Source organism: Arvicola amphibius, chromosome 5 (genome assembly GCF_903992535.2).
Source record: "Arvicola amphibius chromosome 5, mArvAmp1.2, whole genome shotgun sequence".
Classification (NCBI taxonomy): Eukaryota; Metazoa; Chordata; class Mammalia; order Rodentia; family Cricetidae; genus Arvicola; species Arvicola amphibius.
In genome coordinates this window covers 117,950,626-118,022,714 of record NC_052051.1, presented here as the reverse complement: position 1 = coordinate 118,022,714, position 72,089 = coordinate 117,950,626, and positions in this window count along the sequence as shown.

The following is a 72,089-nucleotide window of genomic DNA, read 5'->3' as shown; positions in this document are numbered from 1 at the left end:
TAGTAAATTGGACATTCCAAAAAGTGTTGATCATACAGAGAATCTCCGTGATTAATTATCAGAATAGGCCTGAGGTTTATTTTCATAGATGGAATATTCTGATCCACCCACGAAAGAACTAGCTGCCAAAGCAGATGTGTAACTCTACACACCTGTTGAAGCATGTGTGTTTCCTCCACAGAGTCTCCAGTGATGGAGGTGGGTCTTCTTACATCACAGCACTTTACTTCCCAGGTAAAGATTAATATAGAAGTGTGCCTCAGAGAGTGGAACACAGGGCATCCCTCCTTATCCAGCCATCCATTTCCGGACTGACTGACAGGAAGCAGAATTCTCAGGTATGCAGAGTAGAACATTTGGTAAGTACAAGTGAAATACCTACAGAATTTTCCCTTCTGGATTTCAGATTCATTGATTGCCTTATAGAGCTTCAACACTGAAAAACAGCCATAACCAAAACAAGCTAAGAATTCTGCCTAATATATCTCCTACTGGTTTGCAAGAATAGATGCTGTCCTCACACACACAAATGCACATACACATTAACAGACACAGGTACACAGTCTCAGGAGGTAAGCTAGCATTAAAAATAAATTTACCTTGAAGGCATAAAATGAACCTTGTTAGCTTTGGGATTTGACCTAATAGACATAAAGATACAAGAAGATATAAATAAATATGGAGGCCAGTACAAAGTGGGAACAGGTAAGGAAATCTTAATGTCAATCTCTGAATCCAAAGGACACAGGGCAAGTCTTTCATGTAAAAGAGAGTGATAGACAAACCCACATCCTATAAGAGGAGACTCTGGAAACGTTTCTTGCTGCTATTTGGAAGGAGAAGTATGGTTCTTTTGAGAATTAATAAACAACCATTATCCCTTAACTAGGTATACAACCACAAGCCTTGTTACCTTGTATAGCTTTAATGATCTGAATCAAATAATCCCAAGTAAGTAACAATGTAAGCCAGGTGGCAGAATGAAGCACATTTGTTGCAGAAATACTGTTTTAGTGTGTGCTTCAAAGATTTCTTAGTTTTTAGAGATAAGAGGCTTCTAAAATTAAGAATGCAGAAGATTGAAAGCAAAATGTAAAGAGACCCACAAAGTAAACAATGGCCCAAATCAGGTTGCAGTGCTTACGTAAACAGGACAGCGTTCTCTAAGGTGAAATACCATTAAAGATAAAATACTAAAGAAAAAGCAAATGCTCAATTCATCACAAAGGTAATTAATTCTAAATACATATATCTAACAATATTTCAGAAGCTAAAAGCAAATTGTTACTGGCAGTCACAGTTAGGGACTTTTTTCTTTACCAGGAGATAACGGTCACGACCTCAGATAAACAGACTGTTTCAAGCAGATTGAACAACCAGTATCTGCACACCTTATCTGTCGGTATTCATGCCATGTTTAATGAGCACACATACACATAAACATAACAAGAATAAATAACCAAAAATGGTACACTTAGGAAAAATTCAAAATTACTTCTAGAGCAAAGAGGAAATCAAGAGAGAAATTGAAAACCTTCAGGAACTCAGCTGTAGATTAAACACTGCAGTAGACTAACATGGTAGAGTGTGTGAATTCATAGAGGCCGAGGCAGTGTCATTGTTGTAAGATTTCTATTCTAGAAAAGGAAAATAATGGCCACTATTAGTCAATTGAATGCAGTAGGCCGATGCTAGGAAACCAAAGCAGCAAGGAAAACATTTGAATTTGGAAAAGAACGTTTTCTCTAGAGTCACTGAGACAACTGGAAGCCTGAAAGAATGCTCTAAACCACAGTGAAGATCCCAGAAGTTGCTTCCTAACACTGCTGGGAAAGTGAGCAGAATAGAGGCTCTCTGTAGAGATACAATTTAGACAGCTAAGCCATGGTGGAGGCTTACTAAAACATGATAGTTGCTTGAGGGTGTTCATAAGTGGTGTGGGAGGTCCTTCTGTCTACGTGTTGCTTGAATTAAAAAAAAAAAATCCTTGGCCTGTTGATAGGACAGAACTTAGGTAGGCAGGGAAAACTGCACTGAATGCTGGGAGAAGGAAGACAGAGGGATAGAGGTGCTGAAACTTTGCTGGTAGGCCACGACCTTGTAGTGGTGCCCAGATTATTAGAAATGGGTTAAATTAAGATGTACGAATTAGACAATAAGAAGTTAGAGCTAATGGACCAAGCGGTGTTTTAATTAATATAGTTTCTGTGTGATTATTTGGGGTCTAAGCTAGCCGGGTGGCTGGGAACCAACAAGCGACCCTTCTCCAACACATAATCACCACATGAACAGCAGTCACCCAAGGTGAGGTCACTGGGGAAGTCAGTATAGACTCACCATTTCTGTAAATGCTTGAAGGACTAGCCAGGTGCTACCAACCCCATGACTGTGGAAACCCACAGGAGAAAAACATCTTCCTCAACTGCATAGTTGCAACCTAACTTAAAGCCAGTTAGGGAGGCACACTTAATTTTCAGAGCGCAGCTAGAACTAAGAGTGGAGGACTCAATGCAAGCTTCTCTACACTAGAATGAACGTAAAGAAACAAAATAGAAATAAATAATAAGTAAAAAATTAAAAATGTATTTAATAACTTTTAATTTGACAAGATGACATTAGCAACACTTTAAAAATAATAAGTTGTTTCAGGATTCTTGTTTTGGGGTGATAATATTAATAAATACAAGAAAATATTGATATAAATATTTAGGATACAAAAATCAACTGTGATAAGGGAAAGACCATGGGAAGATGAAACAGTAAGATGTCCTAAAAGAGGTGAAACCTTCCAAACTACAGGGAACACTTTATTCTCAAGAAGTAAGCAACTCCATAGCTTCAGTATGTCCCTAAAACTGACCCAAGCATATATAAACAGTAAGGATTGTTAAGAGACACTCTTGGACTGGTGGAGCTGCCTGGAGGAGGCTCAGATCACCTGAGCCACCTGGATAAGACACTCTCTAATTTGTTCAGCTGGCTACAGACTGTACAGTGCTCTGCAGGTTCCCAGTTTTCATAAGCTGTCACACATGCTAGGGTGGAGCTTTGGAGATGAAGTTGTTTGAGTCATTTCTGCTCTCTAAGTAACACCTCACCCACATTTCTCTAAGTAACTCAAATAAAACTCTTTGGCTCACCATTTGACTTTGGTGGTATTCTGTCTTCGATCTGTATTTGTTTCCTCCTATCTGGGGCATGAGGACTTAGTTTCATATAAGAATGTTTACTTTGTAATATTTTGAGCAAACTGAATGAGATGTTTTTGTTACCAAATAATACTACCAAATAGTAATGTCTAATAAAATATAGCTATCTTCCTACATCATAGAGTCATTTATTGTTACATCACTTATCAAACTACATACCTATCCTATGCTATCATATTATAGACATCTTGGTAAAGCTTGCAATCGCATAATGCATATCACATAATGCATATCACAAAGAGAGGCATAAAGAAGTGCATTGTGATGACTGATAAGAAAGAAAGCTACAAGACAGAAGAGAAATGCCATAGCAACAGTTCACCTCCACCGTGGGACAGGTAAGAAGTGGCAACAGAGGAAGTCCAAGATGTTTTCAGATGGGAATCTCAGCCAGTGTTCCAGTTTCAGCCTCTGATTTCCAGCTTCCATAATTGCTTCCTAGCTTGCAATTCTGTAATTTTTTTTTCTTTTTTCTTTTTTTGGTTTTTCGAGACAGGGTTTCTCTGCAGCTTTTTTAGAGCCTGGCCTGGAACTAGCTCTTGTAGACCAGGCTGGCCTCGAACTCACAGAGATCCGCCTGCCTCTGCCTCCCGAGTGCTGGGATTAAAGGCGTGCGCCACCACCGCCCGGCGCAATTCTGTAATTTTTGATGAGGCCATGAACATGAAAGAAAAAGGCCATAGGTATGAAAGAAAGCAAAGAGGGGTCCATGGGAGAGCTTGGAAGGATGAAAAGCAAAGGGAAATGATGTAATTAATATAATCTAAAAATAAAAGAAGTAATTAAAAACAGCTAATTTTGTTAGTTATTACCACCCTGTACACACTGCAAATTTCTGATATCTATTCGTTATTATAAAATTTCACACACAATAGGTGACCAGTAAATTATTATCTGCATCATATAAATGCACAGAAAAATATTTCAACTTCCAAAATAATTTCAGGTATATCAGTACATTTTGTTCAAGTTTATAGTTGCTGTTGTTGTTTTAATAGTTTTATTATTTTTTAAAAGAGGAAGGGAAGGAAACAGATAAAGGAGGATAAGAAAGATGGAACCAGAGCGTCAGCTAAATATGTATATGTATATGATATGAATACATTCAAAAGTAGTAATTAAGATATATCTTATTATTCATCTATTTATCACCTATCTATCTATCTATCTATCTTATCTATCTATCTATCTATCTATCTATCTATCTATCTATCTATCTATCTATCTATCTATCTATCATCTATCTATCTACCAAATAGCCTCTTCTCCATAAATTGCTTATTATGATTTTCAGCTCTTTCTTAGATAATCCTGACTAAAATTACTTTTGGTTTTGGAGCCAAGTCCCTAGAGTCTTGTGTTCTTGGTGCAAGTGAAGAGAGCAGTTATTGCATACGAATATGCAATATTGAAGATATGAATCTTCAATCCTGAGTACAGCATGTCCCCACTTACGACCCTCATAGGCCCATAAGGTAATAGGAAAGAAAGATAAAGAAGACAATGTGAAAACTGGCTTCATTTTAAAAGCAAAAGGTAAAGTCAGTGTTGCATCTTGAATTTAACCAGATATAATCTCATGTTCCTGAAACTATGCAAAAGAAATTCCCTCACTTTAGTAAGTAGCATAAGCAGAGATGGAACAAGTGATATGTTTTTAAGGGAAATTTTGTTTACCTTTCTAAAACAACTAACCATGCCGAAAGGAAATCTAAAGCAAGGGAGGCGTTCTAAAACCTGCTTAGTAAATCTCAGATTTTAGACATTTAAATGTATATTCCCAAAGTGCTGGGCTCCCAAGACGTGAGCAGCATCTTGAGGTCTCAGCAATATTGCGCAGCACCTCATTTATTCCATGAAGCACAATGCTATGTTTCATCCTGGAACAGGTAAGAAAAAACACAGAACATGAAAGAATAATATTAGCATTGAGTGGAAGATTCAAGACCTAGATAAAAGGCAGCAATGTTCTAGCCCTTGTAAGGGCTCTTACAGAAACAAAATGAGGCTAAGAAAAACATTTTTCGGTAACTGCAAATGATATTAATTTATGCTCAGGATGTATGTATATATGGAGATTTTAATCTATTAATTTAAATGTACTCTGAAATGTGTTCATATATTTATATTTATATCAGCTTTAATATATTATATAGGGATTTACCATTAGCATATAGTATTGTGTGTCCTCATGGATGCATGTTGGGTCTTCAGTCAAGTGTGGGGGAGCAACATTCGTCGTAAATTTCAGAGTCTGGAAGTTTTTTTTAGCTCTTAGATCTTCCTTCATTATTTCCATCATTGTTTATGCCTTGTGAAGCTCAGTTCAGAGGTAAACCACTTCAAGTTAAGAGTTGCCTTCTGCTAGCATAGTCCCTGAATAAACTTCAATTTTCCATCCAAGAAAAAGGAAGGAAGGAACATATGTGCATAGCATGTGTGTTCACTGCCCTAACTATGTACGTACATGTGCCCAGATAGCTCCTTCTTTCTCAGTTTATAAAGAAAACCCTAGAGTTTCACAAAAATGTGTCCCTTTGCATGTATTTGGGTGTACATTTATTCAACTTTCAGCATTGTTTTCCCTAGATCTGGTCCTGCCCCCAAATCTTTGAACTAATCTGGACATAGTAAGATTCTATTTGGTTGGTCTATAAGCACCCACCTGCAGTCTTAGGAACCTGAAGATCACAGGATTTATCAGCTATGGGTCTCAGAAAGTGACAAGACCCTTGCCTCTTCAGAGTGGGCTTAGATGACTGATACAATAAGCATTTAATAGCTTTTGATATCTGTAACTGGAAGTTGCTCTCCTGCCCACCAGTTCCCGAATAACCCCTCTGAGGCTTAATATTAATTACAAACTGTTTGGTTGATAGCTCAGGCTTCTTACTGGCTAGCTGTACATAGAAAACAACCTGTTCATATATATATATATATATAATATATATATTATATATATATATAATATATATATTATATATATAATCTATGCATTACCGCATGCCCTGTGGCTTAGCGGTAATGCTCTGGCATCTTACTCCTCCAGTGGCTGCTGATGTTTTCTTTGATTCTGCCATGTTTCTCCCTATATTCAGTTTTGCCTGTTGGCCAAATCAACTTCTTTATTAGCCAATGGTAATAAGACATATTCACAGCATACAGAAGGGCATCCTGCATGAGTCATGTTTAAAGTGGCATTAGGAAAAATATTTCTTCATTTACTCAACAATGTTTTAACACATGTCTCCTGTGATCAGGACACTATACAGGTCATATAGATGCAAACTCTGGTTGCTCCTCCACATGAGCATCTACCTACCCATCTACCTACCCACAAGTATTTGACATTAAAATCATTCCATCCATTTTTTCCTTGTCTGTATATTTTATATTACAAAGATGCTTTTCTTTTCTTTATTTCCCTATGCACTCAAAAGAAATACAACCAGTATCTCAGGGTGTTATCTGAACACTGAAGTAACTACAGGAATATTTACAATAGCCAAGATATAGAAACAACCTATGTGTTCATCAGTGGAGACACACACATCTCAGGGTGAGAACAGTTGTTGAGCATTTTCATTGATACTGTGATCAATTCCCAGGATCACAGAAAGAAAGATAAATTATTCTATATCTACACAGTAAAAAGAAATTCAGCTTCAGAAAAGGTATATGCTCCCATTGAGATAATACGGATGAACCCAGAGGACAGAATATTATGTGATAAGCCAGAGAGAAACTCAAATAGTATATAGTCTCAGCTGTATGGGGAGTCTGAAAAGTTGAGCTCATAAATACAAGTAACTCTTTCTAGTCTCTTTGACAATACCAACCCCATCACCCCATCATTATTTAGATTAAGTTATGAAATAATGTGTAGTTCTCTCTCTCTCTCTCTTTCTCTCTCTCTCTCTCTCTCTCTCTCTCTCTCTCTCATACATCTAGAATAGAACACTCTCTCATTTACTTCCCCTCAGGGGAGATAGCTACGGTATTGGGAGCTGTCTTATGAAACAGACCCATTGCTGTGTTATGGAAAGCATTCTCAGAGAAAAATTTAATCCAGCAAAAAAATCTTACGAGTTGGCTTAGAAATGAATAAATTCCTTTGTGATTTAAACCAACTACAGTTCATACTAACAAATTAAGTGGACCCATGTGATAGATCACAAACTAGATAATCTACTTAGGAATTAATATTGCATTTCTGGCACACCGAAGTTGTGAGATAAATTAGGTATTTTGTATCGCTGTCTTGATATGCTTTGATAATTGCTCTAATTCAGCACTTGCAGCATTTGTCTCGTGGGGTAATTTATTAATTAATCAAGTATTTAGTGGTTGTCCAATCTTTTTGTCAGGTGCTTTGTTGGGAAAAATGAAGTAGAGAGGAAAAGAGGCTAGAGAGACAGCATAGCTAAATGTCACCATTACCAATCAGCCTAGAAGAGAGATGTATTTTGTTTGAGTTTTAATTTCTATAGTTACTAGGTGGGTGTCCTCTAATCAGTTGTCAATAGCCTCAGACACGATTTCCTATCTGTAAAATGGGAATGATGGCAGTATTTATCCTAGAATGTTTTGTATGGAGTCTATGACGTTAGGCACAGGAGGCACTAAACATAGGGAGAAACTGATAATGATCTTGAAATTGAGACAGTCATTAGTTTTAAATTATGTTCTTAGTCTGTGAAACCAAGATAATTTGCAGAAAGCATTTACACTGGAAATTTGTGCTTTCTCCAGCCTGCTTTCCGCTGTTTTAGCAACATGCTCCTGCTGAGAGCTTTCTACAATAGAAAACCAACTAGACAGGAGCTGGGGTTTGACTCTGCAACTAGGATCATGACCTTGAAAAAAGGTTGTGATGAAATGTTGTAGGAATTGACCCTACAAACAGTGGGTCTTCAGTCACTTAATAGTGATATAGGAGAGCTAGGGTTTGTCCTCAAGAAGTAATTTAGAGAACTTTGTATTTTATTCAGTGAGGCATGCCAAAGTCCAAGACAGAAAATGACTACATTGCAACTCTAGCCAAATCATTAACAACAATAAATTTAAACAAATCATTGTACCTTTTCTTTGATGTGTTATGTCTTTATCTGATATAAAGTTACTTGTATTATATATAATTTAATGTAATTATAAATGTTAGTATTAATTGAGGTTTTAGCAACCATTCTTTACATTATATGTTTCTCCTTCCCTCCTCTCCTTCCAGGTTGACTTCGAACCCCCTCCACACTATTCCTGTTTCTCCTTCATATTACCTGTATCCTGCTATCTTCCTTTCTAGACACCCCCACCACGGTCCATTTTTACTCTTATGGTTTCTGTGATTAATTTGGGTTATTTACTCTCATCGACAGGTTTAGAGCTAGGAACCTTAGATGAGAGCGAACACTCAACACCTGTCTTTCTAGGTCTGGTTACCTCTTTCAGTAGAATCTTTGATAGTTCCATCTACTTATCTGAAAATACTATGATTTCACTTCTGTAGAGCCGAATAGTGTAAATGTATCACATTTTCATTATCCACTCATTTATTGAAGGACATTTCATTTCATCTTCTAGCTATGGTGAGCAGAGCGACAATGAACATTGCTTACCAAGCAGTATTTGTAGTAGGAAGTGGAGTCTTTTGGAAATATCTCAAGGAGTGTTATAGCTGAGTCATAAGGTATACTTTTTTTTTTTTACATTTTTAAGAATGAACTGGTCCTATCCTATAGCCACTCTGATAAATATCTTGCATACCATCATAAAACCTTCATCTGGTGATGGGTTGGAGATAGAGACAGAGACCCACATTGGAGCACTGGACTGAGATTCCAAGGTCCAAATGAGGAGCAGAAGGAGAGAGAACATGAGCAAGGAAGTCAGGGCCTCGAGGGGTGCGCCCACCCACTGTGACGATGGGGCCGATATAATGGGAACTCACCAAGGCCAGCTGGACTGGGACTGATGGAGCATGTGATCAAACCGGACTCTCTTAACGTGGCTTACATGGAGGGCTGACTGAGAAGCCAAGGACAATGGCACTGGATTTTGATTCTACTCCATGTACTGGCTTTGTGGGAACCTAGTATGTTAGGTTGCTCACCTTTCTGGACCTGGATGGAGGGGGAAGGACCTTGGGCTTCCTACAGGGCAGGGAACCCTGACTGCTCTTTGGACTGGAGAAGGAGGGGAAGGGATGGGGAAAGGGGGAGGGAATGGGACGAGGTGAAAATTTGTAATAATAATAATAAAAGAAGAAAAAAATGAATTCTCCATACTGGTTTCTAAAGTGACTGTACCCCTCTGAAATCCCAAATTGGTGACTAAGGGTTCTCCTTTCTTCATATCCTCTCCAATGTTTGTTGACCTTTGTCATTCTATTTGGGTGAGATGAAAGTCCTTTTAACACTAGTACCAGGTGTGAGAACCCTTCTTTTGAGTAGTTAGGGTTGGCCAATGAATCCTGAAACAATGTCCGGTATTGCTATTATCCTTGCTTTCCTCTGAAGTCAAAGGTAAGTCCCGACTGCTGAAGACACCACATACTTTAGACATAGGACAATGAAACTTTGCATTTAACACAAAAGCTTCCTTCCTGTGGTTTAGCTTTCCATACCAACAGAGGGAAGCACTCCACAGTCCTATCTGTTTTTGATACCTATAAACCACAACAATGACAAGTTTTGCAGGATATCCCAAAAGGTGTACTATTGACATTTACAAGTTGGTGATAACTAGCAGTTATCTAAGCGGACCTAACACCCACTCAGCAGAAGCGAAGTCATGCCTGGTGCTGGAAGCCTAGCTAACAACCTGGAGCAAGTGTTGTTTTGAATCTTAAAAAGAACCTATTTTTGCTACTTTACTAGACCAGTATAATTGCGTTCTTATACTTACATACAGAGATAAATGTAGCTCTCATTCATCATCAACAAGACCTTTTTTGCAGCAAATTTAATTCATTACAGAAAACCACAACTGGTCACAATGCAGGGATTAATGGATCAAAGGGAGTCAGCCTCAGTGGATACATTTACAATACCACTCCTGTACCTTAAGCTCAGAAAATATCACGGAAGAAGGAGGGGGAATGTTGCAAGAGCTAAGGGACCAGAAATTCAGATGTGACATTATGTATCTTAGAAATGACAGGCAAAGCATATCCATGATAGCTCAAAAATATGGCTGTCTAAATGAGACTTGAGCGATGACCATAATCCCACTTTTAGTTTTTGAAAAGTTTTTGTTAGTGAGGCAATTAATATGACACCAATAACAGAACTATGTAATAAACAATTATTTAAATTTCTTATATTCCTTCAACAGCATATAGGCTATTTGCTTTAGGGGTAATCTGATAGAATTCATAGACTCAAGTGCTTATATAGTTTTAATATATTTCAAAGTGGAATATGCCAGTTTGTGCTTCCTATATTAACACCTGAGCAAAGCATTACTTCACCTATCATTTTTAGCTTTCAGATATAGAATTCCAAGTACAAGTTAGAAGTGACTGTTCAGATTCATGCTAAGCAGTAAGTTCTAACTGTTCATTCCTGGGCTACATTTGGAACCTCTATGGGCTATGACAGAGAGCTGCATTTGTAGAATATAAGGGGAATTTCGTTGGGTATTCTAAACATTTCCCAATTCAATAGACACCAAATTTTGAGGTTATTTCACAAAGTAGAAACTGTGTAAATATTGCTGATGGATGACTGACCTCCCAGAGGTGATAGCAATAAAAAAAAACAAAGATAAACGCACACACACAAGGGGAGGTTAGAGAGTTTCTTTTAGCCATATCTCCTCTGTGTTTGAAATCATATGCTATATTTTCAATGAAAATGGGAATATTCTGATTATATATGAACATCTACAAAAGAAAATGTACCAACAAGATAAGATATCAGGCAATAATAGATATCACTATCAGAAGGAATGCCTGTCTGTCTCTCATACACACACACACACACAGAGAGAGAGAGAGAAAGAGAGAGAGAGAGACAGAGAGAGAGAGACAGGGAGACAGAGAGAGAGAGAGAGAGAGAGAGGGAGGGAGAGAGAAACTGTACATTAACAAAATATCAATCTATATCTATCTATCTATCTATCTATCATCTATCTATCTATCTATCATCTATTTATCTATCTATCTCTATATATAGTTTTAAGTTTTGTTATCTCTGACTCAACCACAGTAAATTTGATGTATGTCAGGTTTCCTGCAATTTATATAAAATGAAACTCAATGGGGAGATAACTGCTGAATGTCCATATGATTTCATGCCTCTGTCTCAAGCTTAGATCTAATGTTAGTATCAGTTTCTCATACCATCTCCAGGGGAGATGACAACAGGACGTGCCAGTTCAAAATGATTGCGTGTCCCTGTGCCTAGTGTTTCTGGAGGATTTTACTGTTCTGCATCCAGAAATGACCAATTCCTGTGATCACAAGAACTAAAAAGGAGAGAAAGAATTTTAGCTTCATTAAGCCCTGCTTCTTAAAATTATTTGTATTGTATTTGAAATTCTAGTAGTCAATATTTATGTCACACATTATTATGCACAGGCTTGAATGTATGCTGTTCTCTGATCAAGCATGGTAGCTAATAGAATGTGTTTGGCACAGAAAGATTTCAAGCCTAATAATGCTTTTACCCTCCTAGTTTTATGAAATTGCTTCTCCTGGCAGTCACTTTTCAGTACTTAAGAATAGAGATGTGTACTCAAAGGCACTGCAAATTAGCACTCGTGTATGCTGAGTTTGGAGTCACAGCAAGGTCAGTGGCACAAAGACATTTTGACTATCAGTTGAAAAGACTATGACATCGCTGTTTGGATAAGTGCAATTTATGAGAGGGTTAGGGATGATGCTATTTGTCTTTAGAACATAGACATGTGGCCAGGTGGATATGTGAAACCATCTATAATTTATGCACAGCAAAGGAATGTGCTTCTGTGCATCCAAGACTCAGCTCACCTGCTCAGAGACTGCTTAGACATTTCTAAGTCTTGTCTGCAGTGGGTGAGCATGTTGTTTTTGCAGTCTTCCAGATTAAGAACTTAACATCCTAACTAGTCCCCTGATTTACTCTATCTTTCCCAAAGCCACTCTCCCCTCTTCTCACAATCCTCTGATGACTCCATATTGCATTAGATAAAGCCCACACTGCCTTCAGTAGCTACATGAGCCCAAGTGCTCTTGTTCATTTTCCTTTCTGCAGTCACATTTCCTGACCCATTAGCTTTACATTTGTTATAGTGAGCTTCTTTGTGGGAAGAGAACAACTGAGTAGCTATGTAATTTTAGGCTGTGATCTGTAGCATGTTTCATCTTCAAACTTCAGTCTCTGTCTTCTTTTGCTTGAAAATGCCTTTCCTTTCCAGGTATATGGTTGGCTCTCCTTCCTGCAGTATTCATTTATTTTCAACTTCAATTTGCCCACATCCTTCATACATCCCACATTTCTGTGTAGGCTATGCCTCTTGATTATCATTTATAGATATGTCATCTACTCTAGTTTTTTCCTAGTAAGTGTTTGTTCAAGGCCTATTTCCTCCTGCCTGAACACTGTTTGGAGGACAAGATGGCTTCTCTTAGCCACTATTATATTATAGCATCTAGTATTCATTCCCCGAGCTATGGACATAATTATAATTATGGACATAATTAATATGTTCACTTAATTAAAAAATATCGGTTGAGTGAGTGGATGGGTATTAGAATATGAGGTCTATCTTCCTCACAAGGTAGGTCCTGTTAGAGGAAGGGTTACTTGTTCCTCCTGGCCACCTGGCTAGCTTAGACCCAAAATAATCACACCGAAACCCTATTGATTAATCACTGCTTGGCCCATTAGCTCTAGCTTCTTATTGGCTAACTCTTACATATTAATTTAACCCATCTTCATTAATCTGTGTATCACCACATGAAAGTGGCTTACCGGCAAAGTTTCAGCATGTCTGACTCTGGTGGTGGCTCCATGGCATCTCTCTGACTCTGCCCTTCTTTCTTCCAGCATCCAGTCTAACTTTCCCTGTCTACCTAGGTTCTGCCTTGCTATATGTCCAAAGCAGTTTCTTTATTCATTAATGGTAATCACAGCACACAGAGGGGACTCCAACATTAAGGTCCAGTAGAACTCCAGGAACAGATATGACTGAAGTAATCAAAAAATGAAGAAAAGACAGAATGAAAGCTGGAATTAGGTGGTTTGTGCTCCTGGTTAGAGAAACTGTAAAACCTTGGAAGCTCAACATGCTGTATTGTATAGAATTAAACAGAAGAGGAAAAATTATTATGCACTATTGAACAAAGAGATGGCATTATTACATACAGTTAAAAAAAAGCCAGAGTTTATGGCATATAGATGGATCAGATCTAGCTGGAGACAAACCTAGATAACCTCGTTATGACCAGTCTCTGTATAGTAAGAATCTTCATGTTGTAAATATCCAGACAAAGAAAACTATGATGGATAATTTCTGCACACATTTTCAACACTTGCTCTCAGTCCCCCAAGGAAGGTGTTCCTATGATTCTAGCACACACACACACACACACACGCGCGCACGTGCGCGCGCACACACACACACACATACACATACACACACTCAAACACACACACAAACACACACATCCGGTAGAGGGGAGACTGTGCTATTTCTTCATGGTTCTGAAGATGGGGTCCTTGATATGTCTGGTTCATGTCATAACATAATTCCCTCAGGACATCACTCATTTAGAGTTCCTTCTGCGCCCTGTATTTCCTTATTTACAACAACTTTGACATAAAAATTATTGGAGGATTGTTGTAAGAGGATGTTTGTTTGTTCCTGACTGCTCAGTCCTGAAACAATCACACAGAAAGTACATTATTTAAATCACTACTTGGCCCATTAGCTCTATATCCTTATTGGCTAACTCTTACATATTAATTTAACACTTTTCTATTAATCTGTGTATCGCCATTTAGCTGTGGCTTACGGGGTAAAGTTCCATCCAGCCCCAGCAGGGCTACATGGCTTCTCTTGACTCTACTGTTCATTCTCCCAGCATTCAGTTTAGTTTTTTATGCCTAGCTAAGTTCTACCCTGCAATAGGTCCAAAGCAATTTCTTTATTAATTAACCAATTGTATTCACAGCATAGAGGGGGAATCCCACATCAACTCCCCTTTTCTGTTTAAATAAAAAGGAAGATTTAACTTTAACATAGAAAATTACATAAAACAAAATAGTCATCAAGCAAGAATTATAATTGCAATATTTATATCTACTTTATCTTTTATCATAACTAAGGAAACTATAACTATGAATTCTTCAACGCCATCAAAGACTCCAGAAGGATACAATATTACCTAAGTAAGCAATAAGTTCATTGTAAGCAACTTCCAAAACTCTAGAATTGATAGAGACATCTTACTGCCTGGACGGACAGTCACTCAAAGTTTTTCTGTACCATTGGGGCATTCATCTTCAGGCTACAGGCCCATAGTATCTGGCTGATATTTTATGAAGCAGGAAATTTTAAAGACTGTTTTGTCTCTAATGGCAGTTTGACAGTCACTTTCTTCGGTGTCCTGCAGAATGTCAAGCAGCCCAGGCAAGAGAAGTTTCTTGCCCAAATTGCTAACAAACTCCGTATGGAACCTCTTCAATGCCCATCATCCTCTTGAAATAGCTTGTACTACCAGGAGTAGATGTGTCTCATTGTCATGAAAGTCCTAAGTTATTAAAACATTTTAAATGCCATATTCTGTAGTCTTTGAAAGGTTTGAAGAATGCCTATCCTTCTGAAATACATCACTGTACATCTAAAAAACCTAACTATCATGACTACAAACTTGACTATTACAGATGATTAGCTATTAACCTATATTTCTTAATTATGCATTACATTTTTAAATGAGCTTCACAAACACAATACATTAATGAAGAGCAAAAATATACATATAACAAAATTGACCTTAAATTTGTATCAATAAACCAAGATCCATAACAATGAAAAGTATTCATCTCTATTGCATATCCCCCTCTAAATGTAAACAAACATTTATAAACAATATTTGGAATATGGGTATAGTTCTTTTCCAAGCTACTTACTGCTTTTTGTTGGGACCATCCACAAGAGCATGATTGACCTACCAGGAATTACAAACTTAAATAGACTGACCTTTTTCCTTCAGAAGTTACCAATAATCCATAGTTTTTCAGTTAAGGATGAAGGCTGTGAGCTCTCTTTCTCCTTGCTGGAATGTTTATTGACTGTGTCTTTTGCAGGCAACAACAGGTGATGTCAGTTCCTAAGTGCAATTGTCCTATCATATCCAGAAGATACTGGTTTTCTCCAATCCTCCCTAATCTCTGGCTCTTAAATATCTTCACCATTTCTTCTCTGATGGTCCCCATTTGTTGGGGTGGAAAGTGATCTAGATGCTCTGTTTATTGAACACTCTATGAACACTTAGTCTTTATTCTTTTATCAGTAGTGTGTTTCCATGTCAACCACTGTGCACTGCACAAAGAAATTTCTCTGATGAGGTTTAGGAGTTGCTCTTATCCATGAGGACAGAGATACAAATTTAGAGTGAATTTTGAATTTTTGATCATTTGGCAGGATAATGGTAGTAGGTTCACCCTGGTGCTTGTGCTTTTCAACCATGGTCTCTTGACCAGATTTACAATACCAGATATGTCTTTTCTCATGTTGAGTGTGCTTTAAATCTCATCAGAAAGTCTTTGGTTACCCCCATAATGTTAACCCACTATTGTACCCTTACTTTGCCATGAAGTTCATTATTGTAATTCACAGGGTTGACAGCTGGGTAAACTGTTGATAAATTTTCCTATAGTAGCATAAATAGATCCTTTAAGAACCATGGAAGTTAACTAACAATGAAAAAGCTTCCTGGTCAATATAAATTTGATCTCTCCATGTTCTGAGACACCTTTAACCAACTACTCAAAGGGAGCTATAATTTTTATTTAGCAAACTATAAATTCTTAGAAAAACACATTCCTCTACATGGGGTAATTCCAACTAACTCTTTTTCATTAATATGTAAACATATATATATATATGTATATTTCAGTTTATATGATAGTAGGTTTTCATATGACTTTTTAATCTATCCTTAGTGTAAATTTTCCCTCTCCCAGCCCACTCTTCTGCCCTGTTTTCCCATTCCTCTTCCAAGAACACTCTTTGTGGGAACGTTGCAGCAGCATATGAAATATTGAGTGAGAAATTTAGGCTATGCCCTTTAGATGCTCATTCAAGTACAATGATATTTTTCCATACCTTTGTCAGTTTTTTATCATGTCATTATTGTTCAATAGAATGATCCTTTATGCAATTTAACTATCATTATAGCTCATGTAGACTTTATTCACTTTCCTTTATTCAAGGATAAACTAATTATTATCAAGTAGCTATTTGGATTATAATGTTTTATGATCAGTAAGACTTCTAGTAATAATTTAGAAGAAAAGAAAATGTTTATTCCAAAGGTTATTCATACCTCCAAATTATTTTTGACATTTTTGTATTAGTCAGATTACCTTATGTTTCTAGATAATTATGATTAAAAAGTACTAACCTCAGTTTAGCCTCAAAGCACGTTAGCATTTTCTTACCAGCCAAGGCTTAGGTTCTTCCTAAGCACTAAAATATCCATTTACAGATATTGATGTCTTCAGAGCCACAGTCAGCTCAGAGCTTTTCACACTTTTCCATTAGTGTCCTCTAACAATCCCAAAGTCAGACTAAGAAAGTGTGGCCAAGCAGAATGCCAACACAAGGCATCAAGAGTTGGACTGGTTTTATGCTTAGCAAACCCAGGCATGAAATGAAAACTATCCAAAGACTTGCTGATTCAACAGACCCACGCAAATCTGACATCTTTATTGAAATTTTATAATAATATTCCTGCACAATGCCTTACAGTAATAGCTACAATATCATAGCCTGTTTCGTCATTGATCATAGAGCCAAGATGTTACATAACCCAGAAGAGGAAGTTTGGAGTGATTCTGTTGTTTTGTCCAAAGTTCCATGTAGTAAAAATTAAAAGTAAAGGTATAGAAAATTTCATGTGGTAAAAATTCCACGTGGTAAAAGCAAAGGTGCTTGGTTTGTTCAACAGCGTTTATGAGCTTCTGAAATGTAGCCTTTCACCACCCTGGTAGAATAATTGAAAATTATTCCAGAACTTTTGTGTCACTCTCTGAAACCTGGTTTCAAACCACCAAGCTGCACTTAATTGTGGCATAGTTTGGGTTACTGTCTGTATACCTGTTTGTATACTTAATGATGCTTATTTGATTTGTTCAATTACCTAACAATTCTTCTGTGATAGGACAATATTTATGGCTATATCATGTCCATGCCTGTAACTTTTATGCTCAATGGGAACACAATACTGCTGATCCCCTAGGAGCTGAGAGAAATTATTTGGAATTCTCCTTTGTTACCAAATGGCATATGAAGTAACAACTTCCACATAGGGAATTACTTGACAGAGCCAGGCTTTTATATTTTTAATTGTAAATTGCACTTATTTATCATTTATTTATTTCTATTTATGTGTGTACATATTCATAAGATACATGCCCTGTGTCTTTCTGTCTCTATCTCCCCCAACCTCCCCCCATCAAGAATGTATGCATTTTGGACATCCTTGTGGACATCAGAGGACAACTTTTGGAAGTCAATTCTCTCCTTTGAATATATGGAACCTGGAAATCAAATTGTGTTTAACAGGCTTGGCAGCAAGAGCAAGAACCTTTACCGACTGAACCCTGGTAAAAGTATTCTGAGGAACAATCTAATATAGGCTACGATGTGACCCAATATGTGGAACATCACAACTTTTGACCCAGTTCTTAACCTCTGGAATCTCTATGCCCTTCTTGAACCTTGCTTCCCTCACCTGTAAAATAGAAACACTGTACTTCAGTGATGTTCCGTGAGAACTGGAGATGAGAGTAGGCATAAAGAGTCTCCTTGAACTACAGGATTCTAAATACATACAAGAAATATGGAACTTCAGCACTATTAATTTTACTATTAATATTAACCTTTGGTGAATGATGTCTCTCTTATTTCATTTTCTTCATGAGAAAAAGATGGGGTAGTCTACAAAAAGTTTCTTCTTTATCTTAACTCCCTGTGAGTTTCTCCTTATGCTAATGGCAAGGTTGCGTGGGATTGTCTGAGGTGGCTGTGTAGGCCAGACCTTCTAAAGTGAGAATTGAAGCCTCATTTCAAAGGGCTTCTCAGCCGCATACTGTTTGCCAGTGCGCAGGCTCACTGCCCACATGCGGGCCTCTTGCGTTCTTGGGAAGGGGTGGTGTGATTCTAAACGTGTTGCTGCCAGTGCAGATGGAGAAATGTCACTCTCTGAGTTTATGGTTCCAACAGCTCTGTCTTCTGCCTGCCACGTACCAACTCACAGCTGCATGCTTATCTTTGGACTATTATTCAAAAGGAGAGAAAAATGAACTCTACATGCAAATTATTTTCTGACTTTCTTTCAAAGTACAAATGGGCTTTGTTTTCAAGATATCTTCTTATATATTGAAACTTGCATTCCTTGGCATTTCCCTACTCTCTCGACAAAGGCATTAGGAATGACAGTGTGGTTATCAGAGATGGGGATGGAGGAGACATATTTCCACACTGACTGCAGAGACACTGTTTTACTGAACACCCGCAGAAGTTTTGAGAGCGTGAAAAGGGTCTTAAAGACTTTCCACAGAAGCATTAGGAATAAACACAACACTGTTTGTACTTCTCGACCTTGCTGAAGTCCCACATTAAGTAAAATAAAGTGAAGGAGGCTATGGGATCATCCCTGATGTTGATTTCTTAAAAAAGAAGAAGAAGAAGAAGAAGAAGAAGAAGAAGAAGAAGAAGAAGAAGAAGAAGAAGAAGAAGAAGAAGAAGAAGAAAGAAAGAAAGAAAAAGAAAATTGTGGCAAGCCCATGAACATTTCACCATTAAAGTGCTCCAACTCTTAACTTCTGTTTTTCTCTGAGAAAATGGTTTTTAAATATTTTAAAATGCCCAATTTCTTCTCAGATTCTCAGAAATGTAAAGGCTGAAGGGAAGGTCAGAAAAGTCAGGCCAATTGTGGGGCCCATGGTACTTCTCTGAACTGCTTTATAAAGCAGAGGTGATCTTACAGGGCACAACTTCTGCCACCAAATTTCAATCGCTTGGACAAAAACTTCTCAGCATCCTTTAGTCTGAAATGTGAGGTCCTCTGTACATTTTCTTTTATATGGTACTCTTCTGAGCATCTGCGATTGTCAAATTCCCTAGTCAGTTGGTATGTAGGCTATGCATGCTGCCTATCATTTCTCTCACTGTTGAGCAAGTGGGGACTTCCATGATCTTTGTTTCTAGTCTTCCTTCAACTTGGAGCAATCTTCTAGCTGATGAGATCTGTTTGATTTTTACTTCATTTTATATATATATATATATATATATATATATATATATATATATATATAATGTGTGTCTGTGTGTCTGTGTGTCTGTGTGTCTGTGTCTGTGTGTGTCTGTGTGTTTGTGTTTGTGTGTGTGTGTGTTATTTCACTCTCATTTGGTTAGAAATCACAAATGTCCTTTTATTTATGAGTAATCTGAGGATAGAGTCACATATGTGGTTTTCAGTTTGTTTAGTACGTTGAAGGGCTGAGTGCTTACTAAATATGCAGCAAGTGGATGAATAAACAGGTGAGTGAAATAATGCATGGATGAATAACAATATCAGAAGGTCATAGAAAAATACTGTGAACTCTGGGAAGGGGAATTAGATGAGATCTCCTGGGTAAACTGATGGTGGGGGGCAGGCAGTAAATGGGGAGAAAGGGGAGATGAGAACATGAGGGAACAGACTATTTGAGGGGGAAGGGACATAGTGGGAGAGCAATGAAAGACATATCTTGATAGAGAGAGCCACTAAGGGGCTAGGGAGAAACCTGTTGCTAGGGAAAATCCCAAGAATCCACAAGGATGACCCCAGCTAAGACTCCTAGCAATAGTGGGGAGGGTGCCTAAACTGGTCTTCCCCTGCAACCAGATTGGTGAATACACCAGCTATCATTGTAGAGTCTTCATCAGAACCAGAAATGCAGAGATCCACAACCAAGCACCAGACGAAGCTCTGGGAATGTAGTCAAAGAGAGGAGGAGGGAATATATGATCAAGGGAGGTCCAGATCATGATGGAGCAATCTGCAGAGACAGCTGAACCAAGCTCGAGGAAACTCATGAACTCTAGATCAACAGCTGTGGAGTCTTCTGTATGTGGGAGACAGTGGTGAAACTTGGAAAATCTGAGGGGTCCCTGGCAGTAAGATCAGGATCTATACATGGTACATGAGCTAGTTTGTTGGAACCCATTTCCTATGGTGGATGCCATGCTCAGCCTTAATGCAGGGGGGAGTCGCTTGGTCTTGCCCCAACTTAATGTGCCAGACAATGTTGATTCCCCATAGGAGCCCTTACCTGTAAGGAGTACTGGATGGGAGGTGGGATTGGGGTAGGTGACAGGGGGATAGGAGGAGGGGTTGGAGGGAGAACTGTGATTGGAATGTTAAGTGAAAATTTTAAAAATTATTTAATGAAAAAAATAAATTGTGAACTAAAAGGGATCTCTAAATGCTTGCCTTTATTCTGCCTGAGGATGTTTATTTGATACAGTTGAATGTGAAGATATTTGTGCATATCATTGTGAATATCTACTAATTTTGTTAATTGTATGTGTGCCGCAATTGTTCATTTGAGGAACTTGATCTTACTCATTCTATAGCAATGGATTTGCAACCTGTGAAAACACAGGAATACATCTATGGCAGTCCCTGTGACTCAGATTGTCCTTACCTATTCCTCAACTTTGGTACCTTACCCAGAACTAAGAAAGTATTGCATTCACCAGAGTCTAGGTATTGCTCTAAAGATGGAAAAAGATACAAGTTGTATTAAGTAGGCTTTTCTTTAAGAAACTAAACAATAAGGGGGACTCTTTTCCTGTCACGGGGATAATTCAACTTTAGTTACTTTCATTTCAGGTTTCCAGGGAGACGCCCCCAGTTAGTTCCTTGGGCAGCTGAGGAGAAGGATCCTGAAAAGGCCAGTTCCTATAGCCATACTGATGAATTTCTTGCATATCACCATAGAACCTCCACCTGACGATAGATGAAGAAAACGACAGAGCCCCACCTTGGAGCACCGGACTGAGCTCCCAAGGTCCTGATGAGGAGCAGAAGGAGTGAGAACATGAGAAAGAAAGTCAGGACCGTGAGGGAACCTCCAGCTGGCGACAGATGGGGAAGGTGACTGAGCCCCACATTGGAGCACTGGACTGAGCTCCCAAGGTCCCGATGAGGAGCAGAAGGAGCGAGAACATGAGGGAGAAAGTCAGGAACGAGAGGGGTGCGTTCACTCATGGAAACGGTGGGACAGAACTAATGGGAGATCACCAACTCCAGTTGGAATGGGACTGATGGATCATGCGACCAAACCCGTCTCTCTGAGTGTGGCCAACAGCGGGGGCTGACTGAGAAGCAAAGGACAATGGCTCTGGGCTCTGATTGTTCTTCATGGACGGGCTCTGTGGGAGCCTTCTCAGCTTGGTCGATCACCTTCCTGGACCTGGGGGGAGTTGGGAGGACCTTGGTCTTAGCATAGAGTGGGGAACCCTGATGGCTCCTTGGCCTTGAGAGGGAGGGAGGGGAGGTATGGGTGGAGGGGAGGGGAGGGAAGGGGGAGAAGGAGGGGAGGGAAGGGGGAGGAGGAGGGGAGGGAGGGGGGAGGAGGAGGGAAGGAGATGGAAATTTTTAAATATAAAAAAAAAATAAACCATGAGAAGAGAAAAAAAAAGAAAGCAAGAAAGTTATAATCAATAATGATATATTAAGAAATTATCTGAACATTGCCACTTTTTCTAAAAAATTGATTATATACCAGAAGCATTTCATTAGTCAATTAAAAAACTAGCTATCTATAGGGATAAATTGCTCATTATTTACAAAACTTATAGCATCATATCTTACTGGAATACCTGAAAGTCATTGTTAAGGGAATTACTTTTTATACTATATAAGGACATCTCTTTCATTATGTGTACTTAAGGCCTATCAATACACTCACTAGGGAACAGATTTCTATAAGTACAAACATACATCAACTGATCTTGTCTTAGCTTCTTCTGTCTTTTGCTATCTCATTCTCTGGACACATTGACTTTTGTTGTGCTGTGGTGTGGGTAGTGACACTGTCAATCAACAGTGCTTTTTCCTGCTAAAGAATATGAAAGTTGGGGTTGGAGAGTGGTTAAGAGCATTTGTCCCTCTTGCAAAGGATCCAGGTTCAGTTCCAAGCACAAAAACAGCAGTCCATAACTGTCTCTTTCTATAACCACACTTCCAGGATACCTGATGTCCTTTTCTGGCCTCTGTGGGCACACCCATGCACACTCATGGTACAGATAGACACACAAAATAAAATTACATAAATCTTTAAAGGCTATACAATTTGTCCATTTTGTAAAGCTCTTCATATCACACATTCAGTTTTCATGTATAAGCAAAATTCCTATAAACTATACTCAGCCAATCTTCCTTTGTTTTTCCCTGTCTACAGGGAAAGTGGGAGGGAGTGAAAATGAAACCAGACACTAACATCATCTATTCAAACCCCAGAACTATTGGGACAGAAGCATTTCAGTTCCTCACTACCCATTTCAATAAAAGATGTTAAATAATTCCTATAATTGGTAATGAGGCAGTGGTTAGAAGAATGTAAATATAATAATTGGAGGTTGTGGATTTGAAATCATTGCAAGGGCATAAACTCCAAAAGAAGCTCAGTTTGTAGAATACATCCATGATTGGCATATAAGTCCATGTAGGCCTTTGTGGTTCTTTCCAGATATAATTAACTTCAGTAGGAATATGTTAGAGCACAAAAAAGGACTAGATCTCATAGAACTAAATAAAAAAAGGCATGAAGATGGAGTGCACATACCTGTCTTGAATAAAACATGAGAAAATGCAAATGTAACTCATGATGAGTTCACTACCTACCAAAGCCAGGGCACTGGGTGATACTGAGTGATAATCTCGGAGCTCTGGGGTTGCAGAAGCAGTCAAATATAGAGCTATATCCATGCTTTCAAAATTTCACTTTGGATAGTGTTCTGGTTAGTTTTTCATAACTTGTCTCATGCTAGAACAATCTGGGGAGAAAGAAACTCAATCAAGAAGATGTATCTAAATATTGGCCTGCAGGGGAGTCTATAGTGCATTTTTTTTGTATGTTTGATGTAGCAAGACCCAGAACACTACTACCACCATGTAAATGGTTCTTGGTATGTAGGAAAAAAATCTGAGCAAGCCATGGAGAGCAAGACTTATGTAGGAGTGTCTTCTATCTATCTCTTGCTTTCATTGGTTAATTAATAAAGAAAACCACTTGGCCTGATAGATTAGAACATAGGTAGGCAGGGAAGACAGAACAGAATGCTGGGAAGAAGGCAATGAGGCAGATGCCTTGATGTTCTGGCCCAAGATGGACATAGGTTAGAATCTTCCTGGTAATGGTGCTACACACATGAATAGAAATAGGTATATCAAGATGTGAGAGTTAGCCAGTAAGAGGCTAGAGCTAATGGGCCAGGCAGTGTTTAAATGAATACAATTTGTGTGTTGTTATTTCGGATGTAAAGCTAGCCATGTGGGAGCCGGGTGGGAAGAAAAGCAGACCTGCTCGCCTCATCACTACAGAAGACAGTAACATAATTTCTCCATGGTCCCTGTTTTAGTACCTGCTTCCCAGTTTCCTGCCTTGAGCTCCACCCCCAACTTCCTTCTGATATACTGGAAGTTGGAAGTTGATGTAAATTAAACCTTTCCTCCAAAAGTTGTTTTTGTGTTTACCATATCAGTAGAAAGCGAACTAGGGCAAGGGATATTTGGAATCAAATAAATGATCTGACAATTTATGAGTAAAAATAAACACAGAAACACATACACACACAGCAGGGTGCATCTGCTAAGAGTAAAAATAGACTACTATTCCTTTTAGTGAAGGGAAATATAGAATGTGTTGTGTGACTATTGCATTTCTTGGAATTTTCCATTCCAAGAGAAAATACACTGTAAACTAGTTCACTTGGGAAAGCAGAGTTTCTACATAGTTCCCTCCCATGTGGAATGTTGTATGACTAAACACAAAGCTCAATTTGTAGTAATATTAACTCGCTTCAAATCTTGTATCAATTCAGTATTACTGATCCTGATCATGGGCAGGTTACTTTGTTCTCCAAGTCTCATAAACCTCTTTAATAAAACAGGTAGAAATAATTCCAGTAATTCTCAGTGGCTGGGGCAAAGGTAAAAGGAATTATGTAAATGATATATGACAGGCATAACATATGCAAGAAACATTCTGCAAACATTGTATCTTAGTTTAATGTCAACATTTGTGAAATCAGCCAAAAAAGAAAATTGAAATACTTGACATAAAATTTTATTCATTGGTTTGGTGATCCATTTGGGTCAGCAAAATATAACATGAAAGTAGTGGGTTTATTTTTTCTTATTTCCGTGGTTTGCTAAAAGCAAACGCTGACCTGTTTTTACATTTTAAATGTTTTGAAAATCCTAAAATAAAAACAACTAATTAAACATCAGTAACAAAAACAATAAAATATTTTGCTGATAATTTTCAATGAGTGGCAATGATAGTCCTGCTTGAAGCATGTCTGCGTATGTATTTCTACTGGTACAAAAGTCATATCAGACATCCTTTATCAGACTATGGATGAAATCAGAGATGCATCTAGTTATAGACTTTGAGGCCCCAAAACATATTGTATTTCCTCAATAGTTGTATTTCCCCAATAATGCATTCGATGGAGGCATCAGCTTGATGGATAAAGTTACATGTTAGTATGGTGACTGGATACCTGCCCAGATTTGAACCATATTAAGAATAGTGAATAGGAAACACTAGATACTTAAAATGTTTTGTAAAATTCAGTATTCAGTTGAATCTACAAGTGTAAAGTCAACTTGACTTGTTTGAAAACTGACAAACAAAGAAGGGAGATGCTAGCTAGGCCTGTTGGTGCTTGATCTTAGATCCTGTATTTTGGGTGTGGAGGCAAAAAGATCAGGAGTTCAAGGCCAGCCTCAGATACACAGGAAGCTCAAGGTCAGTCTGAGCTACTTGAGACCTTGTCTTAAGAAAATCCAGGGGAAAAGGTAATAACCTTCACTGAAATGTCAGTGAATATCTGTTGAGGTGGCTTGGCTTCCTTGTTAAAAATAATGGATGAGTTCTGGCTACAGATTCCCTATTGCCAGGAAACTTAGCTAGTCATCCTTGTAGATTCTTGGGAGATTTTCTTGCGCCAAGTTTTTACCCAAACTGGCCTCCCCCTCCAGAAGTATTTTTCAGTACTCTCCCTCTCTGTAACCTGGGCTCAAAGGGGCTCAAGGGAACTGAACTGACAGCCAGAGAGTCTACATGGGACTGATCTAGGCACTCTGTATATATGTTACACTTGTGTACCTTGGTCATCTTGTGGAACTCCTAGCAGCAGGAGCAGGGGCTGTCTCTGATTCTTTTATTGACTTTGGGGAACCTATTTCTCATAGTCTTTCTGCAATTTGATATACCATGTTTTGTTGATATCTTTGGGAGGCCTGTCCTTTCCTGAATAGAAAAGGAAGAGGAGTGAATTGTGGGTGGGGACAGAGGGGTTTGGGGGAGGAGAGGAGGGAGGGGAAACTGTAGCCAAGATATATAAAAGAGTAGTAGATGAAAATCCATAAAGATTGCTTAAATAAACATCATGTGAATGTGTGCAGACATTGCAGTGAATGTAGTTCTACCCAATACTCAAAGCAAGTCTCTTTCTGATGTCTGTGACATGGTGTTAATTTAGGGGTTTATGTTTGTATTCAGGGACCCTGGAGCTCTGGTCCTACCTCTATCAACTTCTGGTTGCATGAATGTGGACAAAACATATTATATCCATTTATAAAGTGAGGCCAATAAGTCTGCCTTCTGAATTTCCCCTAGGTATTTTCTAAAACAATATATATAATAATACTAACACAGTGATTTTCTATCACTTCCCAAATGGCCTTTAGTGTTAGCTGTCCCTCTCTACATTCCCTCCTGTTCTCGCCCTCCCCTTTCCCTCCCCACTTAATCCATCTATTCTACTTTTCCCTTAATAACACTACATTCTCCATATATGACATGCAGTAATTGGCCAATAAGAACTTATTCCTCATGTTTCTGATGCCTTTTGTGCAGACACTTTGAAACAGCAGAAATCAGAAACAAGAAATCTTCCCTAATGGGGGATTTGGCAAGAACCTTGAAAATCCATGTAATCATAGTGACTGTTAAGTTTCTTGGAGTTCCACCCACAAGCCACATTTCCAAGTAATTTCCCCCAGAACCCAGACAGGCGTGTCTTCCTGTTGTCACCCTCAACACTCTTCTCCCTGGTGAAATCTCTGAGAATTCCTGTACACATGTGATTTGCCATATGGTATGTTTGAAAAAAAATCAAATACAATCCAGTAGCTTTTGACAATAAACACACTTTTCTCTACTGAAAGCAAGTTGGAAGGTGAATAATGCTGATGGAGAGGGTTCTATACTTGCTCCAACCATTTGGTTTCTCCCTTCACTCTGAACACAGCACATACACAGAAAAAGAAACAATGCTTGAAGGTCCCGGGGGGGGGGGGCAATTTTATAAACAGGGCACAGAATGTTGTCCTCTTTCTTCTATTTGACTTGCTCCAGATCTTAGTCCTTGCAAGGAAAGATGGGAACGTGGTGTCATCTTGAGTAGCCAGCTTGACTGAGGTTCAACTGTAGCTAATGCTTCTACCCTAGATGCAATGCACACGATCACAGACACACACACTTACAAAGGGCTGCTTTGAATGAGAAGACAAACTTAGCCATATAACATTTATAAAAAAAAAATTAAAAAGTCAGCCTAACATTTTCTCAAACTTAGCACGGGCTGTTGAACACTTAAGCAGGAGAAAAGAAATACACATCAATTTCACATGTAAATGGCTTTTTATCCATTGATTCCCTCTCACTGTATTTATCTGAAGTAGAGAAGTTGAAGTTGTACAAAGATTTATATAAAAGAATACTCGTTATGGTATTATTGGAATAGAAAAATAGATTAAAATGTACATCAGTAGAGGATTCAGTGGGTAAATTACAGTGCATTTGTAAGAAGTGGCACTTCTTTGGATATAATAAAATGTTTCCATGCACATTGGCAGTTGTATGATAAGTTGCAAAATTATAAATCTAATAAGTACTATGCATTCATCAGCATCGCTGTGAACACCATTCTATGTGAGGGCTTCTCTGTGAAGCTGAACAGCACAGCTGTTCTGGCAACATCTGCTTCAATGCTTGTATGTGGCTCCTTCATTCTCGATCTTGTGCCTTCACAGGCTGCAATTGTTATCACAGTCACATCGTGTTCTTTTTTTTTTTTTTTTACTGAAGTTGCCACTGAAGAAACATCAACACATTTTAATTGTAAGAAGCTCAGAATCTATTTCATGACGCTCTTCTCTTCCTCTGAATAATGTGAGAAAATTGGAAGCATTGTGCAGTGCAGATAGGAGGATGTGTGGAGAAAGAAGGAATGGTTCAGCTGGACTTCTTTTCCCACAGTCAGGCAAACCACAGCTCACACCACCCTTTGTAGTGAGTAAAAACATCATTCAGGGTTTGGAAGACAGAATTCTGCACTGTCCACTACTAAGAAGGCCTGGGACTATGCCTACTTGCTTCACAGGGTGTCCTCCTTTTGGCTCACTTTCTCTGAGTTTTCAAAGCAAACATTTTGAGTCTAGTGTCAGGTTACAAAATTATTACACAGCAAATCTGTAGTCTTCCTACATACAAATGGCAAACATATTGAGAAAGAAATCTGGGAAATAGTATCTTTTCTTTTACAATAGCCCCTATAATATAATATCCTGGGATGACTTTTTTTTTTCTTTTTTTTTTTTGTTTTTTTGAGACAGGGTTTCTCTGAAGCTTTTTTTTTTTTTTTTTTTTTTTTATTTTTTTTTTTTAGAGCCTGTCCTAAAACTAGCTCTTGTAGACCAGGCTGGCCTCGAACTCACAGAGATCCACCTGCCTCTGCCTCCCGAGTGCTGGGATTAAAGGCGTGTGCCACCAACCGCCCGGCTTCCTGGGATGACTTTAACGGAGCAAACGAGAGACCGTGTAAGAAAGACATCGGATCATGCTTATGGATCCTTAGGATTACTATTTTGAGAATGTTTTTCCCACCAAAAACTGTCTATAAACTCAAAGTAATCCTCATCAAAATTCCAACATGATTCTTCATAGAAATTTAAAAGAGCAATCTTTAAATGCATATGGAAAAACAAAAACCCAGAATGTCCAAAATAATCCTAAATAATAAAAGAACTGATGGAGGTACCACCATCCCAGATTTGAAGTAGCAATACAGAATGGTAGTAATAAAGAATTCCAGCATAGTGTTGCCATAAAAGCAGACATGTTTATTAATGGAAGAGAATTAAAGACCTGGACATAACTCCACCCATGTACATACAGCTGATTTTTGATGAAGCAAAAAATATACACTTGGAGAGCAAATGGTGCTGGTTAAACTGGAGAACTATACACATCTGAATAAAACTAGATCCCATCTATCAACCCGCACAGAACTCAGCTCTAGTGGATCAAGGACCTTAACATAAGACAAGACTCCCTCAAAAGATGAAACGTGAATGGCTGGGAAACACTTTACAGACTTGTTCAACATCCTTAGTCATCGGAGAAATACAGATTGAAACTAAGTTTTCATATTACCTTAGCCAGAATGACCAAAATCAATAAAACAAATAGCAGCTCATGGTGGTGAGGATGTGGGGTAAGGAAAACACTTATCCATTGCTGGTAGAAGTGAAAATTTGTACAGCCACTAAATAAATCAGTGTGGTGTTCTTCAGGAAACTGGGAGTTGATCTAACTCAAGATATACTTATACACACATAAAATCTACCCGAAGAACTTTACATATTGCTACACAGATAGTTGCTCCTCTATATTCACTTCTACATCCTTACTGGTCAGTGTTCATCGTTCTAGAAAATATTCTACATGCTTCAGAAGGAGAAAAATGATCAGTAATATTATCCAGCTGTCAACCCTGTGATGAATAACAGAAACCTGCCTATAAGGTATACCGGTGCAATAGTGGCACAAATGTAATGAAACCAGCTAACCATTTCATGATTGGGCTTCAGGCCCATTTCATGACATAGAACCCACCATCTGATCATCTGATACTGTTACTATGGTCACCATCCCTAGGTGATTATTTTGGTAAATGAATATAGCAAAAAAAAAATGACTACTAATGACATATTGCTATACCCATTACATTAGTTAGGGTATCTATTGCTCTGACAGAGTACCATATCAAAAAGAAAGTTGGAAAGGGGAGGATTTGCTTGGCTTACACTTCTCAATAATAGTCCATCACTGAAGGATGTCAGGATAGGAACTCAAACAGGGCAGCATCCTGGAGGCTAGAGATGATGCAGAGGCCATGAAGGGGGTGCTGCTTATTAGTTTGTTTCCTTTGGCTTGCTAATTCTGTTTTTTTTTTCTGAAACCTGTACTTCCAGCCCAGAATTGGAACCACCCACAATGGTCTGGACTCTTCCCCCATCAATCATTAATTAAGAAACTGTCTAGAGCCAGAACTTATAGAGGAATTTTCTCAATTGAGTTTCCCTCCTTTCCGGTAACTCTAGTTTGTGTATCAAGCTGATATAAGATTAGCCAGCACACCCACAGATCAGGGCATTGATCAACCCTCATCAGAGAAATTTCTTCTTGATGTAAGTGGTGCTTAACACAAAGACTCAAATTTGTAAAAAGTAAGGGGCCTTGAAGCATTCAGCCCTGAATGGTATGTCTATAACAAACCCTACTCTCAAGGCTCAAAGAGGGTATTGGGAAGAGGGTAACAGGATTATAAGAGCCAGAAGTGGAGGATGACTCCAAAATAATGTGTCCTCCAAACATAACAGGGTTGATGTATATATAAACTCACAGAGACTGTGACAGCATGCTCAACACCTGAGCAAACTCAAGCCAGCCAAACTCCAGCACAGAAGAAAAGAAGTGGGCACCCCTAACCAAGAAGCTATTTGTGATTGATACCTGCTATGAAAAGGGAAAATCAGTTTTACTTAAAGAAGTGGTGCTAGAGCCGGGCGGTGGTGGCGCACGCCTTTAATCCCAGCACTTGGGAGGCAGAGGCAGGCGGATCTCTGTGAGTTCGAGACCAGCCTGGTCTACAAGAGCTAGTTCCAGGACAGGCTCCAAAGCCACAGAGAAACCCTGTCTCGAAAAACCAAAAAAAAAAAAAAAAAAAAAAAAAAAAAAAAAAAAAAAAAAAAAAAAAGAAGTGGTGCTAGATATATCAACCATACTCTATGGCAGGCCTCATGATCAGGAACCCAGTTGACCAACACAAAAATAGCTTCATGAGTTTTGTGTGATTTTTTTTCTTGTTGTTATGATTTGCTTTTGTGTTTGCTTGTCTTTTTTTTTAATTTGGTATTGCTTGTTTTTTCCTTTTTTTGAAAAAGAAAATAAGTAAATGTATTGGGAGGACTTGGAGAGAGGGGAAAGAATATGATCAAATTGTAATATATGGAAAAAAAATTTAAAATAAAAGAAAGTGTTGGATCATATCAACCTTCTTTATGAGTTCCATCACTCACTAATTCCTCTGAGGTAATGTTTCCTCAACCCTTGCAGACATTTCAACCAATATGGAAAACTAACAGAGGGATTTCAAGGCATACTCTTATATTACCAGATGAGAAGAATGGAAAATTTCCTCTGATGATAAAGTATCTAGTAACTCTGTAGCTCAGGGCTCTGGAAAAATTGAATGTAGGTAAACATTTGTGGTTGGAAACTCCGGGACAACTATCATTGCTTCATGTCTCTCAGCACATCTGAAAGAACATACGCTTAGTAGTTCCTCAAAAAATTGTTAAGTTTAATTTACCTGAGTTAACTAATTATAATTAATTTTAATTGGAATACCTTAATGTCTGTAGACTATTATAGTATTCTCTTTTCAAATAAATGTTCAAAGTAGTTCTAACAAAATTTAGGCATGCATAATAAAACTTGGCAGTGTTAATAGCCACGAAGGAAGGAAAGTGAAAGGGCTTCAGGTTGGTTCTAGGAGGATTTCACAAAAAGGAAAAGTCAGATCGTTGCAAGCAGTCTACTGTGAGCTGAGAAACAAGAACAGTGCTCTTTGGAGGAAGGTTCCCCTGAGCTCGAAAGATGCTCCAGTGCTTGTGTCAATAGATTCTGCTCGACAGGCACACCCAAGAGAGCGCTGCCCTCACAGGCTATTACTGTCTTCTCAAATCCAGAGGCATCCTCACTGAAGCACAGAGAATCCAGTACCTTCCAGGTATAAACGTGACAAAAGAGCACTTTTGTAATACGACTTCAGAGCGGAGGTTTAGGGAACACTGTGCCTTCCATTGTATCCTGGCTGAGGCAAGTGGAACTTACTTGCAGAGACCTTTTATCTTCTTACCTGCAGTTTGAACCTGGTTTAGGATAGGCTGACAAATGTTCTCTCTTCCTACCATCTCCTACTTGAGTGAGCTACTGCTGATTTGAATCATCCACTGATTTGATTGCTTCATATTAAAAATAAGATTTCCCTCTATATAAAACTGTATTTTTGTTGTCATAAGTAGGAAAAGAGTTAACATTGAAAGGGTGAAAATGAAAACTTCCACAAATTACACATACACAGATAGCAGATGTACATACATATATATGCATAGGTTACATGCTAGAGCTTAATGATCAATCTTGTTTTTAGTATAAATAAGAAATACATGCATATTCATGTTAATTTTCAATGTATTTTAATAGATTAAAAAATACACACTGTAAAACAATTCAGTTCATTTCCTATTTTGTCAATGTTTTGTTTGTTTAAATTGAAATATTCCCTTCTGTAAGGATGAGGGAGGGCCAGAAGATTAAAAGAACAACAAAACTTACGGGGCTGAAGAAGCTTTGAAAATAACAAAATCCACCCAGTCTCACAAACAGCAAGAAATTGCTGGGGAGAAGAGACCCTTCTCAATGGAGCTGACCGCAAACTGCCCAGGGAGCTCTGGGGACGGCTATAAGTCATAATCGCTGATGGGAGTCATTGGGGATAAATGCTTCTTTTGAGTCTACCAAACAGTAGGTGAACGTTCAAGTGTGCTCCTGTAGGTAGCCTCAGTCACACTCCTTCCAGTAACTCTGATAGACTCACTACTTCACCAAGTTACTCTTAGATGGGATAATTGCTTTTCTTCTCCCTTTGGTGCCTTGACTGGATTGAGGTGAGTGAGAGCCATTTGTTCACAGCTCCCCGGGATCAACATAAGACATTGTTTGCAACCCGTCTCAGAACGTGTGAGCCAAAGAACTGAGGGGTAAATCTGAACTGGCAAAATCTGAGGATGGCATTCAAGTCATTTTGTGTGTGACAGTAAGACATTGCCTGCTAATACCTAACTCCATTCATTCCTAAAGCATTGGCACTTTAGAAGACCTATTTTGTTTTTTCCTATCTAATACCCTTTTACAAATAGAAACTTAAGAAGGATATTCTCAATTTCTTAAAAACCCCATTTTGAAAGACAAAATATTTCTAAGTATATGACTACATGCCTGAAATATTTAAAATACTAAATCACACATGCACACACACTATTTGGGACAAAAATTACACTTCGATTGCTAGTGTAGGCTTCTCATATAGAAACAGAAAACTAAATCCCATATGTAAAAATTCTTCTGGCTTTTGGGAAACTTTCTCTCAAAGGAAAATTTCTATTATTCAAAAATTTCAAAACATTGAAGAAATTCAATCTTGGGATCTTTTAAAATTTAGACAAATTACTATGTTTAGAAGTCAGACAATTTGGTTAAATCATTCTCACAGACTGGAGAAGATATTAATTTAAAAATACTATTAGTGGAAGGCATATAGATCTAGAATTCTGACAAAGATTGTTACTGTTCTCTTCATGCATGTTGTGTTCTCAAAAGCCTTTTCTTTGTCCTTCTCTGCTTGTTTAATATTCTTATGTTGTGTTTTATGTGTTCCCAATTGTATAATCTATGTTCATACATTTTGAATTCGGTGGAACAGATTCTCCATCAGAAGGAGAACCAAACAAGCCCCAACCCTCTCCCTGACTTCTCTCTAGAGACACATCCATAGTTCCAGTAGCAGACAAAGCAGATGGTGCAGTTGCTGTGATGCCCACTGCCTCTGTACTGCTTTCTACGGAGCACTGCAAATGAATGCCAAGCGACTGGTTCACCCAAAGATGTGAGGTGACTTTGCATAGCAGGAAGATAGCTTGATGTGATTTTAAAAAAAGATACTTCACATCAAAAGGCTTGGGTTCAACCCTTGATTCTGTCAAATAACAGAGGCTCTAGTCTAATTATAAGACTAGACTTTAACTAGTGTTAGACTGGGTGTCCTCATCTGTCAGGAAGGAAGGGACATTTCCTCCTAAGCATGAGGTAGTAAGAAGCAGATAAAATGATGGGTAGAAACAGTTATGAAAAGTTGTGAGTTTAAAAGAAAGTTTGAAGTTTTCTTAAAAAGGATAAAATTAATTACCTAGGTGTGCAATTAAAGATGATAGAAAAAGTTGAGACATACAAATTGAAGAAAAGAAAACATGGGTTCAGACATAAAACCATAGAGATAGAAAACCATAAAAACAAATATTTTGAGAACCTAAAATTGATTTTTTAGAAGAGATTAATACAGAAAATAATGGGTCAGCTAGATTGAATAAACACAAAGAAAGAGCACACATTAACCACCTTAGTAAAGAACCAGGGCCTGACTGTAGTTTTACAGTTTAATAAGGAGCTGGAATAAACAATGGCAAGACATCACATTTGTTCATGTAAATGCAAGAAGCAAGCATATATAAATACACAAACTGGTACTGTTCCTCTGAGAACGAAAACAACAGATAGTCCAATATACATAACTCTCAAAACTACCTAATTTATCATTAAAGTGTTTATTATTGAACTTTGAGAAATCTGTGTTATAAATCAACTGACTGTAGCACATTGGTTAATTTCTAGGATCTTAAGTGTAGTTTATCAGTCTACAGATGTGTGTTTATACCAGTACCATGCAGTCTTGATCGTTGCTTTATAATGTTTTAAAACTGGGAGCTCAAAATCCTAACACTTTATTCTTTTAAAAATCATTTTACTACTAGAGCCCTTGAAATAATATGTACATTTGAGAACAAGATGATCCATTTCTATAGATAAAGATTCTGGAATGATGATAGGAATTTTATTGAAGCATGAATCATTTTGATTACTACTGGCATCATAACAATATTGTCCTCAATGAAATGCCTTAGTAATGTCTCTTTTAGTTGTTTACATCATCTTTTTTATAATTCTTAAAATTTAAAATGACATTTCTTTGTTAAATATGTTCCTAAAACTTAACTTTATGGTTGTACTATAAGTAGATTATTTCCTTAAATTCAATTTTAGATTTTTAATTGCTAACGGAAGTACTTTAATAACAATGCAATATACTACTGATTCTTTAAGTTTTTCTAGTGTGTGTTTGTATATTCATGTTGACACATTAAATTTTTCTAGACATGAACCCATATCATATTCATATAAACTATCCAAATTTGGCTTTGCTTATTTCAAGATTGCATGCCTTTTATTTTGCATTACTGCCTAATTGTCCTGGCTAGAATCTCCAGTGTATGCTAAGTAAGAAGACAGACAGCACACACCCCTATCTGTTTTTGATCCTGAGGCTGAACAGTCCTTTTCCTTTCAGTGTGGTGTTGATTGGTGGACTTACACTTCCACAGTTGAACAGATATAAGTAATGTCTTTCAGGTTATAGTATGTAGAATCTTGCATTTGGCAAATCAAAGGTATCATCACATGTTTTTTCCATTAATATGACATATTACATTGTCAATTTTTAGTTAAACTAACCTTATATTTATGGGACAAATATTATTCGATAATTTTTAGTATTTTCAACAGGTGTTGAATTCAGATTTAAGTCATTTTGTTTAGATTCTTTTTAAATTAGTTCTTCACTGTTAGTACATGATACACACACATTTAATGTTGTTATTTATTTATCTATCTATCTATCATCTATCTATCTATCTATCTATCTATCTATCTATCTATCTATCTATCTATCTATTTATTTGTGTATGATTCCCTTGTTTGGAAAAATAGGGTAACCACAGAATAACCTGGTCTAGGTTTCCTTCTAGCCTTCAATAAATTTTTTGAAGAATTGCTTTGAAATGTGGTTTAAATACTTTATAGACTTAACCAGTGATGCCATTGTCCTGTGATGTGGGATTCCCCTCTGTATGTTGTCAATATCATTGCTTAATAAAGAAAGTACTTTGGGCCTTTAGCAGAGCTATAGAGGAACAGAGCTAGGTGAGGAAAACTAAATGGAATGCTAAAAGAATGGAGTCAGAGACAGAGAGAAGCCATGTAGCCCAACCAGAGACAGAAGCCAGAACTGTAGCTGGTAAGCAACAGCCACGTGGTGATACACAGATTAATAGAAATGGGTTAAATTAAGATGTAAGAGTTAGCCAATAAGGAGCTAGAGCTAATGTTTTAAATATAGTTTCTGTGTGATTATCTCAGGGCTGAGTAGCTGGGAACCTACAGGCAGCCTCCTCCTCCAGCAGTCCTGCATTTTTACTGTAGGAAGTTTTTACTTAGAAACAAATTCTCCATTCTAGCTTTATATCTGTTCATATTTTCTGTCTTTTTGGTTTTTCAGTATTGTATTTCCTCTCTCCATGTAGGTCATCTAATTTGTTGGCATATAGCCACTTATATTTTCTGATAATCCTTTATATTCTAGAAAGGTTTGAGGAGCAGCTACTAATTTTTTATGTTACTTTTTTGACTATTCACATCTTTTCTTTTCGATTGACTAGTCTATCTGACAGTGTCTCAGTTTTGTTGATCTTTTTAACTTCATTGTACATAAGCTTTTCTCTGTTGGGTGCAGGAGATTGGATCTCACGTTCTCATGCTTGTACAGTGAGTACTGCTGCCCATTCAGCTATCTTTACATATAACTGCATCTTAAACTCACTTATTTCTCAGAGTTTCAATTGACTGATTAGATTATATTTAAGAAACATTTACTTGATATAAGTTATGTGATAGTTATATATAATATGTAATTTCATACCATATGGTTATTTCATTTATGTAATATAAATTACATATCATATACAAATATATGCAAATAAATGAGAAATAAAACTGAGAAACTATATAATGACTAATTTGGAAAGTTCTTGTTTATTGTTCTGTCTAGTTAGAATATCAGTTTTATGAAATATGTTTACTTTGATCTGAATATATATATATATATATATATATATGCAATCTGAGTATATACTCTGTGTGTGTATATATGTATACTCTGTATGCATATATATACATATATACACATATATCTGTGCATATACTCTCAGGTTACAAGCATATATGTTTAGAAAAAATGGAGAAAGTGGTATAAGAGATACAAATATGTCGTTATTTATGTCACTTTCAGTTTCCTTCCTCATGTCCTGTTTCTCATCATGTTCAACACATTGTGTTCAACATTTATCTTTGTGTTCTCTTCAATCTCCTGTCCATTCCAAATAGATGCACTCTAAGACCATCACCTGTGAGATTCATTTATATCCAACAGATAATTTACCCTCTTGGTGACAGCAACTTCTTTCTTAACGAAACAAGGTTTTTGACCTTTCCTAGTATTTAATAATATTTCTCCTCCATTTCCGAATCTTTCTTATGGATCCTTTTTGACACACCTGCCTTTGTGTAATTGTTCAATATTTGTGTTGCTCAAGTTCAGGTCCTAAACTTGGTAAACTTCTCATTCTGTAATTTTTTTATTGAGAAACTAAAACCTTCAATACCTCAGTGTTCATATTTTCTTTTGGATGATCTTCCATTTCTGTGTATGAGACATATATCTTTGACTTCCTACTTCAAACAGAGTGTGTATCTCTCAGAGGCTTCATGTTCAGATATCTTCAGATGAACTCACTGGCTTTGTGCTACAGTCTTCCTCAAAGCAACTTCTGTACGATGATTTATTCCAATATGCATTTGATATCACTGTTTTCTTACCCACGTATTTCCCCATTTGGAGTTCCTTCTTTTCAACCCTTTAAATCACTTGAAGAGTACACACTCCTACATACCTCTTAGCACATGTGCATGTGATGGTTATTTCTAATTGTCAACTTGACACAACATATAATCACTCAGGAAAGAAGTTTTAGTGAGAGATTGTCTGGATTAGGTTGCATTAGGTGGGACATGTCTGTGGGAGAATAGCTTGAATAAAGGGAATGCCTGCATTCCTTAGGCAAGGGATTATGGGTTGTGTAACAGAGATAATGAGCAAAGGATTGTCTTATGTGTGTCACTCATTGCTCTAGAGGGCAAATGTAGTATAATATGGAACTGAGAGCCAAATTAACCATTTCTCACATAAATTGCTTTGACTAGGATATTATATTAAAGCAACAGAAAATGAGATTAAAACATTATACAATTAATTTTGAAAGTTCTTGTTTAATGTTCTCACCAGTTAGAGTATCAGCTTTTTGAATGGGACAATTATGCCGATTTCTCCTTCTATTCTGTTTCACAGCTTTTAGCCTAGTTCTAGGCACATGGTATATTTGATAAATTATTTTGCTGTTCACTTTAAATGACACCTTTTATGTAATTATTTGCCTGCCTTGACCTGTCTGATATTTCTAAGTTTTGTGTCCTGTCCACTCATCAGGAATGTCTTCCCAGATGTCTCCAGACACCACCCTCTGTGTTTCTTCTTATTTCTATTGTACACAAATTGTTTAATGTAAGTTAATTATGTGTGCATTTCTGTATTCCCAACCTTTGCAGCCATTGAGAGATGTTCTTTGTAATCATGTGTATATTTTATTCTCAGCAGTAAGGATAAAACGAATGTTTTCTAAGTGAACTCATGAATTAGTAAATTGATATGAAATTAGGTTCAAGGAATTTATAAGAATCCTAGCTATTTCACATTAGAATCCAATTTTTAAGGTTCTGCATATTATTCTTTCTTCTTACCTCAGACAATGAGATCCCAAGTAGTTTCCAAGTCTCTTGGCTGCTAGGATCTCTCCTTTCCAATATCTTCTTCAATGGGTACCAACAATAAAACTACCAGATTCAACTTTCACCTATTACTTATTTTGCCTTTTCTCACATAGGATAGAAATTCTCATACTATTTTTGGATCTAAAAGTAGGATGAAAAAGGAGATGAGTAAAAAAATAGTCTTGCATAAATTGCCAATGGTAGAGCACGTCTGGCATAATTGAGAACAGCCCGAGGTTTTAATGTGTTTCAGATCTCCATGAATCAGGAGGCATTTGCACGTGCATGAGTGAAAATGTCAGAGAATGATTTTGAAAAGCCCCATTGGAGGGTGAAATGTTTCTGCCTCTGAAATCCATTTGACTGAGCAAACCACAGTAGTCATAAAGGCTAAGAGGTGGTCATTTCCATAATTTCATCAATTTTCGAAAGAAGGAATAGAAAAATCCAAGCTTATAAATTTGGACATGCATAGCTCAGCAAGGATAATACTTTTTAAATAATAGTTCTAACTGACCTGACAGAGAAAATTGACAACTATGTGTGAGAGATTGCATGAAACCCTGTAAAGTCTGCTGGCTGCATAATTCTAGTATCTTTGGAATTAAGGCTGCTGGATGCACCTCAAGTATTTAGGTAAACCTGGTTCTGTATCCCTGAAAAGAGCAAAATATCTGGTTGAATCACTGAATTCTCTAAAGAAAACTTTACTAAACATCTTTTTATATAAATAGTAGTTTTCTAGAAATTTCATAAACAAGAAAGTCATATAAAAATCTCTGAATGTACATTTTAAAAAGAAGATTGACAATAGAAACATAATAAAGAGATAATGAATATTTATCTTTATAAGTAGATATAATAAAACAGGGAAATAAGCCAGAAAATCTTTGGAGGGATTTTAAATAAAATGACTGGAAGAGACATCTCTGATATAGTTTGAGCAAAGAACTGAAAATTGTGAGATACTAAAGTATGTCTTATAAAATATAATGTATTAAAAACTGGAGGACATACTTCATCTGGTTGTACATTCAAAATTTCAGAGACTTAGAAGACTTGCAAAGATTCAGAATTATTACAAATTGAAAGAGTCTAAGAAAATGTGACAAATAATGCAATACTATAAAGTAGACTGTATCATGGGACAAGAAATATAATCTCAATGAGTAACCAATGTCAACTACATAAATCTGCAGGACATTCATCTAATTTCTCAATATTGATTTTGTAGGTTTCTTATGACATCAGTTTTATAATCTATTGATACCAGGAGGATACGGGAGCTTGATACTGTCTTTGTAAGTCTATAGTTGTCCCACACAGAAAGTAAAATGCTGTGCACACATTGTGGAAGATGAGTCGTCAAGTCAGAGAAGAACTTAGTGCAAAAGGCTCCAGTGCATGAGTAGAGCCTAGAGGGTAGCAGTGGAGAGGAGATGATGGGCGATGTAGTAAGGCAGGATGTGGAGATCTCATCGGAAGATTATGAAGACTTCAGTCTTTGTAACACTGAATTTATAATTGTGCAGGAGAGGAATAATGTGATATGATGGAAAATTTGGCAGATTCATATTTGCTGTCTTGTGAATGGCAGAGTTAGGGGAGATATGATTGGGGGTTGAACCAATGGAGACAAATTAGTCATTAGATCTCATTAATTCTGTGAAATTAGAAGAAAATGAAACATTTTCAATAAAGTGAAAATATGTGAAATCATTCTGGGTTAGTACTTCTCAGTTCTTTCTTCATACGCAGCTTTGACTCATGTGTGTTTTTTGCCTCTATTACATAGAATGAGAGTGTATGTCAGGAGAATTCTCGAGGTTTTTTTTTCTTGTTTTAAGTAGAAATGTTCCCAGTACCAGTATCACAGCTTTTTTCCCTTCTATGTGAAAAGTTAATATGATTGATTCATTGATTTGTAAGACATTGAGAACTAGTTCTATTTCACTTCTAGGTTTCAGGTTAGAGGCTTATGGGGAATGAACAATATATCCTTTAAGGGCAGAATAACTGATTTTGGTCTACTAGATCAGGAAAAGGATATTTGAGAACAACTGTTTCTTAAAACTGCTCTCTTACCTTCTGCTTCAAGGTATCACCTGAATTTACTCAAGGCTTTCCAGAGAGCACTCTGCATTCAGAATCATGAGTTGCACCCTCATATAACACATCATTGCGTGAGAAGGCTTTTCTTCTCTCAGAGGACCTAGCAACAACTGTCATTCTCAGTGGGGACTCTATTATAGATACAAACTTCCGTAAAAACTCTACCTTGGTCCAGCTCAGATTTGTTGTCTTTCTCCATGGTCTAAGGCCACCATTCCTACCCATCTCATTTTCTTTCCTTCTATTTTTACCCTATCCTGCCTCCCATCACATACTTATCTTAGTTTGAAGACTTCTCTATTAAATCCTGCCTCCTTCCTCCCTTGTCTTTTGCAAGCTCACACCATGGATAGGCTATTTGTACCTCTAAGCCTGGCTCAATGTCTGCCTCTTGGAAACTTTTATATCATCATCATCATCATCATCATCATCATCATCATCATCATCATCATCATCATCATTTCTTTGAAACCAGTCTCGCCTTATCACCGCAGCTGTGTTTTTTCATTCTGTGGAGCATATGATATAATTTATATATTCATGTAGCTATTTCTATTGAAGAAAGTTCCTAGGTTGTAGTTGTTACTTTGGTACAGTATTCCTGATAACAAGACAGATCTATTAGGCAACACCCTCTTTGAGCTCTTTCCATATCCCTCCCTCGTGGAAAATGCACTATCGATTCTACATGCCTAGTTGCACAAACTGGTTTGACAGTGGACTGAACTCTGCAACAACTATGTTGGATTGCTTGAGAAGACAGATGTAACATTAAAGAAATTACTTGCAGTATGTTGATAGACTTATCACTGTTCAGCTGGAAGGTCAAAACAAAATTTACAATGAAGCCACCTAGGGTATTCAAAAGCCTCCTTGAAAAAAAAAAAAACAGCCAGATAGTAAACATTTTGTGTTTTCCGGGTCACACAGAGTATTTGCCCTGCTTCTTCTTCATTGCATTTTACAATGCTTTTTAAGATATGAAACACATTGTTAGCTAGAAGGTCAAACTAAAAAAATGGGCCACTTTTAGCCGTGAAGTTTGAGGATCTGTGTTCCCAACTAGGTTTCTGTGTGACCATAAAAAAAACTTTGGATAATGACAAGAACAAGCAATGTTCTCTCTTTATTTCATACAAACTTGTGGCCCCATGTGTACCATTTTCTGAGATGACAACCCTCTAGTTTGTAGTGTGTGGCTCTTGTTCTTAAGTTTATACTACCTAACTTCCTTCAAAATATGTTTGTAACAATGGCAGAGAAATACCTCTTATTAATCAGAGTAAAACCATACCCTACACCCAACTCATGTCAATCCTGCGATATGCCTATCCTGTTCCAAACATTTTCTAGAGAGGGTGTCTATTCTAAATAATCTATTTTCCTTTCTGGTTACTCCTTTTGGCTTTTTCTTCTGTAAAAATTTTTAAAAGTACAGTCAATCAGTTAAAATTACATAAACTAATGCACATAAAAATGCTTATAAGAGCATGCGGCATGTACTAAACACTTCCATACCCACTTTTATGGTGTCTAAAACCAGTGTCCTCTACAAATGACATCTATAACAAGTGAATGGTATTTTCATAGGTAAGTTAAATACTCATTGGGTGCGGCTGGATGATTTGAAATTCTAGATAACCATATCACTGGCATTTATTTTCTACAACTTCCACAGGTCCCATTGTACCATGATTCGAGCAACATGATTTTCAGTTGCTTGTTGCTGGATCAGAAGTAGAGACCCATACTTCTAGCTTTCTCTGCAACATATACATGAAATATGACCAGAAAATGTTCTAAGCATGTTTCAAAATACTTGAGTAAGTACTGATCTCATGATATCAGCTGAATTATTCAGCTCTGAGAACCACTATTTGCCTCATTTGTACCTACTCTGGTAAAGATAAATCTTCAATTTAATGCCTCTCAATACTTTTTGGATACATTTTAAAGATATACACGATTAATTGGTCTCCATAAATCTAGGGACCTACCTGGAAAATACAAACTGTACAGTATACTATGCTAATAAAAAGCATAGACAAGTGGAACACGCAAGCATAGGAGGACTTGTAGCAAGAGAGAGAGACAGAGAGATGGAGAGAAAGAGCCAGAGAGCCAGAGAGAGAGACAGAGACAGAGAGAGAGGCAGAAAGACAGAGAGACAGAGCCAGAGAGAGAAAGAAACTTTCTTTGGATCTAGTGCAACTTCACGTATTTAATTCAGAGGGGATTTTTATTTAAATAAACTTATATTCATGGGCAGGCTGATTTGACTATTATGTATCTGGGATTCTTCCCACATACTGAATCCCAAGCCCAAAGTGTCTGAAGCAAGAATCCACAAAAGTTTGTTAACTGATGTATCAGTGAGTGGAATGAAAAGACAAACTCACAAATATGGAGCTGCCTTTGTCTAGCCATTCTACCCAGGGGTAAGGAGCACCAGAACCACCTCTCCACCACCATCTCTGGCTCCATCCACACCAAGAGAGAGAGAGAAACCCTGTGAGCCTTCCCTAGTTTATCAGGTCACATACTCAGAGAAACCCACTCCCATGGCAAGTCACTCCCAAATGTCATTGACTAAACAGATCTAATACCCACAATAAGGGTCTTCAATATTGAGTTTGTATATTGAATAAATGATTCTGCATGTGTATGTTTCTCTATAGTGCTTCCTGTCTTTACAAGACAGTAAAGGACCAGTGATCTTAAGTAAAGGGCTGTTCGTTGGTGAGCCAAAAAGCATCATTTTTACCAGCATCCAAAAAAGAAACATAATTGGTGACGCATCTTCCTTTCTAACAAGTTCAGAAAACAAAGCTCAGAGATCCAGAGCAAGAAGCCTAGAGATAGCTAGGTTCATGAAGAATGGACTTCTGGGAACAGCCGAGGGCACTCATGAATTAGTCTTCTTTGCTCCTAGACTTACATTTCCAGATAACTCCAATTTGCCAATTATAACTCCAATTATCCAATTTGAATAATTCATTCAAATTATCCAAAGAAAGCATTAAATCTTCAAGTATTCTCAGCTGAAACCAAAAGCAACTAATACTTCTTGAATTCTTAGAACATTCAAGATCATTTAAATTCAGGCATATCATGGAAAGGGATCATGATAAAGTTGCTTCTATCACACGTCTTTCCAAATTTTCAACAGGGATTTAATGAAGATAACTTAAGACCTCACACAGAAGGAAACTTCATATTGTTAGCTGTGGCTTTTTATTTTTTCCAAATTCCTCCTTGGAGGAAAAGTGTTCGGTCACTTATAATCTCTAAAGGACAAGGTCAATATCCATGCCAAAGATCAAGGTTAGTATTCCCCAAATAATTGAGAGTGTCATGAGCATTTAAGGCTGAAGACATTTTTTTATTTATGATATTTCTCTTAATTGTTTTAATGTGATTTGCGTATGAAAGAACAGCTATTATGTGATATTTTATGAATGTATAAGAGTTTTACAGTGATATAAATATGAATTTTATGGGATGCATACTGTTATGAAGTTCAGTAGGAAAGTGTGGTCAGCATTTGTTTCTTGGAAACACTATTTTAGGCTCTGCACAACAACTTCATCCTTTGAGTATTTGGAGACTTTTTGCTGACCTTTAAAACTCATTTGCCATGAAGGAGCTTCCCAAGAAATATTTCCTTTTGAATCTTTATGATGAATTTTTTTTTAAATTTGGACAATCAGACCCTAGCATTAGAAGATAAATCTTAAAATACTGAAATTTGAACACCATAGTCTACCTTTTCATAATTATTTTTTCATTGCTGTCAGAGATCAATTGGGCTTTTATATAAAGATAACCTGTGAGAATGGCACTGTTTTGGTGGTATTAATAGCAATCATCTATCATTCTGATATAGCTGTCTTACAGAATTCTGTTGGGTGGCTGAGCTTCTTGTAGCTTCTTGTGCCCCTGTGTTCTTCTGTGGATGGACTTAAGTGTTTTTATCTCTACAGATGTCATAGGATAGACATGTCAGAAACATGCCAACCCTATCTTGATACTTCTCATCTGTAACATATCATATGAAAAATGATAATTAGGTATTATGTTTGACAGTTGGAGAAAAACAAGATCACAAGTCATGTGCAAAAATCCATATGCAAGGTTGATACAGCACTCATGAATTTTCCTGTTAAAAATTTAAACACAAAATCCTAAATCCACTGGAATGTTTTTCAGCTTCCTCAAAATCAGATCAAATTGGGAGTAATTAACAGAAATCTCATGCAGGTTGGAAAGAAGAGAATGAAGAGGAAAGGAGGGGGAATGAGAACAAGAGTGAGAGAAAGGAAAGGGAAGAAAAAAAGCAAAGGAAAGGTACAGGAGAGGAGACAGGAATGGAAAAGAGTACATGTGAAGAGAAGAGGAAAGAGGGTAGGAGAGGAGGAAATGAGGAGAGGAGAAAATAAGAAGAGCAGGAACGAAGGGGGAAGAAAATAAGGAAAAAAGGAAAAAATTTTACTAGCATTACTTGACTGGAATTATGGTAAATCTTCATGGATATAACCTATCTTTCTTACTTAAAAATAGGCAGTAGTCAGTTTCTAACTGGGATCATCCCTATTCACTTCTCCCAACTACAAAAACCTCTACATCCAGTTTTAGCATAATCTGTTGGGTGTAGCTTTAAATAGATCACACCACTCGTGCTACCATTTTTGTCTCTACTACTGTTGTCCCTCATTAGGACATTGTATTAAGACCTAACATTTTCTCCTAACTGATGGCACTGAGTTACCACCAAATAGGTGCTTGTTGGTGGCAGAGTAACCACAAATTAATAAAGAGCTTAACCATCCACTACCACCGAAGCATTGCCAGATAGACTTCACCTAGTCAGTTGGTCAGACCCTAAAATGTCAATTCTGTTTGTTGGTAGATTTAAAATTAGGTCAAGAATTACATTCCCACTTTCATTATTTGCTTTATGATTTTAAAAATAATATTATTTATATTGGATTAGCGGGTGAATTGTATTGTTGAATAACCAGGACAGAGACGCTGATGTATGAGACAAAGGAAATCAATGGGTTCAAGAGGTCCCAGAGCCATTAAGGTTTGCTGATTAAGGGGCAGGTCTTGGTGTGTTAGTTCCAGTGCTTTACTCAGCTGCCTGATGTGACATATGTGCACATAATTATTTGTTACAACCAGTGGAATTGAACTGAACATTCTTCCAATGTGAGTGTAGCCCATATGTGTCTACTGAAGCCTATGTTTCTGCAGTTCCTGCCCATCTGGGGAACTAGTAGAGCTTCACACTGAAAACTGATGGATATTTAGAACTTTGGGGGGAGAGGTAAATTTAGATACAACAGAGAAATTAGAGGAGTAAAAAAATCAATTGAAAGTGGTTAGCAGAGGTCTTATATCATTACCAATCTCATCATTTTCATTAGTTATTGTTATTTTACAAGAATACTTATTTTGTACCAGTGCATTTGGATGTTATAATCCAGGAGATGAGGGGGAATGGTGGCTAAAGACAGTGAGTTGGGAAAGAAGACTAAAGAGGCCCAGCTTAGTGGTCAATAACTTTGGTTATTTTGGATATAGTATACATGTTCCTCAGGTCTAATTTCTGATAGAAAGACAGCCTGTTTTCCTAGCAGATTTATACTAATGATAAGTTTGTTTTACAAGCCCCTGTTATGTAATGTAGAGATTAAAATGGCCTTTAGTATCAGCTGCATCTAAATATAGCTCAGGCTGCACCGAAGGATCAGATCTCAGCTTCACAGCGCTCCTAGGTGTTGTCTGCTTATCTATGACCTCATCTTTTTGTTATAAGAAGTTTTAAATTTCTTGTCTCAGGACAATAAATTTTGCTCACTCTCTTGAAAATTCCTTTCCTACATCTTCCTGTTGTTTGGTACTTGATGAATACAGCCACTCTGCTTAAATGTCCTGGTTCCTTTAAAAAACATATTATTATATTTTGTTCTTTTATTGCATTTACATAAGTTGATCCTGGGTTCCTAATTAGCTTCATTAGCCCACTAGAATGTAAATTCTGCTAGAAAAAGTCTTACTACATTTTGATCACCACTGTTTCCTGAAGTTTAGAACAGGGACTTGAAAGGGAATGCCTTAGAGTGCACATTGGACATAATGATGAATAAATTGATGACTACTTAAGGAACTGCTGATAGCATCAGAATACCTGCAAAATAACTGTTGAGTTAGCATGTATTATCATGTCTGGCTGTCATGCAGTCACAAAAAGCATGAAACCCTTCTCACTTACTGTACAAGATTAGATTTTTTTTTAGGTAGAGAATTATATGGGAAGTCTCATGGCAAATCTGGCATAGTAGTAGCTGAAGACCACAGTCATTTAAAACTGGTACATAATTTACCTTCTTGTGTGGATTCTAGGAACATAAATATAAGAGTAAAATATTTTCCTTTGTAGAACTATCCAAATGGGTAAGAAATTAGGCTTAAAAATTTTGGGATTGGTGAGATAGCTCAGTGGGTAAGTATTAATGCTGTAATAGCTAATCTTGATTATCAGCTTGAATACATTTGGAATCAGCTAAAACCCAAGTAGCTGGTTACAACAGTGAGAAATTTTCTTGACTGGATCATTTGATGTGGGATGCTACAGCTTAAAAATGAGCCACGCCTTCTAGTGGGAATTCTACATAAAAGTACAAGGAAGAAGGTAGCTTTGGCTTTTTGCCTGCTTGCTCTCACCCTTCTTGACAAGTTCATCTATCCCATACTGAGGCATTTCTTCTCTTACATAGAATCTACTTCTTCATGACTCCAGTGTGCAGTAAGACCAGCGGAGACATCCAGCATCATGGACTAAACAATTATTAAATTGGCCTTTACTGCTGAGGTAGCCATTGTTGAACTAATATGTGTCTATGTATGTATATACATATGTATATATGTATACACATACACATATATTGTTTGCTGGCATATGTTAATTTCACTGAAGCTAGAGTTACTGGAATAAAGCAAATTAAAATCAAGAAAATGACTCCATAGGATTTTATTGTCATGCATTTTATTAGTGGTTGATGGGGGAGGACCAAGCTCATTGTGATTGGTTCCATCCTGAGGTTGGTGGTTTATAGGTTCTATAGCAATGCTGACTGAGAAAAACATGATTAGCAAGTCAGTAAGCAACACTCCTTCATGTCCTATAACCAGTTCTTGCCTCCAGCTTCCTGCTGTTTGAGTTCATGTCCTGACTTCCTTCAATGTGGACGTGTAAGCCAGATAAATCTTTTCTTCTCCAACTGTTTTGGTCATGGTATTTCATTTCATTGCATCTAGAGTTACCTTAACCATGAGACACACACATAATATATATATATATATATATATATATATATATATATATATATATTATATGTATATATATAATATATTATATACACAGATACTCTATCAGGTTTGTTCTTTTAGAGAAGAATAAAAACTTAGAAACTTACTGATTAAGCATGAGGATCTAAGTTAAAAACCCTAGCATCCACATTAAAAGTTCATATAGGCCCTACCAAAGGAAAAGCTGAAAAAGCAACAGATATTGTCCATTATTGGAGTTAAAGGATAAAGACCAGACTGGGGATACATCAACAGTAGAACTTGAAGGAGAGGAAGCTGGCTAATCACCTGCGACACTTTCAGTCTATGACACCAGAATGGTGAACGGCAATGGCAGAAAGTAAGGAGCCAGGAAATGGACTCCTGTTGAACAAAGTGATGTGTTCTCCAGCATTGCTGAGGAGACAGAGATGAGAGTTAGAGCGTGTCCTTGGTTAACCACCTGTCACCTCAATCTAGAACACCTTAGCAAACAAAGTGGGAAAAGAAGCCATGCTCCTGACGAGATTAAATACCAAATGACACCGTTGAATGAGAGCCCAGGTAGCCACTGGCAGCACTGTACTGTTTCCCAAGGACAACAACCAGCACAAGAAGAAAGGAGAAGCAAGTGCTTATACAACTCCATCTGTGTGAAATTTAATCCTCAAGTGCCTCTTCAGTGTTAGATAGCAGGATGGTAGACATCTCAAGAAGAAGCAGGAAGAAGACCGAGACGTTTCTGTGATCTCTTGCTTTTGAAACATGACTTTCTTTTGTGAAATATATTATATCATACATAAAAGGTATTTTGTCTTTTGTTTAAAGACCCAGCTATTAAATATAATAATTCTTTTCACTATATGTCTGACTTCCATCTGAAACACTTAGGGGAGAATAAGTTCCTCTAAAAGGTCCCCTTTCTGGCAGGTTGTCTTTTCTTCACAATTGTATAGTTAGTTTCTTGGCTTCTGACCTTAGGTGCATTCTTTCAGTATTCCTCTTCTGCACTGTCTCGGATTGTGCCCCACCCCCATCCTCTCTGAATGGCTCATCTTCTAACCGGTCCATTTGCCCCAGGATAGCACCTGATTTGGGTTACGAGGTCACTGCTCACACATTTACTTTCAGCTCCTTTTTGTCTTTTCCCTTGTAGGTATTTTACATAGCGTACTGCAAGCTCATTGATGCATCTTACAGTGTGCTTGTTAGAATAGACCCAGAGGATAATACGAGGGGAAGGATTTTTAAAAATAACTGCCCTGTGTGTTGCTCAAAGCCCAAGCCCAGTTAATTGAAATATGTTTTAAATATGTGATTTTATTGTAAATTCATACATAATATTAATTGCCTCATGAATATTTACTTAAGAGAAGAAAGTTTAAAATTAAAAAAAAAACCAAAGCAAAAAATAAAAACAAGCAAACAATCAAATAAAAGACCTGAACACCTGTAATTCTGGTATTCTGTCTAGAGACAGGAGGATTGCTGGGACTTGCCACCTATTGGCCTAGTTCCAAGTTCAGTGAGAGACCCTGTCTCAAATGAATAGAGGGAGGGGTACAGACATCCTTTTCTGATTTCTGGATGCACATACAGGCCTGCCTGTCCACACATCTATGAAGTTATACACACAAACTAAACTAAACTAAATCTCATTTTACAAAACGAAGCCATTTTGGCAGATTCCCCCTTTAGTCTTTGATTTCTCTGATTCTATAATTAGGTTCCTCAGACTCAGTGATTATGGCATAATTAGGATTTAGCTAATAATGACTGTCATGTGCACATAAGCATACAGCTAATAAGTTTAAATATTGCTGAGATGCACAGTGATATATTTAACTATAATCATGCAAAATTAACATATCTAGAGTAACTCTAACACAACTTTATATATATATATAAATCAAGACATTTCAAGAAAGCTTTTAAACAAATTCTAGACAAATGGAGAAATCCAACTTGGAAAACAACTTATAATGACATTAAAATTGGCATAAGGAAGAGAAAAGAATTGTCTGTAATTGGTGAATCTTGTTGATTCACTGTGTCACTGATGTTATCAAGTGGCAAGGTTGCTAAGTATAAACCTGAGTTAGATCAAACACTTCCTCTTCAGTCTGCAGAATTGCTCAGAAACAATTTATTCACAGAAGGAATAAGAATTATCTGAAGCTCTGAGTCAACAGTGCAACCCCAGTGCTTAGATATTATTCAGGGTGGCATTCTCAGCTCAGCACTGAATCCCGTCCCCTCCAGCCAATCTGAGAGGAAATGAAAATGGTTAACGAACAATTGCCTATAGAAAATCTCAGAGATACTGGATAATAAAATTATCCCATCAATAACTGCCGATATGTTTTCCTTCCTCACTTGAATCTTAACTCACAGTCAGTCCAATTAACTGACAAGGGCAGAAAACTCAAGTTTCTCTTTTAGATCAAAGGGGAAAACAGGGAAAGGATCAGCATCATTCTTTCTAAAATTTATCTTTTGTGTCATCCAGGAATGACTTCATTTATAACTAGGTTATCATGTGTGGATAGTTTTATGTCAACTTGACACAAACTAAACTCTTCTGGGAGAAGGAAACCCCAATTAAGAAAATGCCTCCAACAAAATCCTGACCAGAACACCAATGGTGTAGGCACTTAGGTCAACAATTAATAAGTGAGACCTCATGAAACTGAAGAGCTCTGTACGGCAAAGGACATTGTAAATAAGACAAAATGGCATCCTATAGAATGGCAGGAGATCGTCACCAACTCCACATATGACAGAGGGCTGGATTTACAAAATATATAAAGAACTCAATAAACAAGACATCAAAAAAACCAGATAATCCTATTTTTCTGAGAATTCGCCATACTGATTTCCAAAGCAGCTGTACCAATTTGCACTTGCACCAGCAATAAAGGAGTGTTCCCTTTACCCCAAAACCTCTGCAGCATAAGCTGTCATCCACATTTTTGATCTTGGCCATTCTTACAGGTGTAAGACAGAATCTCAGAGCTGTTTTGATTTGCATTTCTCTGATGGCTAAGAATATTGAGCATTTCCTTAAGTGTTCATCCAATTAAGATTCAACTCTTGAGAGTTCCCTGTTTAGGTTTGTACCCCATTTTTAAAATTGGATTATTTGTTCTGGATTACCAGTTTCTTGAGGTCTTTGTATATTTTGGAAATCAGTCCTATGTCTAATATAGGGTTGCTAAAGATCTTTTACCATTCTGTATGCTGCTGTTTTGTATTGTTGACCATGTCCTTTGCTTTACAGAAGTTTCTCAAGATCCAAAACACCATTTTTGGAAAATATATCCAAAGGATGCTCAATCATACCACAAGGACATGTGCTCAACAATGTTCACAGCAGCATTATTTGTAATAGCCAGAGCCTAGAAACAAGCTAAATGATCCTTTAATTAAGAATAGAGAAAGAAAATTTGGTACATTTACACAATGGAGTACTGCACAGCAGAAAAATATTAATGACATCTTTAAATTTGGAGGCAAATTGATGGATCTAGAAAACATCATATTGAGTGATGTAACCCAGACCCAGAAAGACAAATATATGTACTTACTCATAAGTGACTTTTAAACATAAAGCTAAACAATCTTTCTGGAGCTTTAGGCTTGGATTTCGGGAGAAATATTAAAGAACCAGATTATCTATCTCATGCATTCTTATTTCATACTTATTCATATAGTCACCACAGATAGTATAAACTGCTTAAGAGGATTTTCAGCCATGCAATCTATAAAACCAATAGCTAATAAAGTTGCAAAAAATGAAAAACACTGGCTTTAACCCCATTTAGGTGATTCCTGTCTTTACCTTTTCTTCTCAGGCACGTTGTTGAATTACAAAACAGGCTCTGAATTTCATTATTGTATCAGCCCCAAAGGTCAACAGCATAATTTCATCTCAATAAGAGTTTCACAAGTTGGTTGATGTACTTGATCTGTGGAAATTATAATTCAGTAGACAGTTAAAAATTCTCCAAGAACTAATGAAAAAAGGAGATGAAAGGGATGTAAGTTAGTACACAGATATTTTCTATAGTGGGTTTTGTCCTTAGTAGTCCCGATGCTATAGACTGGAGAAGTGGCTTACATGATCTAAATGTAACATTCTGCAAATAGAAGAATGGGGTCAGTTTCTGCAGATGCTCAATCAGACCATAGCATTCTTATTGCACACAGCTCACATTGGGAGTAAGTGCAGAAATATTAACAATATTAATTCTACTGCCATGTCTGAAAGTATCTTATTTTCTAAAATTTGAAAGAAAAACACAAAGGACAGTGTAGGAGGTTGAATGAGAAATAGCCCCCATAGGCTCTGGCCTTTGAATACTTGGTTCCCAATTAGTGACCTTATTTGGGTGGTCTAGGATATGTGGCCTTGCTGGGGAAATATATCACTAGGGGAGGGTTTTGATGTTTAAAAGCCTTCCTCTATTCCCAGTGCTTTCTCTCTCTGCTTTGTGCTTATTCTTCAGTATGTGAAATCTTTGCTTTCTGTTCTGGCCACCATTCCTTGCTACCTACTGACATGTCATTTCTACCATTATTGTCTCTAACTTTCTGGACCATAAGCCCAAATAAATGTTCTTCTGTAAGCTGTCTTGATCATAGTGTTTTATCAAAGTTATAGAAAAGTAAGCAATACAGATAATTTTATAAAAAGAACATTTAATCAAGAAAAGAAAGATCCTTGATGATAAGTTCATTTAATTCTCATTTTGTCATCTCTGTCTTCCAAGAGAGTATTAAATGGTTATGATGTCATGATGGGTTTCCTGTGTAGTGACCTATTGTTCTAATTCCCTGGGGAATTATACTTTGGGTAGACAGTTATATATGCACCACTATATATGGAAGCAGACCTAGCTGACTTTCTTTCCAAACACATGCAAGATTTTTCTCCTGGTGTGGCAGTGACCAGGTTTTCTGTTATTAGTTACTTTTCTGTTACTGTGTTAAATATACAGACTAAAAGTATCCTAAGAATGAAAATGCATAGAACATAGAACATTAAGTAAATCCCATTGTTTAATACATTCCATAAGGAGAGAGTCCATCATGATGTAGAAATTGGTTGACAAAATTTTATCCAAAAATAGGAGACTGGGGGGGGGGGAGAACAGGGAGTAGGGTGAGGCTACAAACCCTCAAACCCACCCATAATGATATACTTCTGTCAGCAAGAACCTATCTCCTGGGGGTCCTATAACATCTCCAAATTATACCACCAAATAAGGACCAAGTGTTCAAATATATGAGACTAGAAGGGGCATTCCTCATTCAAACCAGAACCCTGGGGTATTTCTTCTTTGCTCTGTGAATTAAAATATTATAAAAGAATTATAAAAGAATTATAAAATGCATAACCCTTCTGCTAGGCTGATTAACAGATTAGAACTTCAATGGTCAAGGAGAGTTTGGAATGTTGCAGGTACAGAGACTAATTACACTTCATCTTGGGCCATCTTTAGCTATATTAAGAGCTATCCCTTGTTCATACTTTTTCTGACCTAACACCCTTGTGACTCACAGGTAAAACCATCTGTTATGTATCCACTCTGCAGACTATTAGCTTCACCAAGGAAAGGATTAAGCCTAACATCAGACAGCATTCTAGATTTATATCAGCAATTTCCATGCTTTGTGGTAACCCCTTACTTAATGTTTCCACCAATGTATTTTAAAGATGTATTTATTTCTGATCTTCTTTGTTTTGTTGCTACAAAACTTCACCGTCTTGTTACCATGTTCAAACATGGAGTTCCAGGTAACCCGAGTCTGCATCTGCAAGCTATGGTCACTCATATTTAGCTCCAGAATCAAGCATCTCTTTTACCCTTAGAAATGAGAATTGTACTTAGTAGCGTAAGAGACTTGAATGTCCATCCTGACCTCCGAAATTCTGGTTTATTGGAGTCATTTTGTATTCTATAAAGAAAAGAGTTTTTATTCTTTTTTTAAATTAAGGACTGAAACCACAGAACTCCAAGTTGTAGAAACATATGATATCAAAGAAAAGTTTGAATAATGTACCAATAGGGAAACAGTCAAGGTTGACTCCCTTATTTTAACCCTTACTTCATTGCAGGAGAAAGGGCACCAGACACTGAGCAGGTACTGGGCACTGGTTGGGCACTGGTCATTGGTTTAGATCATATATTAAACTTAAGGAATCAACATTACAGCTCTATGTATTGTCACCCTGTCAAGACTACAACTGGTTCTGTAGTGGCCCTTTGACATGCAGGTCTGATGCTTCTGATGGGCACAGAGATGTTGAATACAGGAATGCAACCATTGTCTGGCTACACTTTGATGTGAGTTCCTTTATCAGAAATGGTGGTGCATTTGAAACCAGGATAGAGAGTAAACCTTGAATAACAACTCTACAGTGGCTGGAGAGAGAGAAAAACGTCTTTCATGATTGTTTCATGGTGGCAAATCATGATGAAATGAATCTGATGTGATCATTTCATCTCACATCAAGAGTGGGTTTTGATCTCTAGGGACAGAAAGCCAGGCATTAGTAAGTCCTGAGAAGGAGAAGTTCCTGAACACATGATAAAATTATTAGCTAATACCTATTTATGAATATAGACATGAAGGATGACCTTTCTCTCCAGAAAGTTCCCTCCCAAAATGTATTTCTTTCATTTCTGCTTACTTTATTTCCTTCTAAGCTATATTTCAAGGCTACTCCAGAGCAGGGCTTTAATGCCATAACCATCTGTTTCTGTTCAATGCCAGCATATCATGAGCATGAGGTGCAATCAATGATTTTTTTCTTCCCTGGTAATCAAATTACAAGATAATCTTTCTGATTTTCCGGAGGGATAGGTTGACAATGTGTCAACAAAATAGGAACAGTTGCCATGAAAATCAGTCAGCTGTTCACACAACTGGTTTGTACATTAAGGGCTTGCTTAGGTCTATGCCCATGCATATCGTTCCTACTTAACGAGGAAAACTTTAAGCATACTTCACTGCACACTCAAGTTTATGACCAGCAGATATCCTGTTATTGACCAGAAGCTCAAAGTGCATAGTCAGTTTCAGGCATGCCTCAACAATCAAACCTTTAGTTCCTAATAATTTTTTTATTAATACAGTTGCATCATGCCAATAGAAGCTTCATTTGTATAGAAGAAGACTTTTGTGACTATTCTCAGTGGAACTGAATTGTAATTCCCTCCTTAGAGTTTACCAGAGCCCCAGAGAGCATTTTTATTAGAAGCAAAAGCTTGAGTGTCTTACTCAGGACAAAGATCCCAATAAAAGAATGCTAAATAGCCAGCCTAGAGCAGTTGCTGACCAATTTCCTGGCTCAGAATTTTGCTAGCCAAAGTCAACTTTACAGATCATTTCGTAAATAGACTGAAGAAAGTCTTTGAATGTATAATCTATTTATCTAGACTCTAAATGTTCTTCTAAGCACTCATAGCTCTTTTGTATTCATGGCAGTAAAGGACACATTAATTTCTTTCAGGGTGAAGCACTGCAGAGACATTTTCTAGGTTTGTGGAATTCAGTGAGGCCACTGCATCTATTTGTTTCCATTTCATACTCTTTAGAGTCCATGGATTTCACTGCCATAATGTTAGTAGATAGAGTTGGCATTGCACCATCCATTTATGGATCAACATTGTGCTATATTGGATGACAAGGGTTCAAGGTTCATGTATGTAGACTTTTTATGTATATTATTGTGTTTTTTAATATTTTTTCCTCATTTTTTATTAAAGATTTCCATCTCCTCCCCTCCTCCTCCCCTTTCCCTCCCCTCCCTTCCACCCATGCCCCCACTCCCTCCCTCTCCAGGCCAAAGAGCCATCAGGGTTCCCTTCAGTATGTTAAGTCCAAGGTCCTCCCAACTCCCCCTAAGTCCAGGAAGGTGAGCAACCAAACTGACAAGTGAGCCCGTCCATGCTGTAGAGTCCAAGCCCATCGCCATTGTCCTTGGTTTCTCAGTCCTCTTCCACCATCAGCCACATTCAGAGAGTCCGGTTTTGGTCGCCTGTTCCATCATTCCCATTCCAACTGGACTTGGTGGTCTCCCGAAGGCAGATCACCTGGTAAGTTTGCAGCGGGAGAGTGAAGTTCATTGTTTGTCCTGTCAGGCAGCAGAACTTTATCTGAAGGATTTTGTTAATTAGTGAAAAGTAGAAAAGTATTGAGTTCAATCATACAAATGAAATGCTACAGATAGACACAATTTGAAGTACTTATAATTCTCAGCTATAATCACCATACTGTATAATAGAGCTCTTGAATTTATTCCTACTATACAATTTTAGTTATATATTTTCTGTTCAACATCTCCCCTTCTGTCACCATCCCCTAACTACCTTAGGCTCTTGTACTGAACAGTACCTAAGATTTAATTCATCAACTCAGTAACTATTTGATAAGGCAATGTAACCTCCCAAGATATATCTTCTGCACAAACAGAGAGGCATCTTACAAGGAGTTTTGCACCATCACTCTTCTTCATTTGTGGTCCTTGGCACTGTATTCGTATCTGAAACCTCCCCACTAATGCAGTATTGCTTTGGGTTACAATTCGCAGTTACCTGGATGTGGCTGTTGAGGAGAAGGACAGATCATAGGCTTTCCACTGTGTTATTTAAAGCATCACTGGTCTTATTCCAAAGGGAATAAGGGTAGGAATCTGACAGTTATGCATTTCTAATCCCGATACTCATTTGGGAACTGGAAAATGAATGCTGGATTGGTTTTTAAACACACTGGTCTACTGTGAGAAAGAACTAAGAAAAAACATTACTGATTTTTAAAAGTGCATACTTCCTGTTAACTGGAATGGTGTCTTCATTCCCTAAGGAACAAATGTAGTCTCAAGGCTCATATCTAATCATCTTTCAAACAGCTGTATACTTCTTTTCTCCCTGGGAAAGGACTGCACGTCCCTTCGAGAAATGAAGGTGAAAGGCAGCATTTGAGGTTATTGAGCTCTCTGTAGGGAGAATTAGAGGTTATTGAGCTCTCTGTAGGGAGAATTAGCTTCCTTCTCATTCAAGGAGTTTTGAATCTTTGAGTTACTTTACATCTGAAAATTGGGTGAAAAACCCTGACTGAGAGGATATCATCTTTACGTCCTTACTTCCGCAGCTGTCAAGTGAGCCGCAGCATAGAAGCTAATTTGCAAAGCACATGGGAAGCCAAGTGATCAAAAGATTGGTGGACAAAAACGGAGAGCATCTCATTCAACACAATTAGTATAAGCAGTAGTTCTCCACCTGTGAGCTGTGACCCCTTTGAGGACCAAATGACCCTTCTGGAGGTGTCACATACCAGATAAACTGCATATCAAATATGTACATTATGAATTATGATTCAAAACAGTAGCAAAATTATAGTTATGAAGTACTACCAAAGTAATTTATGGGTGGGGTCACTACAACCTGAGGAATTGTTTTAAGGGGTCACAGCACTAGGCAGGTTGAGAACCACCAGTCTGAGGTCAAATGTCACAAAACAGCCATAGCCCTGCTCATATTTGTTTGAACAGGGCATTTACTGACATTGATATTTGTCTGTAAATTTTCCAGGTTGATGGTATGGCTTGAAGCAGTATAATGCCTTTTGTTTGGTCAGAAGATGATGGTCTTGGTGGAGGGTTGTGGTGGCAAAAGATGGTGGTCTTAAATGGGTTGTTCTGGAAACTTATGAGGTGGGGCAGACCTGGAAGACGCAGATCAGTGAGGATAGGTACTTTAAGAAATGTTACCCATGGATGCTTTTTGCATTGTTTCTACTTCCTGTCTGTTTTGAAGAAAACAGCTGGCCCTGAGGATGCTGTGCCTCTACCATGATGTTTTTTCAAATTCACGGGGGCAGGAAATCATTGACTGACTCATCTCTTTGCATTCATGAGCCCCCTGTGGATGCTCACCTTCCTAGACCTGCATGGAGGTGGGGAGGACCATGGACTTCCCGCAGGGCAGGGAACCCTTACTGCTCTTGGGATTGGAGAGGGAGGAGAGTGTGGGGGCAGAGGGAGGGAAATCGGAGGAGGGGGGAGGCGGAAATTTTTAATAAAAAAAGAAACCTGCTTCACCTCAGTTACTTCTGTCACTGTTTCATCCCAATGATACAGAAGTGACTGATATAGCTGCTAAGCCATCTTTTGTTTTTATTTCTTTTTTCCCAAAGAAATTACACGAGAATATTATTATCATTTTTTGTGTTTCTCAAATACCTTAAATTCCTGAAGCTATCTTATCACAAAAAATTTATTCAGCAATATATGTATTTTTCAGTGTGCTTCTATAGATAGATCATAGCATTAATTTGACAAGTATATAACCTTAAAACTTTAAGATATGTAAGTACAATTTATTTATGATTATGTGTGAATTGACTGTACTTTTAAATAGTAATTTACAGTAGTGATGATCTTAGAGCTAAAATAGCTTTCTAATATTGAGAGGGTAAATTGATTTGACTGAATTATGGATTAATTTTTTTCCTGCCTAAATGTTTGGTGAGGCTAATCTCAGAGTCCGGTATTACTGGCATAATTTTTATTTATATCAAGTTAATGGAATAAAGTTTGTCAGTCTTAAAAATGGGTAAAAGTGGAATAAACTCATGTCTTCACAGTTGATCTATTATAATAGTGATAGGCTCTTTGTGCAAACCTATTAAAATGAATAATTGTGCCATGTTATACAATTCAAGTCATTTTGCCATAGGAAATCATTTTTCAAAAATGCATATAAGTTTAAAATTTTATTAATCTTCTCATATAATAAGTTAGTATCTTGAAAATTTTATTTTTGGAATAAAATGAAGTTGTTACTGGAAAATATCAAACAAGTATTCTTAACAAATAGATTCTTAACACATGGACTTGTGATTAAACCTTGTAAAAGTCAATGACTAATTATAAAATGTATATAGCCAAAATATGATTAATATTATCATAAAAGAGAACAGTGATGTCTTTTATGTAGACTCCATTTTAGTTTTTAAAGGAATAAATTACTAGTAGTGTTAATAATGAAATTTAACAAACTAGTTAATTGCACATTTTGTGACATGTTGGTATTTAAAGTGTGCCAACTACTAGAGCTGGCCAATGGTTATAAAAGGTGTTTTATTAATTGCCAGACCTGCTACACATTAATTAACTTTAAAACATACTCATAGAGCTAAAATATGGGATTGGTTGTTGCCTGAAAAATACTATATACCACAGCAGGAACTATGTAATATAAAACAAATGGGGGTAAATATAATATGCTGTCAATATTTCCGATGATTTTGTGTTTTTGCAAATGGCCAAACACTTTGTAGCCGAGCAGATATTCAGTTAAAATTGTGATTGAGTTTAAGAAGTGTGGCAGTGAATGATTTATTTTTCAATTTTCTATTCTGTTTGATGTAACTCTGATGCCAAATGAACTCTCTGAATGATATGGCTAATTTATAATCCAAAGTTAATTTGTATAATGTGTATGAAATCTGATGATGTGACCTGTGTCTGTCCTGTGTTTGATTTCATGGATGTATTAGTTAATTTTTCATCACAGTGACCGAATACTGACAGAAACAATGTAAAGAACAACGGATTTATTGTGGAATGTGGCTTCAGAGGACGCAGTCCATGTTCATTTGGCTCTGTGTTCTTGGGCAGAGCATCATGGCAGCAGGAGTGTGTGCTCTCGTAGACAAGCTTCTTCTCTAGTGGACAGGAGAAGAGGACTTAAGAAGAAGGTGCCAAAGATAAAATACCCCCATGGAGCCACACCTAGATACCCCTTTCTGTAGTTAGATCCTGTTCCCTAAACTTTCCAATAGCCTCCCAAAGTAACAGCATGAAATGAGGACCAAGCACTTAAAATATGAATGAGTATGTGGGGGAATTTCTTATGTAAATAACATCTCAGGCTCCCAAAGGGCCACAACCATCTCACAATGCAAAATTCGCTGATCCCACTTCTAAGATTCTCCATAACACTTTACAGTTTCATCTTATTCCACAAGTCTATGTCCAATGTCTTTTCTAGAATTCAAGTCAAATTCTTAGCTGTTAGTTAATAAAGTTTGAAAATCAAATATAATTTACTTATAATATATGAAGGCAAAAGTAAGTGTTCCAATTCAAAAAGGGAAGAATAGGGGGAAAAAAGAGAAAGGTTCAGATTAAAATTGAACTAAAACTCATCAGGGAAACACTGAATTCTGTAGTTCCATGTCTAGCACCTGGGGAATGTTGTGTCATGATGTGAACTTCCATGGTCTTTGCAAATCCTGATTCCGTGGTCTTCCTGACTGCAGTTCACATGACCTCTCTCCTGAGCCTGTTGCCTGTTGCTTTCTTCGGCATATGGCCCGTGATGCTGGCATCTCACACATCCTGGGTCTCCTGCGTAGTATTGGTTTCATCCTTACAGCTTCCTGTGTTGTGCTTTGAGTCCTAGCACAGGGAATCGTATAACATTACACATGACCTTGCCTCCCAGGATTTTCTTTGGAATCTTAGTAAAAAGCCCTTATGATGTACATTTTCACATATGCAGAATCAGCATTACACAGATGATACCATATTTTTCTCCATCTTGAGCCATATGTGAGTCTATGTAACCCTTGCCTTTAAAGGCCTCTGAGTTCCAGTGCAAGTGAAGCCAGGAAATACTTCCCTAGGCAACTGTGTGGACAGGCTGCCGCACACGCGTTTTGTTCTCAAGGGAAAGGCTTTCACAAGAGTTTATAAAAGTGAAGTTTGTCTGATTTTTGATTTCCTAAAAAACACTTTCCTATTCCCTAAGTGTGAACTACTTGGATTTTTTTTTCACTTTTAAAAACTTAGTTCTTTACAGAAGCTGCTCAGCTTCAGGAGGTCCCATTTATTCAATGTTGCCCTTAATGTCTGCGCAGCTGGGGTTATGCATAGGAAACGGTTCCTGTGCCCATTCGTTGTAGAGTACTTCCCACTTTCTCCTCTATCAAGCTCAGTGTGTTCAGATTAATATTGAGGTCTTTAATCCATTTGGACTTGAGTTTTGTGCATGGTGATAGATATGGATCTACTTTCATTCTTCTACAGGTTGACATCCAGTTATGCCAGCACCATTTGTTGAAGATGCCCTCTTTCTTCCATTGTGTACTTTTGGCTCCTTTATAAAAAATCAGGTGTTCGTAGGTTTGTGGTTTAAGATCTGGATCTTCTATACGATTCCATTGGCCAACTTCTCTGTTTTTATGCCAATACCAAGCTGTTTTCAATACTGTAGCTCTGTAATAGAGTTTGAAGTCAGGGATGGTAATGCCTCCAGAAGTACCTTTATTGTATAAGATTATTTTTGGCTATCCTGGGTTTCTTGATTTTCCATATAAAGTTGATTATTGTCCTCTCAACCTCTGTGAAGAATTTTGATGGGACCTTGATGGGGATTGCATTGAATCTATAGATTGCTTTTGGTAGAATTGCCATTTTTACTATGTTGATCCTCCCAATCCACGAGCAGGGGAGATCCTTCCATTTTCTGGTATCCTCTTCAATTTCTTTCTTCAAAGACTTAAAGTTCTTGTCAAATAAATCCTTCACTTCCTTGGTTAGAGTTACTCCCAGATATCTTATGCTATTTGTGGCTATTGTGAAATGTGATACTTCTCTGATTTCCCTCTCTGCTTCCTTACCCTTTGTGTATAGGAGGGCGACTGATTTTTTTGGAGTTGATCTTGTAGCCTGCCACGTTACTGAAGAAGTTTATCAGCTGTAGGAGTTCTTTGGTGGAGTTTTTGGGGTCGCTTATGTACACTATCATATCATCTGCAAATAACGAAAGTTTAACTTCTTCCTTTCCAAATCGAATCCCCTTGATTCCCTTATGTTGTCTTATTGCTATTGCTAAAACTTCAAGCACTATATTGAAGAGATAAGGAGAGAGTGGACAGCCTTGTCGTGTTCCTGAATTTAGTGGGATAGCCTTGAGTTACTCTCCGTTTAATTTGATGTTAGCTGTCGGCTTGCTGTAAATAGCTTTTATTATATTTAGGAATGACCCTTGTATCCCTAAAGCAAAGGACATTGTCACTAAGACCCAAAGGCAGCCTACTGACTGGGAAAAGATCTTCACCAACCCTGCAACTGACAAAGGTCTGATCTCTAAAATATATAAGGAACTCAAGAGACTAGACGGTAAAATGCCAATTAACCCAATTAAAAAATGGGGCACTGAACTGAACAGAGAATTCTCAACAGAAGAAATTCAAATGGCCAAAAGACACTTAAGGTCATGCTCAACCTACCTAGCAATCAGGGAAATGCAAATCAAAACAACTTTGAGATATCATCTTACACCTGTCAGATTGGCTAAAATCCAAAACACCAATAATAACCTTTGCTGGAGAGGTTGTGGGGTAAGGGGTACACTCATCCATTGCTGGTGGGAATGCAAACTTGTGGAACCACTTTGGAAAGCAGTGTGGCGGTTTCTCAGGAAATTCGCGATCAACCTACCCCAGGACCCAGCAATTCCACTATTGGGAATCTACCCAAGAGATGCCCAATCATACTACAAAAGCATTTGCTCAACCATGTTCATAGCAGCATTATTTGTAATAGCCAGATCCTGGAAACAACCTAGATGCCCTTCAGTGGAAGAATGGATGAAGAAACTGTGGAATATATACATGCTAGAATACTACTCAGCGGTATAAAACAATGACATCTTGAATTTTGCATGCAAATGAATGGAAATAGAAAACACTATTCTGAGTGAGGTAACCCAGACCCAAAAAGATGAACATGGGATGTACTCACTCATAATCGGTTTCTAGCCATAATTAAAGGACATCGAGCCTATAATTTGGGAACCTTGAGAAGATAATAAGAAGGTGAACCTTCCCCCCCCCCCAAAAGATATAGTAATCCTCCTGGATATTGGAAGTAGACACGATCGCCAGGCAAAATTGGGAACTTGAGGGTTGGGCGAGACGCAGCCAAGGGAAGATGGGGAGAGAAAAGCATGAAGGGGAGAATAGGGGGAGCTCGGAGGAATGGGATGCTTGGGATACAGGAAGGGTGGATATGAGAGCAGGGAAGCGTATATCTTAATTAAGGGAGCCATCTGAGGGTTGTCAAGAGACTTGACCCTAGAGGGGTTCCCAGGTTTCCAGGGAGATGCCCCCAATTAGTTCCTTGGGCAGCTGAGGAGAGGGAGCCTGAAAAGGCCAGTTCCTATAGCCATACTGATGAATTTCTTGCATATCACCATAGAACCTCCACCTGGCGATAGATGAAGAAAATGACTGAGCCCCACATTGGAGCACTTGACTGAGCTCCCAAGGTCCTGATGAGGAGCAGAAGGAGAGAGAACATGAGAAAGAAAGTCAGGACCGTGAGGGGTGCGTTCACCCATGGAGACGGTGGGACAGAACTAACGGGAGATCACCAACCCTAGTTGGATTGGGACTGATGGAACATGAGACCAAACCAGACTCTCTGAATGTGGCTGATGGTGGAGGCTGACAGAGAAGCCAAGGACAAAGGCGCTGATCTTTGACTGTTCTGCATGGACGGGCTCTGTGGGAGCCTTCTCAGCTTAGTTGATCACCTTCCTGGACCTGGGGGGAGTTGGGAGGACCTTGGTCTTAACATAGAGTAGGGAACCCGATGGCTCCTTGGCCTGAAAAGGGAGGGAGGGAAGGTATGCGGGGAGGGGAGGGGAGGGAAGGGGGAGGAAGAGGGGAGGAGAAGGAAATTTTTTAAATAAAAAAAATTAAAAAAATAAAATGTAGCAATCATTTAGAAACCTAAAAAAAAACTTAGTTCTTTGGGGCTGGAGAGATTGCTCATAGATTAAGAGCATTGCTTACTCTTCCAAAGGTCCTGAGTTCAATTCCCAGCAACCACATGGTGGCTCACAACCGTCTGTAATGAGGTCTGGCGCCTTCTTCTGGCCTTTAGGCATACACACAGACAAAATATTGTATACATAATAAATAAATTTATTAAATTAAATATTAAAAAACCTTAGTTCTTTTAAAATTTTATACTATGTACTTTGATTATGTTCATCCTCCTCCCCAAACTCCTTCTTATTGTCCAATAGAATTTATGCCCCCTGTTTTTTTTTTTAAACAACCAAGTCCAATTTGTGCTACCAATACCGTCTTGGCTGTATGGCCATCTATAGGTATTTAGTTAACCTGCCATTGGTCACACCATTAAAGAAAGTTTTTCTTCTCCAGGCAGCTATCAGCTGCCAATATCTCCTCAGTTAGACTTGAGAAATCATGCTCATTTTTATCTCCATACTGCAATTTTGACCTGAGCTTGCAGAGATCTTGAGCATGCTTCCATTACCTCTCAGAGCTCTTAAGTGAAACTAGCCTCTTCTATCAAGAAAATAATGTTTCCTTGCCATTCGCCATCTCTGTGTCTTACAATCTTTCTGTATCCTCTTCTGTAGTGATCTCTGAGCCTTGGAAGAAGAGGATATGACTTAGATGCCTCATTGAGGTCTGAGCATTCCACAGTCTCTTGCTTTCTGCGGGTTGATTAGTTTTAGTTCTCTATGTTAATCACTGTCTACTATAGGAAAAAACTTCCCTGGTAAGAGTTGAGGATGTGTTGAGAGCCAGGGTGATCCAAGGCATTCTCAGTCTCCCTGAAGAAAGGACAAAGAAACAAAACCTTGTTATGTGTACTTGCCAAGGAGCAGATTTAGTAAGTTCTGGTCTGGGGGCAGGGACAAGTTTCCATTTCTTGGAACTTGGCTTTTCCCCCAAAGAGACTATTATCATGAGCTAAGAAACTATTATTATGAGTTTCAAGGATGCTGTGTGCTCAGTGTCTGATGCACTTCTTTCATCCTGTGTTTACTTTGTGCAACATTGTTTGATTAGCTTACTGCTCACTTTTTTTTTTTTACATTGTATGATAGGTTTTACTGACACTGTCCCAATTTTCCATGCAAGAAAACTGTATATAAGATGTTGTACTTCTTAATAAGCTTGCTTGGCTTATAGTGCAGATTTCTGCCTACTGTATTTTCTCATCCCTAGCCCTCCTACTTAGGACCCTGTCATTGAAGAACGACCTGCTCATCCAGGTCAGGTAAGTACTAATCCATGGATATAATAACAGTTCATTAGGACCCAGTTTAAATCTCTACACATTAGGAGATCATAGTAGTAAGGTCCTGCCATAGGACTGGGGTAAGAGGATTAAATGTTCTAGGCTTGTCGGGGCTACAGAATGTGTTGAAGATTAAATACTCTAGGCTTGTCGGGGCTACAGAATGAATTGAAGGCCTACCAGGCCTTAGTGAGATTCTGCTTAAAAAAAAAAAGGTATAAAATCAGAAGGGATGACGGTATAGCTCAGAGATAGAGTTCTTTCCTAGCATACATGTGGCTCTAACTTTGATCCTTAATACCACAAAAAAAGGTTTGACTTATTTTCAGTTTCTTTTCATACAATATATTTGGTTCATATTCCTTCCTCTTTCCCAACTTCTCTCAGATTTCCCAAGACCCTATCATCCAAGTTGATGCCATTATGTCCCTCAAAATAAACCATCAAACCAAAAACAAAGATCAAAACAAACAAAAATTCCAATAAGACCAAAAATATCAAAACAAAAGGCCTGTGCGCACACACACATATGCACACTCACACACACACGTTTACACACACACACACACACACACACACAGAGAGAGACACACAGACACACACACACACTGGAATCTATTTTGTGTTGGATATCTACTCCTGGGTATGGGCATGGGGCCTGTTATAGTGTGGTTGACATATCTAATGATACTCTATTAAAGAAAACTTGTTTACCCTTTCTCAACAGATATTAATTGATAGTAGTTTCTTGGTTAGCATTGGGATTTTGCATCCACTCCCCCTTATCTTATCATGGTAGGGTGTTTTTTTTTTTGTTTTTTTTTTTTTTTTTTTTTTTTTTTTTTTGGTTTTTCGAGATAGGGTTTCTCTGCAGCTTTAGAGCCTGTTCTGGAGCTAGCTCTTGTAGACCAGGCTGGTCTCGAACTCACAGAGATCTGCCTGCCTCTGCCTCCCGAGTGCTGGGATTAAAGGAGTGCGACACCACCACCGTCCATAGTGGGTTTTTGTCTGATTGGAACTTGTATAATTCCTGTATGTACTTCAACAATTTCTGTCGGTTTATATGTGCATCATTCCTGTTGCTTCTGGATGACACTGTTTCCTTAGAGCCACCACCTCCATCTCTCTCATCTGGATGACACTGTTTCCTTAGAGCCACCACCTCTATCTCACATTTTTCTACCTCTGCTTCTGCATAGATCCCCAAGCCTTGAGGAGAGGGGTGTGATGAAGGCACCCTATTTTAGGCTGAATGTTCTAAAGTGTTTTACACTATATTGACAAGTTATGGGACTCCTCTATGTTAATTAAAGCTATCCCAAGAAGAAGCGTCCTTGATGAAAGACTACATTTATCTATGAATATAGCAATGTATCAGAAGGACTTTTTTTTGCTAGGTTCATTTAACAGAATAATAGTAATAGACTTTCCCTTGAGGATCATTGCATACATATCTTATGTTCTTTGTTGGTCTAGCAGTGCAAGGTACTTGCTGGGGCATTACATGTAACAGTATGTGTTGGGGTGACTATAGAGTTCAAAAAAGGGTTCAGGGTAGTTGTGAGCTGCTAAATGTAGAAAGTGAGAACTGAACTCTGATCCTCTGAAAGAGTTATCTGAGTCATCTCTCTGGTTTCAATTATTCTTGATACAATATATAGTGGTTTCAGTGAATATGCCTGTTTTAGTCAGTGTTCTATTGCTATGAAGAGACACCATGACCATGGCAATGTTTAGAAAAGAAAGAATTTAATTAGGGGCTTGCTCACAGTTTCAGAAGTTTGGTCCATTAGCACATATTCAGACATGATCCTGGAGAAGTAGCTGAGAGTCATACCTCTGGATCTGAAGGAAGCAGGAAGAGAGAGACACTGGGCACTTCCCCAGCAGGACCACACCTACTCTAACAAGGCTACACCTCCTTATCTTGTTCAAGTACTGCCACTCCCTAATGAAAAGGCTTTTAAATATTAGCCTATGGGGGGGTGTCATTCTTATTCAAACACAGTTGTTTGAACACTTGTTTCTCAGCAGGTAGAACTGTTCTGGAAGAAATTAGAGGTATGTTCTTATTGGAGGTAGCATTTCTCTGAGACAGGCTTTAAGTTTCCCAAAGCCCAGGCAATTCCCAGTTAACTCTCTTTCTCTCTCTCTCTCTCTCTCTCTCTCTCTCTCTCTCTCTCTCTCTCTCTCTCTCTCTCTCTCTCTCTCTCTCTCAGCTTCCTACTTGTGTAAAATATGTGAACTCTCACCTACTGCTCTAGAATAATGTCCATCTGCCTAATACCATGTTTCCTACTATGATGGTCATGCACTTCCCCTCAGAAACTATAACCTTTTCTATAAGTTGCCTTGGTCATGGCATTTAACCACAGCAAAAAAGTTATTAATATAAAGTAGAAAATGGGCATTAGTTATAAAAAATGAGATATAAAATACTTAAAATATTTTCCTGACAGAATCATTTATTCCTTTTAGGTGTTTAGAAGTCATTTATGCTCCAGTCCTATTTCAAGTTATTCCCATGAGTTGTTTTTAGAAGACTTTATTCAATTCATTAACAGAAACATTTATAAATGTGTTCCTTTTATTCTGTACTGGGGTTCTGATTTAAGTTCTTTCTGACTGAAATATTGTTCTCTCTGTTTTAACTCAGAAAACCAAATCTGTATGACTTTTCCTGCTTCTTCTTTAAGTCTGTCTGGAACTTTCATACACAGGTCATCTTCTGTTGTGTGTTTCCATAATATCTGACACTTAATAATTAATAAGTTGGATAAATCTATAACTAAGAGGTCTCTAACCAAAGTTTATCAACAGAATCAAAAGATAACAGGTGTGATTTAGACACTTATTCTTATTCAAAAGGGTGGGATGTGATGATAACAGAGATAATCTAGAAGTTGAAAAGGTCCTGAAGTCATGGTGGCTGTGATCACTTAGAACTCTGAGTATTCTCAGAGAACAGGAACACTTACCCTGCAAATGTCCGCTATCAAGCAAGGTCAATTTTCAGTGAGGTCCAAGCACTCTTCTCGGTCATGTCCATTCATTGTAAGTCTATTCTAGAAGGTTTCAATTCCCCCAGGTCACACACTGTGGCCAAGGGCTACTAACACCATAGCCTGAGCCATGAGGCCTAGCAGTGGAAAAGACGAGTCAGGCCTCCTGTTTCACAGAACCACTGGTGACCAAAAGAGATTTAAGACATTGAAAATTGGCTCTCCCTTCAAAAAATGTTAAATAAAATTAGATTATCTTAAGTAAGTTTATCTAAATGAATACCTTTAAGCACAAAAAATAGCTTTTATGGAAGAAAACATTCTTGGGAACCATAAGATCTGGAATAGAATACAGATAGAATCGCAGAAATTTCAGTTATTAGCAAAAGTAACTACGCTGATAATTACTGATAGTATTTCACAACCCATTAAGCAGAACACTCAAAAAGTCTGACCAGCACCGTACAGCATTGTTTACTCTTCTCTTACGTGTTCTGTAAAGGACCAGTAAGTGGCTGCTTCCAAATGTGTCCCTACAGTTAACATCTTGTGCATACGATGTGTTCTGTCAAATCTTACTCTCCAAGAGTCTTGTTGAAATACCACCTCTCCTGTCAGCCTCCATTTCTTCTATTTCTAGGGATACGTCTATGTCCCTCTAATGAGATTTATTCAAAGTACATAGCATGTGTCATAGGAGAAGGCATCACTGATGTATGTCCTTCTGCATGATCAGGACTTGTTCATTACTGTCCACAGCGGGCATAGAGTAAATTCTTAGCACATATTATTAAACAAATGACAGTGTCACTAACATTCAAGCAGTGAGATCTTTTAGGAGACTAAAAGGTACCGTAGCATGATGTTACATTTACATGGGAACTGATACAGTCTCAGCATCAGGGCAAGAGTGCTGCATTGAACAGAAACACCCCCCTCTGGTGAGAGGATAACCTACCCTGCAGTTCTGAATAGTTGATTGCCATCCAGAAGTGTAAGCCCCATCTGGACAGATTCTTAAGCTTATTTGAATTTATCCCAAAACTTTTTTAAGAGATGCTAAAATCTGAATCTATCTACCCATCTATAAATATATACATATGCATGTATGTGGGCATATGAAACCTTCTGACATTTATATGATGATTCAAAATACATTCCCTTGCAAGCAACAAAATCAAAAATATCTACGGAACAAATTTGGGTAGTATGTCTCCTACTCACAAGTCTTGGCATAAATGAATATGTCTGAACATCTACTAATAAAAGTTTTTCTATCTTCTTTCTAGGAACATTGTAAGACCTATAATAAAACTGGAAATTATAGCATGGAATGAATTCAGGAGTGATAACAGCCGATACACCCCAAGTAATTTATTTGCTGACATTTAGTTACCCCAGAAGGAATGGCCTTGTGTGGCCCCTCCCACTCTGGGCTCCTCAATTAACAAAAAAAAAAATGTCTGTGAACTTCGTTTTTGCAAAGCATAGCAGATTCACTGGGAGTGTTATGTAAGTACCTTGCTTGCTTAGCAGTTGTTTGGAGGGGCAGGAGTGTTGGGTTGACAACATGGAGGGCAAACTGGCTTACTGGGCATAAAATTAGTTGGCTCTTGTAGCCTTACAACAATAAAAAAGAACATCAACCAAGCAGCTGCAACAACACAAAATCAATCTCATTTCTATGAGTGTGACATCTCATAAATTCTGACAGAGTACTTTACCCTACTCCTCAGCTGTTTTTAGTAGCTTGGTCTAATAAAGCTTTCAATGATTGAGCCAAAGCATATTCCTTTTTTTGCCTTAATGTATTTAATAAAACAAAAGCAAAAAGATTAACTCTCATTAGAAGCCAACCTATAACTCTTAGAAGCTTAAGATTCATTTTGCCACCAGCTCCATGGAGATTAGGATGCAAAGCTGTGTAGGATGAATGCTGTGTCTTAGAACATAGTGGTGCATTGATAACAATTTGTCCTTTTTCCCTTTTGCTATTAATCAAACTAACCAGACAAGTGAAGGTTTGTAAAATAAATGGCTGCTATTTGTCCTTTGCAGTGATGACTATAGGGAGGGTAATGCTGCTTCAGGGTAACAGTAGGAGACGGACAAATCCAAAGATATGGTGACAAGCCAGCAGAGTGTATGGTGAAGAGGCTTACCTGGATCGCTGCTTATCCAACTGAACTTTCAAATCATTTTGCTCTGGTTTGTGATAGTCTCTAATTCTCTTGTGTACTGTAGGTACCCATTCCCCATATTCACAATGGGTTATGTTCATAAGAGTGTTGACTACTTAATAACATCACAGAAGTGATGGGATATTATGACCTAATATTCTAAAAATAAATTCTATGTTGGATGAAGAAAGGCACAATTATACTAAATTGAAGTTCATGGTGAAATTTTTAAATGTAAACCTTTAAAAAAATTATTTTTCTAAATTCTAGTCTTTAATTTCTGTTTTTAATAGGAGAAATAACCTAACAAGTAACACAAAGTTGGCCTCTCTCCATCAATGGCATATCCATACAGTATCTTTCTCACTTGGTAGCCCTGGAGGAAGCCTGTGTCCATGTCTGACATTTGCTTATATCCTTTTGGGATGTGAAAACTCCATGGAGATCTCAGAAACAAATGACTCAGGAAAAAGCTACCACAAAGCTTGCTGGACAGCTCCATGGGTTAGACTGCCTCATTTTACAGTAATATGTATGGAGACAATGTAGAAAATCACTTCTCTTCCTAGCAGTTTGGTAGCATTCTTGATACAAAGTTGGCGTTAGAAGCAGAAACTCTGTAGTCATTTGGGGGAAAATGAGGTCACTTCAATAAAATGAAGTATTATGGTAATCTTTCTTATATAACTTTTATATAAAGCATCCTGGGGTGTTATGTTTTATTCCCCTTGTCCTTTCTTTTTACAGCATAGATACACACACATCCACACAATTTGACATAAATACACAAATAAATGGGCAATAACATTTAAAGAAAACCAAGTCACTGGGAACAAGAAGCCATTCATTCTTACTGTAATGCACAAAGTGTATACATGTTGGAAGCTGGATAAAATACAGGATTCCCACAAGATAAAGTACAAAATAAAGTTTATCTAAAATTTGAATATGAGATGAAATGCATCTTTCTAGAACAAACGTATGGTATATTTCATGAGAACGAGGAGTAAGACAATTGTACACCTGTAGGAGACTGTGGTGATTTCAAGAAGAGTGGGCCACATAGGCTCATAGATTTGAATGCCTGGTTATTTAAAAGTATTAGGAGGTGTGACCTTATTAGAGTAGGTGTGATTTTGTTGGATGAAATGTGTAGCTGTTGGCAGGGGAGGGGGATTTCATACTTCAAAGCCTCAAGCCAAGCCCAGTGCCTCTGTTGCTGTTGCCTGCATATCCAGATGTAGAATTTTTACCTACTTCTCCAACACCATGACTGCCTGCTATCGTCATGATTTTTTCACAGCAATAGAACACGGACTAAGAGAGAGATGCTCAGTAAATTCTCCCTTCGGATGTCCCCCAAAGTAAGTGGGTATCTTTAATAGTTTTATGTCAACTTGATATAACCTAGAGTGATCTGAGAGTAGAGAATCTTTACTGAGAAAAAGCCTCCCTCAGATCCAGTTGTATGGCATTTTCTTAATTAGTAAGCAATAGGGAGGACCTAGTCCTCTATGAGTGGTGGCATTATTGGGCTGGTAGTCTGAGGTTTTGTGTGAAAGTGGGACAAGCAAGACAGGCTGAGCAAGCCAGTAAGCAGCACCTATTCATAGCTTCTGCAATGGCTCCTGCCTTCAGGTTCTTGTCTTATCTGAGGGCTTGTCTGACTTCCGTCAGTGGTGGACTATGATGTAGAAGTG